General features: G+C 45.4%; 1 protein-coding gene across 1 annotated transcript; it reads left to right on the plus strand.

Moving 5' to 3' along the window:
• The first annotated feature begins 3,544 nt into the window (after positions 1-3,544).
• EIF4E3 (eukaryotic translation initiation factor 4E family member 3) lies at positions 3,545-21,035 on the plus strand. The gene is given in 9 exon segments (XM_059480277.1): positions 3,545-3,625; positions 13,715-13,791; positions 13,873-13,914; positions 15,688-15,771; positions 16,719-16,779; positions 18,020-18,086; positions 19,110-19,139; positions 19,142-19,264; positions 19,742-21,035. Coding segments are annotated over 6 exon segments (354 nt in total). The 5' UTR covers positions 3,545-3,625; positions 13,715-13,791; positions 13,873-13,914; positions 15,688-15,745; the 3' UTR covers positions 19,789-21,035.
• Positions 21,036-71,545: the final 50,510 nt, after the last annotated feature.

The raw sequence follows: 71,545 nt of genomic DNA on the forward strand, positions 1-71,545 counted from the left end.
AGCCTAGGGAATGGCATTGGCATAAGGGTGGCTATCAGTCATCCCTGGAAGGGGAGGAGGGAGTGTCAGGAGCTAATGAGGCAGGTTTGTGGGTGTTTACAAGGATCATGCTAATACTCTGTGGCAATGACAGAACAGAAGATGACACATTAAGGTAATGTTTGGGCACTGGGTAATGTGAAAACAGCGTGAGGAGATTAAAATCTGCAACATTTACAGTACTACCCAAAATAACTGCTCTGCACAGGAGCCATGCTTGCCCTCTGTAACCAGGGCACAGGTATGGCACTTGCCAGTGGAATGAAGACAGATTTAAACCAATGCTGGAAAACTTCCACCCTGCCTCTTGCTGACAGAGGATCCAGATGCCAGGTTGGGGATGGGGCGCTGCCATCAGGCTGGGAAGGGCATGGGCCTGCAGAGCTCAGCAAAACACTAATGAAGGATTTTGGATGTGGTTTTGTTCCCGTAATTATTAGCACAGTAGTGCAAAATGTACAGATGACACCAGAGTGGATGGGACTATTAATGTCACTGTTGAATCCTGATTTCCTGGATGGCAGTGGAGGATGTGCAGGCGAGCAGTCCCAGAGCTGCATCTGTGGCAGAGGGATATCTGACAGCTAGCAATCACATTTTTCAAGGGCTTATTCCTGGCTGTTTAATACTTCATCTGCTCTCCTGGGAGGGAGGAGGGAAGAACGGAGGAGTATATTTGGCACAGCAGGGAAGTGGACTCAGGTCTTTTCCATCCCTTAGTGCTGTGCTGTTGCAGGGGGAGAGAAAGCCTCCTTCCACAGCAGTACTAATCCTCCTCCACAGCAAGATGAACGTTTTGAACTTGAACAACTCCTCTCATTTTTCCCCCATGTGATTGTGAGTCAGGCTGAGCTTCTCTATTCTTCTCCATAATTGAGTAGGAGATTATTTTGACTGGAAATAACCAGACACAGGTATCATGGCTGTGAAAGCCTCCATGCATGCCACTTGCTGCAAGTTCTGTAGCCTTCTGCAGAGTGACCTGGTCTTTAAAGGCTTTGCTCAATGGAGAGGGAAGAAAAGCAGAGGGGAAGAATAGCTCCTTCCTGTTCACTTCTATCACTGTCTCTGCTAAACTTAACCTGCTGAATTGTTGGTGACACACTGTTCTTCAGAAGCAGCTCCTTTGTGGAAGACCTCCCCTGTGACACAAGGAATAGCTGCTGTGAGACAGGAAATATCTCTGACATGATGGCTTTCTACAGGAGCTCATAGCTACTATCCAGTCCCATGGACATGCCAAGATAGTTATGAGAAACCATTCCTTTAAAATCTCCCCAGGCACAGATTTTCCTGTCCTTCTCTTCCTGTATCTGTAGTTGTCTTCCATGAGATGCAGGCCAGCTGCTTGGGTTGCATTGCCACCCCTCTGTCCCAGAGGCAGGGACTGATGGAGGGGTGCAGGGTGAGCGAGAAGCAGATGCAATGTGAGGCTGTGGCAGGGCACGTGGCAGGGGATGCTGCCAGATGCCAGTTCTGGCTCTTGGCGGGTACCAGGGAGGCGGATGCAGCCTCATGGCAGGGCTGAGTTTTAGCTACACACACTCCTACCAGCAAAGCCAGACACTAAGGAGCATTTCACAAGATCAGGCTTTCTCCAGTTTATACATAAGTGGGATTGCTTCAGGCTATTGAACCGGCCTGCTGCAGACCAGCCAAGCCAGAAGTTTTATCTGTGCTGTAGCAAACTCAAGCCACTGCTGTTGTGCTTGTGCATCTAATGTCTCAGCTGCTTGCTGAAGAGCTAATGAGCTTTTGGGGATACATGGGTGCTATAAACTCCTTAGGCCAGAGATAAGCAGCTTATTGCCTTTAGGAGCACTGCCAGCCCTTGGCTCTGCTGCTGCGGTGCTTCTCGGGCCCAAGTTCTTGGTTAGCAGCAAGGCCTGTGAAGTCCTGAAATAAATGTGTTCTGTTTCCATGTGTACATGTGCACACTGCAGCCTCTCCACAGGGTGAGGTAAAACCAGGCAGTGGGACAAGCAGGCAACACCAGGCTTTGCACACTGCTGTCACATCTCTCTGTGTGTCACTTGAACCCTCACAAAGCACATTCCATTCCCTGCACTGAGGCTGTGCTGTCTCATCTCTACAGGATGAATCCACCACTCTCATCACAGTGAAATGGCCATGGACAGTGTGGGCAGCTTCAGAACAAAAGGTGGCAATGTTGGTCGTGAGCCAAATTATTTCCATTGCTACCCTCTCTTTGCTTTTGAATAGACCTACTTGGAGTATCTGTCCAGAAAATTCACTGGGTTAAAAAAAAAATTGAGGTAATGCACAACTGAAAGCCAGTGTGAAGGTAAGTTTTTATTTTCTACATATGAATTCAACCCTTGCTGTTCTCCACTCATTGTCTACAGTGTCTACCATCAAAATAAATCCCATTGACCATGGCCAATAGGCTGAGGTTGCTACTCCTACAAAATGCTAGGGAGAGACTTCAAATATGCTTGGCTAGTCAAAGCATCTCTATCCATGTTGTGTATTTTACTTTTTCCCTCCCTTTTTACCCAGGTATAAAGTAGCCAAACAGCTCTCTTTCAAGGCATAACTAGGAGCAGAATTTGGCATCCAACTCTCAAATTTTTATTCAGTTGCTCTTGTTGGAACAGTTTTGGAATTAATCTGGTCATCACAGAGTTATTTGAGGTGCTGAAAGTACCTTCTGATACCATCTTTTGAGTAGATAAAATCTGAAATATTATTTCTTTGCTGCACCATTGTCCTTATTTGTTACCTTTCCTGCTGGTTTACACTGCACAGCTTAGATGAAGCCAGAACTACTCCCTTATTTTGGCACTCTGTGCAAATGGATATCCTCTCCTTGCCTATGGCCCCTTCCCCCCACAGCTGGTGGAAACGAAAGGATGAGCAAAGCAAAACCTTTGGTGTGACTAAAACTGTGAGATTTAACTGTACCAGAGAGTCCATGAGCACTGCTTGAATGCTAAATTCATAGTTAAATGGGTGTTGTCTGTGGAGATAACACCCCTGCTGGGGTGTTGGAGTGGAGTGATGATCTGGCAGTGTTCCTGTGACACCGTGGGGTCAGCTCAAAGCTCTCCACCACCGCCGCTGGAGCAGCACAGACAGTTCAGTGCCATGCCTGGAATTCAAATCCAGCCATCACCAGATTCATGCTCACGAGCTGAATGCCACTAACTGACCCTTCTGTATTTAAATCACTTCTTCAACAAAGGCGTTCTCTTGTCATTTTACTTTGAACTGTAGGAATAGCACATTAAAAAGCTTTGCAGTTTTAAAGTGTTGGTGGGTCTCAACCAACTTTGTGGGCTAAGTAAAGCGTTAGAAATATTTTTCACCGCACTATCCTATCAACTGAACTTTTAAGGCAGAATGATGAAAAGAAAAATATTCTTTTAATAGTGCTTTCTCTCTGGTAAAAGGTGTTGCTAACTTGTTGAAGCAGAGCTTGGAATAACAGATGAAAACTGTCAGAAAAGCTGTGATGTACTTTGGATCTGAGTGAAAATTGTGACCAAAATCTGAGCCTGCCCAAACCCTGAGTTATATGCCAAAATGCCCAGGATTTCTTGGATCATCATGCAAGTTGATAAGGGTAAGAGCTTATTTCTTTGGGATTGGCTTTATTTTTAGGCATTCTTTTTGTGCAAAGGGCTTTTCTTTGGAAGGGCTGGGTTCTTTCATTTTTTATTCATTTGGCCTTTTGCCTTTGTTTATTATCTAACAAAGTTCACTTCAGTGATGTAGGACTGATGAGAAAAAATCCTCCCACAGCTGTGTTTAACCTGAAATCTTCATACCTGAGAGAAGCAGGGCCTGGGCCTTTGGGAAGATCCAGCAGGATTCCACATTTTTTGAGATCTTAAAAAAGGTTTTTGGGGTTAAACAAAAACAAAGCTTAGGGGGAGAAAAGGACACTGGTTATATGCATAGCACAGAAGCCTTGTGGAAAGCCTCTGGGTGCCACTGGCATGCCAATTGATTTACCTTTGCAATAAGGACATGATGACTGGGAGGATCACGGAGAGCTGTATGAATTCTATCCGTGCAATGTGTGAGCTCATCCTGGAGACAAACCTCATCTGCCAAGTTCTGCAGGGCCATTTCCAGCTTCTCTCCTCGAAGGAGAGGCTCTGCTACCAATGAATAAAGTGGGAATTTTGACACTGATTTCAAAGGAAGCTAAATTGAGCTCCATGAAAAGGGAGCACTAGCATGCAATGCTGCTCTTAGTTTTTTCTTATTAATGTGACTAATTAAATGTTTGTATTTTTTAAGCACTAACAGTTTTTTTGATGGTCGTTTTGAGACTTTGAGAAAGTCAATAATTTTGATGAAATAGGACTGTAGACTCCAGAACAAAGTCCACATGGAATCCGTGATGTTGCTAGGATACAGCTATTAGTATTTTCAGTGGCTGGGTTATTTTTTGGTGTGGGTTTTTTTTTTTTTTTTTAATAGAGTTGGCCTAACCTCTCTTACAAACAGTAGAACACGTGACTGCCTGATCCCATTTACATGATGCTCCTTCAGTTTACCTTGATGAAGCCAAACTTGACCCTTTAATTTCAGCCACTTTTACGTGTGAAGAAGAAACACAAAGAGCAATTTTGATGTGAATCTTGTTGGTTTTCTTAATGGATGTGCACGATTTTATCCCTATGGGTGTTCCATTGCTGAAGTCAGTCTCCCTCTAGTGGTTTATTTCCAGAGGGGGCCTTTGCTTTGCTGGCTTGGACAGGTACCAAATGTGCTGGTGTGATGCAGAAAATGATCCCCGTGAGCTGAACCATAGAGCAGGGAGCTCGTATAAAAACACTATATCCTGTAATTTTTATCTTTGAGATGTACTTATTTTTTACAATATCCAGAGTAGTGGGGGGTTTCCATCCCAGACTCACTCTGCAGTCCAGGCTAACATGGTTTGTGCAGTGTGTAGCGTGTGAGTCTTGCACATTGTTTCCTTCAGCTGTACACTGGGAAGCCTGTAGAAAAGAGATCAGCATTTAAGCTCATGTTCCACATCAAAGCCAGTGCCAGATGTGGTGCCAATAACATTATGACACAGAATAGCATTGAGGATGGTGCTATTTTGGGATCCTCATGTTTGGGGAAGCAATATCTAAGTGAAACACTGCAGATATTTTACTAGAAAATCAGGAAAAGCAAGATGTTTGGAGTTTGTTTCCAACATGTAACTTTGAGACCTGTCAGGTTTCTTTCATTTATGCTCCTGACCTCACCTTTGCTGGGTATCTCTTTAGCACCTCAGAGAGCCCCAGTGCTTTCCAAGTGTGGGGAACAGGGAAGGATGGAAGCAGAAGCCCAGTGTCCAAAGCTAAGTAAGAAATTCCAGTCTCCTAATACCTGCTGCATGGACTGGATGCTGGGTTAAGCCAGTTCAGCTCCCCAGAGATGGCTAGGTAAAGAAATAAAGATCTAATCTAAAGCATGATGAAGTCAGTCTATGCTCTTATTTAACTGTAAAAGGGTTTTGGATGAAGCTCAGCCTTCCTTCACAAGTGGTGGGAACCAGAGAGAGCTGTGATTCTGGAATGCATCAAGGATCCTGGAAAGACTGATGTCTTTCCAACTTATACACTACCTTGGGGTAGGTACTGCCTTCTTCATGCTCATATCTGCCAGTTGCTTTTAATATACCAAAAGAGCTATTGGACCAATATTTTCCTTTATTAATTGTAATTAGAAAGCCTGGGGAAATCTAGGATCACCTGGCCCAGAAGTTGGCAAGCTCCTGTTCCATTTTCACAGGAGGTTGTGAGATGCCATCTCCTTCCCATGAAGCATTTTACAGAACGATCAGTTATGTAACAACTTTAGGGTAAGGTTTTACTTTTGTTTGCCTTTTTGTCAATGCTCAGCTTCTATTGGGCAATCAGGAATCTTGGTTCTCTGGAAGATGTTAAACCACCTTCCTTTGGATGCTGCTCCAGAAAGTCTGCACAGTGGTTTCCATGAGAGTGATTTTGGAGCCAATTTTCTATTTCATTTTTGTTTTCACTCTTCAGGATAAAGTTTCTACACAGTGTCCTGGCCAAAGCTGACTTAATTTTAGTACCTAAGCTGAGCAAGAACTATTCCATTTATTTGTTGGATATATAAAAAAACAACATGCATTTACTCCTTTATCAGCATTTACTCCTTTATCAGCTTTTCTGCCACTCAATATACTGCCACATGCTATTGGTAAAATTCTACTCTTTAGTTATTCTTCTGGTAACTTTCCAGTTCATGACAGAGAAATAACAAGGAACTGTTAAAAACTCAGGTCCAGCACATCAAATCTAATAAATAAACCCAGCAATTATTTCTGATTATTCCTTTTGCAGTCGGGACGCAGTTTTGGTCAGGTTCAGGATCTAAGTTGAATTTTTGCTTCTTTGTTTTTAAAAAGCATCATTTGAACTGGTGTTTAATTGTTACCAACCAGGTCTGTTTGTTTACATAAGCCATGTGGAGATAAGCATGTCTATTTCCTATAATCAGTGTCAGCAGTTAAAATCCATTTTGAGTTCCTGAGTCCTCGCATTTCTTTTTCTTAAGAATTCCACCATGCTTTAGATGCTTAAAATTCAGTTATTCTACAGATATTTTTTATTTATTTTTCAGATCACATGTAAATGCATTTAATTAGTACTGTTGTTTCTTAACTTATAAATCCAAGAGTGTATATATAAGAAAAAAAATTGGGGGACCATAAATACACAAAACTGTATTTTGTTTACCAGTAACAGGGATAGAATAATGACAGGAAACAAAAATGACTGTAAATTTGACATGTTTTATACACTCAAAAATCATTTAAGGTATTAAAAAACAGACAAGAAATGGAACTGTGATCTTAATTTACTGCTGTCTGTGGAAGTTGCCATCTCTCTGCAGAGTCCCGCAGAAGTGGCTGGGACATTTACTGGTACATCCACAGGGATTTGATGGAGGCTTAGGCTTGTATCAGTTGGACCTTCTGTAGAATATAACTGTGGGCACTTTTTTAACCGACTTCAGTAGTACCTAGTGTGGAGCAGTGCTGTTTCCTCAGGAGATGATATTGATTTTTGACTGCTGCTACATTTTACCCTGTACTTGCAGAGAAAAGCAGGAAGAAGTGACGCTTAAAGATAAATAGCTGTTGAGATGGATACATAGTTATCTCTTTCTATTAAATTACTGTGAGAGAGATCCATGACATACAATTTTAAGATCTCTAAAACATATCTTTTCATTAAGTCATGCTGTTAAAATAAATATCCATCAGCTAAGTGGTACTTTCTGTAGCAACTGCTACCCTTGGGGTTCACGGCCTTGCTTTTATCATAGCAGCACTGGATCCATCTCCTGCTTTAGAAGTGAATGCCTTTATTTTATCTACATCAGCACTTATTTCTGTGAATGCCTTGGCACAGGATGAACATCTGGAGGCTGGCATCCTGTGGCCAGGTCCTGGTTCGTTGCCATCATCCCACACGTGTCACAGGGCATCTGCATTTCCCGTTGGTGCTAAGCCTTTCTTGGTATCCGTGTCTGAAATAGCAACCATCTGATAGTGCTGTCTGCTATCTTACCCCGTAATGCCTTGGGGAAATGAGCATGATGAAAGCTTTGGGGGAATATTATTCACCAGTTTGACAAAAAAAGATCCTATCTGTGATCCTCAAATGCTTGCAGGTCAGCAGTTCCAAAGAAGATGCAGAGAAGCTGGCAGGTGTTTTACTCTTCAGATAAACGAGATTTCCTTTATAAAATGTTCCAAGGTCAAGTGATAGAAGTTTGGAAAACACGAGTTTAGATCTGCTATTTATTTTGTCCATTCTACAGATTTCCACGTTCATACCCACATGTCTCATTGGTAGGATTTCTGCCTGCAGTGATGTTAGGGAGCAGGGGGAATTTCAGCAAGCTTGAAGGGGCTTTTGGTGCCACCTTGGGAGGCTGATTCATGCTGGTAGCTCTTTACACTCGTGCTTAAGCAAAAGCTGCACACACAGGCAAAGCAAAACAAGGAATTAATTCAGTGCTTCCCATGGGCAGGCAGGTGTTCAGCCACCTCCAGGAGAGCAGGGCTCCATCCCACGTGATTGGGGAAGACAAACACCATCACTCCAAGCATCCCTCCTTCCTCCTCCTCCCCCACTTTATCTACTGAGCACAATGTCAGATGGTGTGGAATATCCCTCGGGTCAGATGGGGTCAGCTGTCCTGCCTGTGTCTCCTCCCAGTTTCCCATTATTTTGCAGGATCATGGCCTGCTTGCCCTGTTTTCTTGCCTGACTTCAAACAATGCCCTTTAGATAATCTTAATTCTCTTGCAGGAATAGTTTAACTCTTCAGTATCTTTGTGGGGGTAAGTATGTGCATATAAACATTGTCAAATAAGCAATGTTAATTGTCTACTCCAGGAAAGACAAAATATTCTTACTAAGGTATTGTCCTTAGGTGCTGATTTTTCTCTCTATATGTTGCAGATGAAATCTATATAAAGCTGAGTAGATACATTTTGATAACTGAATCATTTTAATAATGTGTTAATCTTCCTAACTGAACACATCAGATATTTGAAACTAAACTTAATAATTTCCCTTCTTCCCTATAGCAAAATTTATTTATCTAGGATCATCTATTTCACCTATTACAGCTTATGAGTAGGTGGCTTACAATGAAAAATGATGGTTAATATTATAAGAATGTTCAATCCGGTAAGTGCATTTTGACAGGCTTTGATGGCTTGAAATCAGTCTTTGTATTCAGAATGGATTACCAGATTTATTTAGTTGCCACAGCATGTTTTTGACTTTATGCTTTGTAAATAAATATTTTGCTTATTTATACCAAAAGCAGTTGTGGCTAAGCACTTACAGCGGTATTTTCAAAACTGCTTGGCAGCTTTTAAAGCTTCTGCTAAAGCTGTGATGAGATTCCCACTGGGAAACAAAGGCCAGTGTGAGCACATATGAAACAACTTCTATACTTAATTCTTTTCAGAAAAACAGAAAAGCTACAGTTCAGCATCAGAAATTAACATAAGTGCAACCACCTGGAGGTTTATTCATGGATAAAACAATGGAATTTATCTTTGTATCCTTTGTTCTTTATTCATGCTGGAATAATGAAGGAGTAGCAAAGAAAGCTGGCATTAGGATTCATTTTGTGGAGATTATTTCTCTTTCCATGTTCCTTTGTGATTCACCACGAGATGCTGTACAGTAGGTCTGGCCTGATTAGGCAGCTCAATTAGTCCTGATACTGCACTAAATTTTCTCCTATAAATGTTCTGATGATGCAGTACCATCACAGGGCATGAAACAGGCAGACCAGGAGAAGCACAGAAATATTTCATGTGCAGACTCTCCATGGGAAACCCAGATGCATAATTGTAGGTGAAGTGGTGACAGAACAAGTATTGCCACCCCCAGAGGATCTGTCAGTGCCTGGCTGGTGCCGGCATCCAGCTCCTTCCTGTTCCAGTGCTCACGGGGATTAGCAGGGCCTGCTGAGTTCTTGGAAATGAGTTGTTCACCATGGCAGTAACTGACAGGTCAGTAGGGCATATTGGATTATTTGTATTGTTGATGGCAGTATTATCTGAATGGGAAGACTCCAATAATGGCTTCATTTCGAGGGTCAATATTTGCAGGGTCTTGTTTTGTAGTACCATGTGTACTGAGGTTTTTAGTAAAGTTCACAATCGTCTCACTACTCCTACCTTAAAGTGCAAGTTTTTGCTGGAGAGTTACAGAAATAGGAATTTCTACAGATTCTTTCACTTAAAAATAATCTGTCATTTCTGCTAACTTAATTTAAACTCAACTTAAAATGTGTACTCAACTAAAAATAAAATAAATCCCAATTTCATGGGTTTCAAGGCACAAAACTTCTGAGTGGTCATCTGTGTGGATCTGCTGAGTTTCTAGGTGAAACAGAAACACTACAGTTCAGATTTGTCAGCAGGCTGGAATTTTGTAGCAAATTCAATGCTTTTTTCTTCTGTCTGTCTGATTAGAATACTGTCCTTGTCTTGTACTCGTGCATTAAACCAAATTTGTGCAGGTGTAAATTCTAGAGCAAATGATCCTGAACTTTTAAATTGATGCATCATAATTTTCTCAATTATGTTATTTTCAATAGGATTTTGGTTTTGCTTGATTGTTTGTTTTTCAGATAAAAACATTTGGGTGCTCATGCTCATATCCGTAAGTGTGTTACACTTTCCAGAGCTGAATGAAAGGCTGAAATAACACTGTAATCGGGTGGGCCTGGAGCACTTACCAGGCAGGCTACTAGGAATAAATGGTCACTCACCATAACTTTTAAAATAGGTAATTTTCTGGTTGGTTGGTGCTTTCTGCCAGCTGGTCACAGTTTCTCTGGAAAACATTACTTGCAACCATCAAAATGAACCATTTTATAACCTTGGAGTGGTATGTTCTGTCTACCTGTCTTAGCTGCTCTTTTAAATGGCTTTAAATTTGTTAAATGGCTACCATGATGATCTAGGTAACCTTTGAAGGCTATGGCCGGAGAATACATTTAAATCTTCTGTTTGAGTAGACCTTACTGAGAAGCAGCTCAGTGGCAGTGTCAGCACAAGGATATCAAGTGATGATAGTGTCTGTTGTACAGCATATGTAATGCCAGATGCCTTGGTGACTGCTAAGCCACCAGTTGCAGAAATATCCAGAAGAGAAGTAAATTCTTGGGCAGTGGGGTGAAACAAAAAGAGGCAAAATTTCTCAGGTTTTGCCTGTTTGTGTTCCATTCTACATGGAACAAAGCCTTAGTAGAGAGGTGCTAGTATGGTTAGCAAGAAAAGAACAAGGGGTAGTTGGTTGTGAGTCCACTTCTCTCTACTGACAAATAGATCACTTGATAAGTTTCAAAGTCTGTTTGAACTTACTTCCTTTTTTGTGTGCTTTCAAAAGTAATCTGACTGGCTCTGTTTGTGTAAAATACTGTGAATTTATCTTTTTGCTCTTTAATGCTGAATGTAAAGTGTACATAAAAAATGCCAAAACACATGCATGAAAAAAATCCCAGACCTCCAAACCTTGCTATGATAATTCCTTTTATCATGTTGATGACATATTTTTTTTGTTTCTGGTTTTATCAGTTTTTTCATGTGAGCTGTCATAGTTCATGAGCCACTGGACTACCAGCTGTGCCATGGCAATTTCTTCTTGATTTTGTTTGTTTGTTTCCTGCCTGTTTCACCATGGTAATGTTCTTAGTTCAGGTAATTAACAAGCAAATAGTAAAGCAGATATGAGTTTGCCTGTTTTATACTGAAAAACTTGGGAGGTATTTTTCTGCTGGTTTTGTATGTATTTTTAAAGCAGCTTATTTTAATAGGAGCCTTGAAAAAACCTTAGAGCTATTATTAGACTTTTGAAGATGTGATGCTGTTTCAGGAGTTTTGCATATTAAATTTCTTCCTCTACATGAATATCTAGGGTTTGCCCAGAGCTTCAATTATATCTGTAACAACTGAGAGTAACTTCAGTGTTTCCCTGGACATATTTCATGCTGATCACATGTATCAGGGAGGGATGCTGAGATCTGGTTTGCTTTTATCATTTATTCAGCTGGTACCCGAGCAACAGCTGCGTTTTCTTCTGTTTCCTTAAACCTGCTCTCTTGCTTCTGTTTCCAGATTTAGTAATTTTACACATTTTTGTTTCCTCTTCTGAGACACAATGGGAGGTTGCTTTTGTCTTTGATTTTCGTTTTTCTTTAGAAATCCTACTTCAGCTTCTGAAGGGAAAGAAAAATGTTTCTAGTTCTAAGAAATTGAATGTGCCTTAGCAATTTTGACCTCATTCCCCCAAAATTGTGCCTGTGGGATTGTGTGCTGGGAATTGTAAGGTGGGTGTTAGAATGTTAGTGCAGTGACAGGAACACAGGGATTTCTGGGGGTGTGGGATGCACCATCCCATGTCTCACGCACTGAAGAATCATGGAAAAGATTATAAATAGAACCATTTAGGTTGGAAAAGACCTTTCAGATGATGGGATGCAGCTGGTGCTGTGTGCCTAAAGGACCACAGAATATCCTGAGTTGGAAGGGACCCATGAGGATCATTGAGTTCAACTTCTGGCCCTGCACAGGGCCATCCCCAAGGGGGACACCCTGTGCTTGGGAACATTGTCCAAGTGCTCCTGGAGCTCTGGCAGCCATGGGAGCGTGACCATTCCCTGGGGAGCCTGGTCAGTGCCTGACCACCCTTTGGGGAAAGAAGAACCTTTTTCTGATATCCAGCCTAAACTTCCCCTGGCCCAGCCGTTCCCTTGGGTCCTGTCAGCGGTCACCACAGAGATCAGTGCCTGCCCCTCTGCTTCTCCCCACAAGGAACTTGTAGACCTCAATGATCTCCCCTCAGTCTCCTCCAGGCTGAACAGACCAAGTGACCTCAACCACTCCTCTGATGGCTTCCCCTGAAGGCCCTTGAGGGAGAGAAGCAGCTCCAGGTGGGAGCTGGTAATGGTCAGTGTGAGGGTGAGCTACAAAAGCTGAACCACGCCTGGTGTACCAGGCTGCCTGGCAGTGAGACCAGCCCAAGGATGTCTCACTGGATGCTCAGGGATGTCTTGGCATTACAGGGCGTGCTGATGGTAAATGTGGCTTGAAGGCATCAGTGCCGGTGTGGAAGAACTGCCTGGAGACATGGAAGTTCCCTGGGTGCGTTGGGTGCCATAGCCCGACCTGTGGGACTTGTGCTTCCCCTCAGCCCGTGAGCGTGTCCCACCCTTCAGGGGGGGCGAGGAGCTCATGGCGGGTGTGACCGCTGGTGAGGGAAGGTGCGGGGCTGAGGGAAGGTGCGGCCGTGCCCGCTGCCCCGCCGTGCCCGTGCCTGCTGCCCCGCCGTGCCCGCGCTCCATCTTGCTCACTGTCCCGCCGTGCCCTCTGCCCCGCCGTGCCCGCGCTCCATCTTGCTCACTGTCCCGCCGTGCCTGCTGCCCCGCCGTGCCCGCGCTCCATCTTGCCCGCGCCCCGCCGTGCCCGCCTGTCCCGCCGTGCCCTCTGCCCCGCCGTGCCCGCGCTCCATCTTGCCCACTGTCCCGCCGTGCCCTCTGCCCCGCCGTGCCCGCGCTCCATCTTGCTCACTGTCCCGCCGTGCCCTCTGCCCCGCCGTGCCCGCGCTCCATCTTGCTCACTGTCCCGCCGTGCCTGCTGCCCCGCCGGCTGTGCGCCTGCGCCACCTAGCGGCCGGCTCTGAGGGCCCGGCAGCACAAGGCGTGCGGATGAGCTTCCCTTTCAAAGTGTGAAGCACCGGCAGCGCCTTAAAATGCTAAAAACGGGGGCTGGGGTGTATTAAATGCAATTGAAAATAATTCCGGGGCGGGATCATGCGGTCCCCTTCTGGTCGCCTGTGAATAGCAGAGCTTTGATGGTGTGTGGTAGCTCTGAGGGCAGCGCTGTGCTGCTTGGCTAAAAATCCTGATACTTTTGTTTAGTTTTATGAATTGCCTGGCAAATATTAATTTATTCGCAAGTATTAAAGAACTCTAACTCCTATCTTTAAATGATTAGTGATAATTTGGAGTTGGACTTCCCCTTTGACATGTGAACATTTCAACCTCACACTCATGCAATTCACATTCCTTCTCCATCTCCCTTCTCCACCTCCCTGATAAAATAAATACTTTAATTAATCGGTGCTTTGTCTTCAAGGTCACTTCCTGGTACAACAGCGGCTGAATGTGCATTAAATTTGAAGAAGATATATATATACAGTACAAACAGTGCAGGTAAGGCGCCTGGCTCTGCTGCAGGAGCTGCCATATGCTATTAATGTAACTTCACACCTCAAGTTTCGTTTTTCCTCCTAGGATGAGTCACACCTGTGGCTTTGCTTACCTGAGCTGTGAAACGTGAGTGGTCCTGGTGTTGTGTGTTTGTATTACTAGTCAGTGTTTGCATTTCATTTGGCTTTCTGGATGGGGAAAGGAGGAGGAATATTGGATTGGGCATGTGGATTCTTAAACCTTCCTGTGTTTCCGCTAGTACATTGAATATTTGATGTACTTTAAATATCTTTCCAGCCTTTTCTCCTTTTTCTAATACAGAAATTAATTGCACAAACACTAAAAATTGCAGCATGTGGCTTTTTTTTTTGGTGGGGTTTCTTTCCTTGAGTATGTATCTAAAAAAATATTCTAGCAAACTGAATTAATGGACTCTTAAACTGTGTAATACTTGCAGCAGTAAGAAATTCTGCATGTCTGTGTCATCTGCCATTGCCTAGCAGTGGGTGTCTCTTGCAAATAAAATTGTATTTCTGTTTTAATACCACATTTAGCGTGAAGTGCGTAGCAAAATGGCATTTGTCTCACCTTAGTGCTAAGCTGACTATTTCACTATATCTCTGAAATTTTAGGGTAATGCCAGACCTTTCTCTTTGAGAAGCACACCTGTAGCAATCTACTGAAGTTTTAAATAAGGCTTTCTCATGAAGGTCTGCACAACTTTGTACATTGCATGAGATTTCCAAACACAAAACCTTCCAAACCACGTCCCTAGTTCAGGACAAAAAGAGCTCTCAAATATTTCCACAGCCATGTACCAGTATACTTTTTGCTCCTTCTTCTGCAAGTAGCTTTAGGGTTTGGGTACACAACCATTTAAGAGTAAGATCATAGTTGAAATGGGTATTTTATACCAAGTTTTCATATTTTTAGTAGTTTTCAATTTCTTTTTGTGGCTGGGTAGAGGTAATGGCTGTTAGGCAGAGTTGCCAAGGGCCACAAAATTTTATCATATAATGTTGCAATCCTTGTTTCTAAAGTTGTACTAGTGATTAAGTATTAGATATTACTTAATGTATTAGATAATACTTACATATTATGTCTAGATAATACTTAATGAGTTGCACTAATGATTAATATAGGATCGCCACATGTTGATGCAACTTAGGTCTTTAAAAATCCTTTCTATTCCCAACTGTTAGATAAAGAGTAAAGAGATTGGAATCTTTTCAATCATCCCTCCCTGTTGCTCACTACTTTTAGGTGCCTTTTTATCCACCCCAAACCTCCCTGATAGCTTCTGCTTTTACCAGCAGGAACATTGGGAAGTAATCCAATGGTTCCTGGTAACTTGAATCTTTGCATTTCTCCCCCACTCCTGTATCAACATGTGCATTTCAGGTTCTTTGCATCTGGTTGAAACCTTTCACTCAGACAAACTAGTTGGTTGCTGGTTAGACATTTAGTTCACCAGCATTATTGTTTGTGTTGTTTTTGTAACTCAGGATAATCATAATGATGCTTAAGTGAAGCAAGGTGAATATTTGATATAAATATGTCTTTTTAATATGTGAAGGAAATTTTATGTACTGGTTTGTTCTGATATAGTCAGTGTAACTCTGGTTTTGATGATTTTTTTCCCTCTGGATTCAAAAGGATAATCCACATTTGGACTGTTTCCCTTTTCCCCACCTTCACATATGCAGGATTGGCATCTAAAAAAAAATAAAAGTAGAAATGATTCTGTAAGAAGTTCCTTTCAGAGCATTTTATTCTAACATAGAAGGTGGCAGTTCTCCAGGAGAAGGATGTGTAATTGGTTCAGAGGAAATTAGAAGGAAATAAATCTTCACGAAACACTCTCTTGTGTTAATGCAACTAATATTTTTCCTTTTCAAGGATTTCTGGAGTGTCTACAACAACATTCCTCCTGTGACAAACTTGCCTCTGAGATGTAATGAGGGGAGAAAGGCGCCTGCTTTGGTACGTGTGCTGTCATCAGACATTGCTGGGAATGGGCACTGGAATCACTTGAAGGAGTGAAAGGTTTGGGACAGGAGGGTCTTGTTTCTGTTGGCTGCAAACACCTGAACTCAAGAGACCAATGAAGGAAACCCCGAGGTTCTTGTTCAGTTTAAAAGGGACTTGTACCAAAGAGTCTTTATTAGAAACACAGACTGTAATTTCATTGTCCACCTCTGGATGTAAATGTACAATCTGTCAGGATTGATGGGAGACCATTGGTCCTGAGGAATCTGTAGGAGTCACACTGGGTATAGATAATCCAAAGATGAATTTTTAGGTTATTCCTTTAATTTGGTCTTTACAGGAAACTCAAAGCCCTAATTTAAAGTCTTAGAAAAAGCATTGTGACAGAATAAACTTGAGAAGCTCACAGATTAGTGCACTGTGCCTTTGTCATTACAAGGCAGTTTAATGGTTACATCTGCCCTGACCTGCAGCAGCTCCATTCTTTTTTTAATAAGGGCAATTAATTTCTAGCTGTCACAAAACTGAAATGAAGTGTGCTCATGTTCTTTTATTAAACTGAATAAACGGAAGAGTAAAAAGCTGCTTCTGTGAAAATATGCCAGAGGTTTTCCAAAATTAAAGGTTACCATAGTAAAATGTAAAATTGTTTTGTGGCTTCTTCCCATGCAGTGTGCAGCCACTTCAAAGATGGTCTGTAGTCAGGGAAAATACAAGTGTTTTCCAACTCACAAAACTTAGGAAAAGGATTAGGTGTTGAGAGATAGACTTCATATGAACAATGAAAGAATTATCTCTGATGTCAGAAGTCAGAGTCATGCTGCCTGGAGTTAGTAATTGCATTTCAGATGGGATTTTTCTGGGAAAATTAAACCACAAACATAGGGTTATCTAGATGTGGATTTGAATGTGTATTTTCACTGATCTATTTCCCATAACAGGGAAGAAGAAAGCAATGCCAAAGGAGGAATATGGAAAATGAAGGTCCCTAAAGAAAGTACGGTATGTTACATTGACTCTTTACTCAGACCTTGTTTAGTAAGGGAGTTTCTTTAAACTCTGTTTGATAAAGCTGTTGTAAAGATTTTTACTTCTTGCATCACCCAACACAACAACCAAACACTACTTTAACTTTCATAACCTTTTAAAGTCAAAGAGCAGAAGTTTACTTTCCAATAATTACATATCTCTTGCTTTAGATAACATTTGGCAATGTATTATAAAAAAAAAATGAAAGCTACAGTGTTTCAATTTGGTGATTTATAATCACCTTTGTTCTCAAGACTGTTTGCTTATAGGCATACAAAGAAAAATAGAAAGACCTTTTCCTGATAATCTATGCTAAATTATATATATATTTTTCATTTAAAAGTGTGAAAGATGAAGTCTATTCAGGCATATCCTTGAGCTCTAATGAAATAACTGTGTTTCTCTTTGCCTCTCTAATCAAATGCATGTGAGTAACTTCTGTGAACTGCCACAGAAAGGAGATTTGACCTCTTCACACATGGTGTTTATGTGTGTAAGTGTGCTCTGGATCAGGCCTTTAAACAGAAAAAGTGAAGTGTCAGAAAAATGTGACAGCCTTGCAGAAGGCATCAAATGCTGAAAGATGGTAGTCAAAATTTCAGCCAAAAGTTAATTGATTTTTGCCTGTGGGCTTTTTCCTTGTGAGTTGCAGCTTTTCTCCCCCACAGTCCCAAGTGGTCACAAAAGACTGAAATTGAAATTGTCTTTTTCCTCCTATAATCCAAGGTGTGAAGATTGTCAGAAGTGACAAGTGGTTTGGAGAGCCTGAATTACTGGGCAGTGAATTTAGGGACCCCAGAGGCCTTGTTTTTCAGAGGCTGAATGACAGCCCCTTTTTGACATGAAGATACTTTTGATCTCTCAAACTATGCACCACATGGCCTCAGTCACTTCTGAAAGGTTTCCTTGAAGGTGAACTTCAGCCAGCTTTCAGTGCCTTGTAAATAGCATAAATAACACCTTTATGCCTGTTTCTCTTTTTTCTGTTTTTCTTCATTCTTTATCAGACGTGGGCACAGCCATCTCCTTGGCTAAGATGAAACATCTTGTACAGACCCAACATTTAATTACATAACACAGCATGCACTTACAATAAATACTCCTTTTTGTCTAGACAACCTCAGAAAGAGAAGACACTCAAAACTGAGCTAGAAAACCTAACTTTCAATTTAAGAAATAATAATGTGAATGTAATATTCTTCTGCCTCCTTAGGCTGCAGCTTGGAAAGAGCTACTGCTAGCAACTATTGGAGAGCAGTTTACAGATTGCTGTGCAGCAGGTAATGATTGAGACATTTCTCCATCATTCTTTTCACCATATTTGCTTCTCTTCTAAGCGTGAATATCTGATAAAAGTGGCTGTTACAGTGACAGTGAATTTCCTGGTAGGAATTGTCTTTCACTGGCTATTATTCCACAAAAAAAGAATGGCCTTTCTCAAGTTTACAGAGCACTTCAGAAATAACCTTTTAAATGGTCTCTCACGCCATTTATACACTGATAGGGTTGTCTTGGGGTCACTTTAAGCAAACATGTGATTTTCTGCTGTCCCCAGAGTTAATTCTTGCCCTTGGCCTTGTGCTTCTGACACCACCTTTGTGCATTGTTGGTGACCCTTTCCTTGGGATGCACAGAGCAGCTGTGCCATGGAGCTCACAGCTGGAGCAGCCACTGCCCCCAGCTGTGGCATGGCCATTGAGCTCTCCACAAAGCTGCATCCTGAGAACTTCCCACCAGAAAGGGCTTCTTCAGTGCAGCACTGAGTTACCAGCACTGGCAGCAGCAGCCTGACTGGGGCTTTATTAATCTCATTAATTTTGTTTTCTTTTTTTCCTGTTGCTGCCTTGACAAAATGTGAAGGAAAAAGAGAGCAAAGTCTGGAAAAGCTGGTGTCTGATCTCCACCAGGTACTTTTCCTGGGGTTTTAGTTGTTTCACCCTCATCCTCCCATTTCTGCTTGTAGACATCACTGTGGGTAAATTGTCTCTAGCAGTTCATATTGCTGACCCTACTGGAGGGAGTCTTGTGATTCCATTCTAATCAAGTCTAAGAGTGCTAATAGCAGAGATGAATAATCCTATGGCAATTCATAAAAACCACCATGAGGTAATATTTCCAATAACTTCTTTCTGGTAACTGCTTTGTCTGGTTTGAGCATTGGTATTTTCCTCACTGGAGATTGCTCTTTTTTCACATCTTTATTTTTTTTTCCAGCTTTTGGGCACTGTTTCATAATACATAAGTAGCAAATTAGACATGTCTCACTTTTAAAGTATTTCTTGATGGTTCTTCCCCTTCTGCAGATGATGAAGTAATAGGGGTTAGTGAAGATGTTGTGACCTTGAAGATGTTGTGCAAGTCTGGAACATGAATTCCTCTTCAGCAAGTGAAGCAAAAGTTTTAGAAAAGATTCATAAACTTCTTCCACACACATCTTTTAAAGTCATCTTTTATAAATGTAAGTATTTTGTACTGTTCATTTCTACCTTCATTAGAAAAGCAAGATGCTGGTAGGGTATTTCTATGGAGATATCCCGCCTGATTCATCATTAATCACTTCGGAATGTAGCAGCTGACATTGCATTAAAATTATGTCCCTTCAATGTAGAAGTTAGCTATCATTCAAAAGATATTTTCAATTTCATTGTACAATCTCTTTTGTGTGTAATGTACTTGATTCCCAAAATGTTAAACAAATCTCTTAATAACTCTCAAGGCTACATACTATGCAATTTAAGTATTACTTTAGAGGAACCATTTGCAATCAGGATTTTAAGGGATCTCATATTTTAGGCTCCCTATAAATGTATTATCAAACAGTTGTTAGCACATTGTGTTCTCCCTTGACTGATTTATACATTTTTATCTTCTCTTTTTTTAATCTTTTCAACTCCTTGACAGAGTTTACATGTTCTTCTATTCCTTTTTTTTCTAGCCCACAGAGAGCACCATGCTTTTGAAGGCTGATGTGGAAAGCATTGAGTGCATTGTATGCCAAGATCATGTGTTGTTATTTGGTGTTTTGAGATGGTCTGGACAAGGAGGAGGATGGTGGAAGCCCTGCAGGAGTGCTACACAGGGTTGACCCTTTTGAGTTTCTGACATTTCACACTGACCTATTGCTAATGAACATGAAAAAACCCTGAACAGTTGCTTTGACCATAAAAACATGATTCATTGCTTCTGTTGACTTGGTGTTTTTAGTTCTTAGTTGTTTCTCTAAAAAAATATTTTGGCCACTTGTTTGTTCACCCTGATTATATTTGTTCCCATTTCTTAAAGATAGTTGGCTTCTTCTTCTGTGCTGTACTTAATGAAAAGCAAACATGCAGAGATGCTATGCTGCTTTTCCAAGATGTGCTGTACATAGAGAAATCCTGGCTTGGGGAAATGTGTTTTCAATTTTCACTTTGAAACATTCCTATCATGTTAAAGTTTACTCACTGGTTTGTCCCAAGAGAGAAAGAAATTGCACTGCATTTATTCTAATGTTCAGTCTAATCTGGTCCTACACTGACAACAGCACATACTGTAAATGTAAATAGACAAAGGTACCTTAAATGAGCAATTAAAGAGAACACATTTATATTGGGACTAACCCTGTGTAGGATGATGTTAATGTCTTTTGATTGTATTGATTTCAGAAGAGCCCTTGTCCAGGTTAGAATCAGAAATTTCTCTGTAGGAAACCCTGCAAACTCAACACCTCTTATTTAAGGGTGATAGGTGTTTATGGTTTTATATTGTATGCTCTCTTATGGTATCTTTCTGTCCAGCCATAAAAAAGTGTCATGAATAATTTCTAATGAATTGTACAAACTGGATCCATTCTTCCCACTTCCTTAAATGTGTCAGGCCCATGTCTGCACCTACTAGGACAGTGTCAGAATTGCTGCTGACTTCAGTGCAAAGGAAGAGATCCCATTGTCTGTAGTTTCAAGCCCTCAAAACTTCCTAAGTGTCCTTTTTAAAATAAACAAAAAATACAGAAAAGAAATTTGTGTTGCAGATTGAATAGGAATATAAACAGTGTTAACCTTTAAATGTTTGTCTCTATTAACTATTTGAGGTGTTTTAATTCACTACCAAAGCTTGATGTGATTCCTTTAACAAGAAGGTGCAAGGCAGAGATGAACATACCTTCTGCTGAGCACTCCTTCATCCTTTAGAGGTTTTTGTCTGGTAGCTCTTTAAGTTGCACTGATTTCCACATCTTTAGTATATTAAGAGGCAGCCATAAGAATGAAATAAATTTAAAAATAAGTATCACACACTTGAGAGGGTTTTTTTACAACTTTATCTTGTACTTACGACTTTAACTTGTATTTATGGATTAAAACTGTGTAGTTAATGAGCATTATTAATTAAACACATTTTCTAAAATCCAAACGTCTTGCTTCTGTAATTGCTTTCTGGGATGAAATGTTACTGGTCCTGCTTTTTCAAACCTGTGTATTTTACATTAAAACTTACTCTCTTAAAAGCTGTTTTGTTCTTAGATTAATTTTTTTTCAGTGAAGAAGTGTGAAGTACCAGTGGATACCTGCAGGGATGTACCTGGACAGCCTCCAGGCCTGTGTGATGGAGGGGAAAGGTGACTTCAGAGAAGTGAGGGTTAGAACACAGTGAGGAGAAATGCTTTCAACTGCTTGATGAGCAAGATTTCTCACTTGAAATATTTCCCTATCTTTGGAGGAAATGTAAGTGGAATACTAATGGAGAATTAATCATGCACCTCTCACTCTGTTTCCTTTTACTTTTGGAAACAAGCCACAGCCTCTTATTTCTTCCCTAGGTTTGTTTTCAGGACGGATGTTGATTCCAGTAGAGCTGGACCTGTGGCAGAAGGGGCTGATCTGGTGATGTCACTGGAACTTTCCAGTTTAAGGTATTCCTTTATTCATCCAACTGCAGGCAAATATTTTTATTTTGCTGCCTTGTGTGCCTCTTTAATACTAAAAACCTCTCTGCTTCAACATTGGTTAAAGACTTAGAGACATCATTCTAGCTGTAGGGTAGCTACAGATCCAAATTGAAAATTAATAAGGTCCTGACTAAATTTAATAGGTCCTGACTATCAAGGTCCATATTTTAAATTGTTGTAAATTTTTCATTCTTCTAAGTTCCTAGTCTATAAAATCAGGGATTCTATTTTTTTCCATATACCTTAATTCTGATAGCAGTTGTTAGTATTGCTTAGAATAAGGGTTGATGGATATCTTCTCAACTGAAATTCAGTGTCTCTTATGCCACAGTCCAGGATTGGGCTTGGATCAAACTGGGCAGGGCAAGTTCACAGGAACATGACAAATTGCATATTGGAATTTTGCAACCATTGATTTTAAGACTTAGTAGAATTTTTGAACTGTCCTTTCATCCCTACATCTGTAGGGATGTATTTATACCAAATCATGTTGAACAGTTAATTTTTATACTCTTTCAAATATTAATTATTTTCACCTGGAGACTTGCTTTATTGAACCTGATTAAATGAGCCCCCTAGTACTTCAAAATCTTCTAAATTGTTTAAATGGATATCACAGAAGTGCCTACAACTTCCTATCCAAGTTAATTTCTGCTGGCATTTCAATGTAAAATGAAAACACTTAGCTTCCAAAGAAACTCCAGAGTGAGTGAAATGAAAGAATGAAAGAAACCTGCTTCCCTCTTGGGGTGGGAACAAGCCCTGGCTGATCCTTCCCACACTGGAATGGTGCCCTCGGGCACTATCCAGAGAGGCTGAAGTTTTTTCTGTAACTGGAGCACTTGTCACATTTATCCAGGCTGTTTTGTGAATTTTGTGGAACTATCCCTGATATACCTGGGAAGCCAGGTGAGATGAGAGCTAAGAGGAGAGTTCTGTTTGTGTTTAGAAGTGTTTGTAGGAGCTTGTAAAAGTGCTCACTGCATCCTGCTGGGGAGAGCTCGGGTGCTGCAGGGTGGGGGGTGGTGTGGGGCTGAAGGGGCACTGCCAGCCTCCCCATGGGCACAGGCATGGACTGCACAGAAGGAAGGGAATGCAGCCCAGGGGAGCACAGGGGAAGAGGAGATGCTGGCCAGGCTGTGATTGAAGCCACCTGGGCAACTGGAGCCAGGAAGGAGAGCCATGGATTGGTAAGAGGAATGAACAGTTTTTTATTTCTGAATGTTCCACTTGTGCTGGTCTGCACCTTCCCAGGGCTGAAGACAGCCACTGGCAGCAGGTGGGGCACCCAGCTCTGATGCTCCCCTCACCTTTGTGGCCATCGCTAATTCCTCTCTGGGCTGCAACACAGTAAGTGCTGGAGGGATTAGTTGAGAATTTCACTTAACAGGGATGAAGGGATGTCTTCTGGGGCTGGCTAATTAACAGGATTTTACTCTAGTAATTAAATAGCAGTTTGTTGAACACAACTTAGCTGATAACATCTTTGGAAAACATAACAATTAGCAGCAAGGAACTGCAGCTTTGCCTCAAAAGCCTGTCCCCAACCAGTTGCTGGCATGGTTTTAACCTTTCCTTCCCCAGCAGAGACAGTGTTGGCTATTAATTTATTTGGGTTTGCTGCTGTTGTTGGACAGCTTGTTCACCCTCTGCTGTCACAGCAGCTGGTTCCTCTAGGGCTTTATCTCAGCTGAAGGGGTTTGAGATATACCACATGTTGCTCTCTCTAGCACTGCCTTCTTAATGCCAGTGCTAGAAGACAGGAGTATTTGCCACCAGACAAAAGAATATTTTTATTTTTATATTCTTTCTATGGCAGATTAACCAGAGGGGATGAAATCAAAGAGTTGTCTTAAAACAGAAACCTGACAGAGGGAAATTATTGATCCCACACAGCTTATATAAACTTTCTCATCTGCACACACACATGGAAGGGGGAGGTGCCTTCAGCTGGAAATTGTTTCTGTCTTCATCTCTCTACTTCTTCCTGTCTTGTAATGATTCTCTTAGGACAAGGATGAGGAAATTAGATTAGACAAACAGTGGGAGATTCCACGGTTTGCTATAGAAGCCACCTCCAATCTTTGCTACACTTTGACAGCTCTCAATTTCTTAATTTGTCAAGGTAATGAACACTGGATTATTTCTGAATCTGTATGTACCACGGTGCAGGGGAATGGGGGCTGTGCTGTGCACGGGGACTGCCCACCCCAGCAGCTTCTTCCCACCCAGGTTCCAGAGCCTCATCCCTGGGAGGGAGGTGGTGTGTGCAGGAGCCGGGGCTGGGAGCTGGGCTGTTGGTGCAGGGCTCTGCAGGATGCTCCCGTGCCAGCAGACAAGTGGGCCTGCCCCGGGAGCATGTGTCATCTCCAAGAAGCCGTGTGGCAGCTTTTGACCTCCCTGTGTTTTGCTTGGCTGGGCAGTACATTGTTTCCTTCCACTCTCCCCGAGGCTGTGCAGACAATGGAATGGGCTGGCCAAGCCAGCCAAGCTAAATCCAGCAGGAGACATCCCGTGGGTACCTCCCAGGCACAGCGTTCCTGCAGTGGGAGGGTGGGCATCCATGCACCTGCATGGCTCTTGAGTCCAGCCTGGTGCTCTGCTCCTTGTCAAGGGGCAGGAAAAAGGGTTTAAATGTGGGGGAGAACTACCAGCTGCTGGGAACAGTGTCAGTGGCAAGTGCAGCAGTTCTGGAGCAGTCCTGGGGTGTTCCTGCACAATGGTGAGGCCAGGAGCAGTTTCAGCTTTTACTGCTCCCTCTCCAAACTGCCCATTGCAAGGGCAGTGCCTGAGATGTGCTCTGTCTCATGGAGGAACTGGGAGTGTATCCATCAGCACTGAGGCTCCATAAATAAATAAGCACATGGGAGCAGGCTGGAAGTGAAGGAGGTATCATTCATCATGTGAGGGGGCCTGGAGTATGTTCAGCTCATAATGTGTAACAGAGTTATGAACAGGCATGGGATGGGTCCCCTTCTTTTTGGATCATGATTCTGTGTAATAAACATGCAAGACAATTTGTATAAAATAGTGAGGATTCTTTCCTAGAGAAGTCATTTAAAGCTATATTTGCACATAAGTGAATAGCTCAGAGGAATGTTTTGTAGTTACATTTCCATACAAGTGTGCAAAGAGAAAACAATTCAGTCAGCAAGTGATGGATGGTACATGTAATCCTGTGCCATGATGTGCCTCCCTGGGTAATCATATTCCATGGCCTCCCACCAGGGAAGGACCCATCCTGGCACCCCTGCCTCCCTGCTGGAGCTGTCCCAGCCGTGGGGTGGTTCATATTGTAAATTCCATCAAAGATAGAAGAGATTTTTCCTGCATGTCTTTGGTCACAAAATAGAGGGTTTGGAGAAGGAAAATCCTGACCCAAATGCATTAGCATTGCTGGCATTAGCAGCCTTTCAAAATAATATTTGTCTGGGAAAGGACAGGGTGGCCTGCCAGGTTAACTGGGAGATGATCCTGCATTGTGGCACAAGCATGGTCTGCATAGAAAGCTTCATGGCTTTTTTTTTTTTTTTTTCACTTTGCAATAATTTTAGGGAGACTTTTTTGGGTTTTTTGTGTTCAGTATTTCCCAGCCAGCTTGTTAGTCACTCTCTACATCTACACCCTGCAGCAGCAGCAGTGCTGCTCTTCTGGCCTTGTGTCTCAGATCCCTCACGCTCTTCCTGTGACTCTGGGGTGGGGGTCAGCTGGAGACTTTCCTGGAGTTTCTCCCAGCAGAATGCCTGACCACGGGAGCACAGGGCAGCCTTTCCCCATGTTTTCAGAAGCAATCAGGGTAAAGTTTCTCCCTCTGGAGTCAAGATAACTACAAAAGTGATGTGAGCATCTTCATGGCCCTCATCTCCATCCTTCCTGCTTCTTAAAAAAGAAGTTATCTCTGCTGATTGTTTTTCTTCCTTGGAAGGCTCTTAAGTTTCTAAAGTTTTAAAGTCATTACCAAAAACTTTAATGTAATCTTTTCAGGTTTTTTTGTGGTTTTTTTTCTGTTGTTTTTTTTTTTTTTTTTTCTTTTTGTGAGTTTATAGATATAAGGCCTCAACAGCTCGACCAGAAGGCACCTGCAAAGAGCTGCAAGCAAGTGAATCTCCTTTGAAAGGCTGGCACTGGAGCTGCCATGAGATGGCACTGCGACATCAGGCATGGAGCTGAGCAGCTCCATCCCGCGGGGAAGTACCTTCCTGGAGGGAGAAAAAATGCCAAGGAAGAGAAAGGACTTATGTAAGGATAATTCTGCTATTAGTCAGGAGGAGCTGTCATGGAGCCGTGTCTGGACTGGACTTTTCCTGCTTATACAAAGCACATAATGCTGTAGGAATTCATGTATAAACAGTGCAAATAAGAGGGGAGGGTGGTTAAATTATGAATAGCAGTAAGGAAATAGATTTTCTTTAACTGTTGCTGGCAAATTCAGAAAGTCTTTGATTTCTGGGGAGTTTCTGAACACAATGGCATGCTAAAAATAGTAATGGTATGATTTTTTCTGGACTTGTGTGTTTCTCCCTTTCTTTGAGCGTACAAGAAGTTTAAAACAAGTTGTAGGAACAGGGAGAAGCTGTCATGGCTGGGCAGGTTTGCAGCTGGAGTGGGGCTGGCTGTGCTGCCCTGGTGCTTCTCCTTAGGGATGGGATCTCTTCCCAGGGCTCTGAACTTCTGGCAGGACACAGGAAAAACACTTTATGTCCATAGTGGGGCAAAGCAGTATGCTCCTTCTGAAAGGCCAGGCAACACTGGTGGTGTCAGGTGATATCTCTGACACCATAAATGAAACACTCTTGAAAAAATGTTTGCCAACCCTTTTGCTCAAAGCCAGGCTGAAAGCATGGGATGGAACATGCTACAATTTCTGATTAATTGTAATTAGAAATACTACACAGTGGAGGGAGACTCTATATGCTGTGAGTGGTTTCTCCCCTCTCGTGAGCTAAATGGAATATTTGCCTTTCCCTCTTTTTTCCTCACCTAGGAATGAGCTCTTTTGGTGCTCAGACAGGCCCTTGTCCAGGTCTGGCTCTTGGAAAGTGAACACAGCTCATCAAATGTATTTCTGCACTCAGAAAGAGTGGGCTGCATCTCCACAGCTTCCCTATGGTGCTGCCCAGGTCTGAAGCAATTCTGAAGAAAAGGGCAAAGCCCATCCAGGAGAGTGGGCTGGGGGTGGTGTTTCCTATTTCCTGCCCCACAGCACAAGGAGGAATTGGTAACTGGGACCAGCAGTGGGATTTGTTGCTTGCTCATGTGTTAAACCATCCCAGGCCCCTGCATTTTCCTGTGATTCTGAGAGGAACAGAGCTTTGGTAAGGAGTAGTCTGGTATTGAGGCCAGCTTGTCAGCAGAGAAGCTCCTTCAGGGCTGTAGCAGGTTGCAGAAATCCGCCTGAGCTCAGAGATTTCACTGCTGCCACTGCTGATTGAGGTTTGCTTTTCCCAGGCACCATGATCTGTGTTATCCCTGCCCATTACATTAATAAAAAAATAAAAAAGAGCAGCCTCTCGTACTTGACCCACATTTCTCTGAGGTCCCTTTTTTCTTCCCTATTTTTATCCTCAATATCTGTATTTCAGTCCAGACAAGGAGCAGAGACAGGCCATGTCTCCTTCCCATGAGCGCAGCAGGCAGCCACTCCTCCTGGAACTGCCGTACTTGGGGTTGGGATTTTTTTCTCCAAAGGCAAAAAAACTTAATTTTTAAGGGTGTTTTTTAAATGGGACTTTGGGAAATAATTAGCCTTTATGCTACTTCAAAGAAGTCCCCAGCATGATTAGCTGTCCCCTCAGAGGACTGTGCCTGTTAGGAAAATACTCTGGCTTAAGCATCCTGTGAGTAATACAGACTTTGAGTGATGGTACTTAGTACAAATGGGCCAACGATCACATGCTTGAGTCTCCTAAAGCCATTCAGGAGATTTTTGCACCAATTGCAGCCTATTCATCAAAATAAGATGCCAATAAGTAAAGCATTACAACGCTTTCAAAGGGGAGTGTGCAGAGTAAAGTAGGGGAATTCTGCCCCCAAATGGATATTCAATCTTATGACAAGGATTGTGTATTAAAAAAAGGGGAATGCCTTGGCTTCTGGCCATACTGTGGTCCTAGGGATAATGCTTTATCTCCATTATCTTTCAGCTGCTTTCCTGCCTCTGCTACATGTGGACATAGAAACGACATTAACAGCCAACCCCAATAGTAAACCATTTTTAAGAGAGCATGTTTTTTGCCGGTTACATCCTGAGCTCTTGCATTCAAGTTTCCCAGCTTTTTCTCCATGACTCGAAGGATGCAGCAGGTACCCCTCCTATTTTTCCTATGTATTTTAAGGGAAGGCCAAGCTTGGCCATCTGACCTTGGCCATCTGACCCTAGGACATGGAGTTTTAAGGAGCCAGTTCCCTGCAGTGCAGCCTGCAGGAGCAGGCAGCACCATGGTGACAAATCATGGGGTTGGGAGTCACCTGTGGGAAGAAATTGCAAGAGACCTCTTACTTCTCAGTTGAGCTGTCTGGAAGCACTGATCCAGAAGTTGGCAAGGGGGTTTTTGGCTGCTGTGGTTATTCCATGGAGGAACTTATACTGCTGTGCAAAGGACAGGTGTTGAAGGGCCACCAAAAGGACAGGTCTGACACGGTGAGAGGGCCAGGCTCCCTTAGGTGCCAGTGGCAGGGTGTCATGCAGTCCATGGTCACAGGAATGCCTGAGGGACACCAAAATGAAACTCCAGTAGGCTTTTGAATGGGAGAGCAGGAATGCAGGGAAACTCTTCCCTGCCCCAGACCATTTCCATCCCAGCCAGCCCTGTCCCTGTTGCCTCACCCATACCAGTGTGTATGGGTTTGTATTTAAATCATTATAAATGCAAATGATCCTTCTCAATTACAAAAGCCTGTTCGAACTGGCAACTTTGAAGGAAACTCTGAAAGAGTTCCTGGCACAGCTCTTCTTCAAATATTTGGAAGCTTTGCTAAGTCTCCTGTAACAAAGACAGGCACAACCTCCTGCTCCTCTCCATCCCTCCTGTGAAGCTGAGTGCTCAGCCAGCGTGTATTGAGAGAATGTCACTGCTTGAATGGTGACTGTGTGACACGAGGGGCAGCAATGGATGGAGATGCCACCTGGGACAACAGCAAGGCTCTGGTGGCTGCACTGCAGCCCAACTCCAGGTGACCTGCTTAGGTGTTGCTGCTGCAGAGCAGCATCTTGGGGAACACCTTCCTTGCTTCAGTATCCAAGTTTCCCTCCTTATTTTCCTGCTTTGCCCTACTGCATTGGCCTGAGCTTTGCTTCCCTACTCTCTGCCACAGGCTCTCTCTGCACTGAAGATGCCCTGGGGCAGTGAGCTGTGTCAAGCTCTCCCCCTTGTTGACACTGGCCAGGCACTCCTGATGAAAGGATGGGCAGGAGCCATTTGGAGAGCCCATCCCCATGCCAACTGGAGCAGGTGGAAGTGAAATGAATGATTAAATAAACGTGGTGACCACTGCACACCCTCCGACAGTACTTCCAAAGCACTGAAATGTCCTATTTCAGATTTGATATCTGCTATCAATTGAGATTGAAGGTATTGATCCAGGCTGATTGCTGGGGACAATCAGTAAGTGGAGAGGTAATTGACTGTCATGTCTCATTGATTGGGCACCACAGTTCACAGCAGCCAGCATTATTTTCAAGTACTTTGCAGCATCTCCTTTGATAAAGCAATACAGATTTAGGTAACAGTGATTTATGTGTGCTGCCATTTAGAAGGTGGGTGAGGACATTCTTAGCCAACATGTCCTTGCCTTTAACAAACTGAAAGGTGTCACCAGGAGAGTGCTGGAGCAGGAAAGCATGGATTTTGGTTTGCACATGTGTCACTGTGAGACAACACCCTGCTGTGGGACCATCCCACTCCTTGCTGCTTGGCTGCAGCAGATATTAACAGAGGGCCTCTGAGACAGCAAAGGCACTGCACATGAGCCGGGAGAGTGTGACCTCCTCTCTAGGTTGTTTGAAATGTTAAAGCAACAAATATTTTATGCCATGTATTCTACCAGCGCTCGTTAGCAACTGATCCAAAAAAACTGTCCTGGGAGAAGAACAAATAGGGAAACATTCAAAGTTGCTGCAATCAAATCCACAAAAAGCTTGCATAAAATTTTTACATATAATCAGAAGGATGGAAAAATTACCTTATTCCCTGCTATGCACTTCAGATTAATATAGACAAACATTATTCCATTGTAATATTTATGATGACCATGAAACCTCTTTCTGTAGTTTCCAGGAACAGGCAGATGAAATTGCTTTTCTCCTGGAGGAGAGTCTGGGTTAGTAGCCTGCAAACAGTGTCTGATGTTGGTTTTTAAAAATCTGTACTACCTGACTCTGCTGCCCCTCATCTGCAAGCTCTTTTGGGTAGGAGCTTCTCCCTGTGAACAGAGGTCCAGTGAAATTAATGGGATTGAGTTGTTCAATGAATTCTTGTACCTAAATACCTTAGTGAACGTGGCTTTGGAGTGGGTTTGGGGATGAACGTCCCAGTTTTGACTCCACAAAATCCAGAACTGGTTACATTCCAGTTACAGCTAAAGCAAAGCAGGCTCCAGAGTTACTGTAAATGCTGGTTTCCCACCTGAACATTGTTTACAGGCAGATTTGGAGGCTTTTTTTGTGTTTGTCTCAGATTTCCCAATGTCTGGCAGCCTGTTGGGAGCTGCCAGATGTCCAGAGACGCTGACCTCGCCTGCTAAGCATGCAGAAGCTCTTTCACTGCAGGCTCAAAGCAAGCCCAGTGCCTCCAGCACCACGGGTTGGCCATGCACGTGGTGTCTGGCCCTTTGAAGAGTGTGGAGGGAGGCCAGGAGATGCCAGGGATTCTGTCTGCAGCCCATCCCAGCAGCACAGCCAGCTTCAGTCACTGTGAGGCATCCTGAAGTCCTTGTCCTAGCAGGCAGCACTATTCGTTCAAATCATTTGAGATTCAGAAGCAATACAGTGGTGGGAAAACATGCAGGGAGAAGCCAGTGGACTTTGTGAGTGTACATAAAGCATGAAGGTAACTCTGACAGATCTGTGGCAGTGAGCTGCTGTTCCTTGAGCACATGCTCTAAGCCCCAAAGTTGGCTTTTTCCTTACAAATGGGATTTAATGAGCTACCCTTGACTTTACCTAGATTTCTCATTAATTTCCTTCCCAGATTTCAGGTGGTCAGACCCCATTTCAGAGAGTTTTGGGCGCTTCTCATCCACCACAGTTGCTGAGTCGAGCTGTTCCTCACCTTGGGTTTCGGTCTGTTAAACAGCTCAGCCCAACCTGCTTTTGGTTTGCTTTGTCTTGACTTTTTAGTGCTGCTGCTGAACCGAAACACCCATCTCTCGTGTGGAGGGCAGGGCTGACTGGGGAAGTCACTGAAGCCACCGAAATTTCACAGTGACAGGTGGCAGCCCTGCGGGCATTGCTCATGAGTCAGCCACGCCGCGGGGCAGCGAGGGCGCTGAAGAGGTTTCTCATCCCACCCAAGTTTCCTTTCCTGGGAAGCAGGGTGGCTGTGCTGGGGTGCGTGGGCTGTGCGAGCTCCCAGAGAGTCAAACCCAAACTGAGCTGACGGAATAGCTGTAGCCTCAAGCACCCCAGCGAAAACCTCCTGTGCTGGAGGCTTAAACTGCTGATTACACAGAGCTGGCTGGCCCTGGGTCACAGTCGAGGTGCTGGCTCAGACCATGGTTAAATGTGCAAGTGAAACAGAAAAAATGCTGTGCTAGGTGGGGTCAATGCATCAGTCACTTCAGAGGGAGGTAAAACCTACAAACAGCAGCCATGTGTTGCTTACTCCCCCTCAATTTTTTCTGTTAATCCCAACATTCCTATACTGGTGGGTTTATGGAAGTGTAAGACTGGGATCCCCTCCGACCTCTCTTAAAATAACTTGTGTGAGAGCTCCACACATTCTTTTAGTGAGCAACTGCACTCTTTGCATTGCATCTGCTGAAGAGGGGATGATGGGAAGGAGGAGGAGGAGGGTTATGTGAACCAGCAGTTAATACTGAAGGACAAAAAAAATGTAAAAGTGTAGTGCCACAGCATTAATTTACACAAAATAAGGAGCATTTCTCTTTATTGAGTGGATATATTGCAGGAATATACGACAGGACAATCAGGGCAAATGCATACCACAGAGAAACAAGAGTTAAACAACATCAAATCATCCCTGTGATGGATCATTAAGGATGTGGAGTCTAAATGTGTGGTAAAATTACAGCATCGTGCAGATGCTCCTACACCAGCGACTTATTTTACATATTGAGAAGTATAGAGGGTAATTCCTAGTAGCAAATGAGCAAAAAGACCAACCCATCCCACATTGACTGCACATTTGGATTGTTGGACAACGTGAATTTTGAGGGGTGAGGGGGACTGAGTTGAGCTGCTGCTGCCTGGGATTACAGCTGCCTTCGGCTGGAAATGGGACTTGTGCTCCTGCAACCTCCCCACTTCAGACCAGCCATGTGTACAGCAGGGATGGATCAACAAGGAGAGAGAAGGGTTAAATAAACAACAGAGCCAGGACTAAATAGGTAAATGCTGAGGAATTCTCTTTTTTAACATATATATATAGTGTAAAAAAATTAAGGCAACATTTCTCCTGCTAATTAGTGTTTTCTCGGCACTGCGAAAACTACAGCTGTAGGAAGAATTCAGGAAAAGTAATCAGCAGCACAATTAAGCAATCTGCCATAATGACAGAACACAACTTTAGGGATAGAATAATCAGAAACATATATATTTCTCCTTGATTTTCATTTCCCACCCAATGATTTGCTTTTGCAGGGTGTATATAAAGCAATGCCTGATAGAAATGCCCATATTTCTGTGCTACAGCTTGTAGACCTTGTTGCAGTGAGGATGCCCATGTTAATTCCTGCCAATCACTTACAACTGTTATTCTTACTGTAACTTTTGAAAACCTAATGTTTGATCTGCTTTAATTCTAATTTTGCCACCCTGTCTCATACAAATGCCTTTTAGTCCTTTAAGTTAGAGGGTCCAGCTCCTTTAGGTGGAATGTATCCCGACAAGAAATCCTGGAGCTGAGGCCCCTTTTTTCCCCTGCCAGCCATCCCACCTAAGGAAGCAGAGCAGGGAGATGCTTCACACTGTGTTTGTGCAACCTCCAGCTCCTGCTCAGGAGAGGAAAACGCCTACACCTGTGAGCAGACAGTGAGGGGAATGGGCCTGACCTGCTCCATCTGCACAAGCTGTTTTCCCAGAGCTGCCTCAGGCTATAGGAGCCCACAAGGAAGGTAAGCTCCCCTCCAAGGAGGTGGTTTGGAAAGGAAAAAGGGAAATATGGCCCTTGAGAAGGGGTTCCCATGCGGTTCAGCTCTCTGCCAGTCATGGACCAAGGCTGGTCCATGGAGCCACAGGAGAGAGGGAAGCTCATGTGTTGCTGTGGGGGGGGGGTAGGTGTTCTCCTTGGGCTCTGCTCGGGGGGTTTGGCTGCTGGGAGGGGGCTCTCATGGAAAACTGAGAGGGAGGCAGTTTTGGTGGAGTCAGGAGTGATCCGTGTGCTGTGGTAGGCCACAGACATTACAGTGGGACTCGATGAGTTTTATGGTGGTGTTTTCCAAGAGCTGGCGATGTTGCTACTGGAGAAGGCCACCAGCCTTTCCCTGGGAGGTGACAGTACTACAGTGGTGTTGCAGGATCCTTCCAGGACAGAGGAGCAGGTGGGATTGCTGCTGAAGGTGTCTGGATGGAGCTCTCAACATGTGCTCTGTTCAGCTGGGGCATGTTGGTGCCCTGTAATCCCTCCCACAATCGTGGATTTCCTCCTGCTCATTCCCAGATGGAGCTTTTGCTTACTATTCCCCTGTATGGAAAGAGTTGGCTGGTCCTGGAGTTTCTTAGAAATGGCTTGTCGTGGGGTGACAGCCTTTATCCCAATATCGTGTGTTGTGTCTGGCAGCTGTGCCAAGTTTGTAACCTCTGGTATGAGGGAAGGCCTCGTGTTTGGAATTTATGTGTGGCTGCTAAAAACTTAGCTTCCATCAGAAATAAACTTGGAACTGTAGATGTTACATTGAGGAATCTTTATAAATGCGATTCTCTGGTTTGCATCCTACCTAACCTAATGAAACAACAACTATGAAGTTATATATTTTAAGAATTCAATTTTCCTAATGGGATAAGTGCAGCTGGAAGCCCAGCACTTTCATAATATCAAAAACTTTTATTTTTGCCTTTCGGGATAAGCTTGAGATAAAACCTTAAAGAAACACCTAACACTGAGGAGCCCAACACCACTCACAAGCAGAAATATGCGAGTTCCACTGCTTCGGGCACTAATGAAAAATCTTGATGCCACTTAAATCAGTTTCTGGTATTTGTCTCAGCATGGCAAAAGATAGGGGATCTTGGTGGACAGACTTTTATATCACTAAAGCTGGTGAAAAGTCACATTACCGTGACCCAGAGCTCTTGGATCAGAGCTGATACTCTTCTGCAAGTTCCCTTTTCATCCAGGACACTGGCTTGCAAACAAACATACACACACACTGCTGTTCCTCCTTTTCCTGAGTGCCCATGTTAGTGGAAATCATTGGGATCACCAGGTCCAGGGAGCAGAGATGTGTCTAAAAAACTCGTTCACAAAATCCTAAACCGTGGAGGAATGCTGGGTTAATTTTTCATCAGAGTATCAGCTGAAAGTAATGTAAACCCCAAATTAATGCAGACAATGCCTAGTCTGGTCTGCAGGCCCTCTGTATTTTTGAATTCTTTTCCACTAAACTCAATAAAAACATGGGGGTGGAAGGTGCTGCTGGGAATTTGCTTTTTGTTCAGCTTAAGTGCTGTATTTCTCAGTAGTCTTCAAGTTGCTCAGCATGAAGATATTGTTACATTAGAACTACTGTGGGTTTAACACAATTCAGAATTTGCAGGCAAATGGATGTATTGTGTTGGGGCTTATCCACAGAGGACTGTGAAACTACAAATTACAACCCAGCTGCATTCTCTTATCTGGATTTTCTTCCCCCCATGTGCCTGTGAGTCCTCCCCTGTTCACAAGCAGAAGGTGTAAGGAGAAACCCAAGTGAGAAAAAGAGACATAGGCCTGAAGGGACCCTAACAATGGAGATCCTGCCCATGTCTGTGGATGCTTTCCATTAGCAGAGGATGTGATGCCTCTGGATTTATTGGTTTTGTGATTGCCTGACAATTTTGTTTCTGAAATTCTCCCTAGAAAACTGTGGCAGATGGAGTAATAGTCAACATATCCACTGAATGCTTCTCTGACAAGGAGGAAGAAGGGGACTACTAATTCTCTTGGATGGCTAAATGTGGAAATAAAACAGAGCATCCTCCCATGTTGTGTTCTCAGCTGTTCTTGGTTCTCATTCTTCCTCTTTGAAGGGAATGAAAAACCCCCAGTAGGTCCCTATGGGAGAGGTAGGAGGCACTTACACTCTGCAGTGGTTTGAGACAAGGCTTTAGCAGCTCCTGCTAGTCCTGGGAAGGTTTTGCTGACCTTGTCCCAGTTGCAGAGCTGAGGTCAGGTTATGTACCAGAGCCCTGTGCCCGAGGCATGGACACCTGGCTTGGGGACAGCACTGGAACAACCAAGTCTGTCTGGGCAGAGGTGCTGCACCACAGAGAGACAAGACAAGTTCTTGGCTTTCATTCTTCAGAGCAAAGGGTTATATCAGCTGATTTGACTGATACTCTGCACACCTGCTAGCCAGTAATAGGCTGAAAACTCGATGACCCCGCCATAACGTTGTTATGTTTATTTGCTTCCTTTCAAATGGCTGTTGCTATGAAGGATGCTGACAAATGGGATCTGAACTTATGCATTTAGTGGGCCAGGAAATAGATATATCAGAGAGACAGTAGTTCTTTGGACTCTTCTGAGGCTTGGGAGTTGCTGGCCATTCTGTTTGCTGGCTTGGTTTAAGCAGCAGAAATGTCCATGTGTTCTGTCAAAGCACTTTACTTGTGACAGGCAAAGTGCTGCCCTGACCTGGAAAACCATTCAGAGCAAATAAATGCATTAATTCAATGTGGAGTATCTTATATTTGATACACACCACTTCCTAATCACTTTACTGAACATCTGGATGGCCTTGAAATGAAACCAATGATGGCGTCATCTGCAATTTGGACATGGGATCCATTTTGGAAGGCTTTTTCCAGGAGAGCACCTCTTGGATCTTGGTATGATTTAGGTTGGGTCCTACAGGTCTAATCCAGAATAAATACAATTAAGGCTTGCTTCTCTGCTGAAGGAGGACAGAAAGTAGCACACAGGAGCCAGCTGGGCCCTTTGATACTTGCAGTCCAAATTGTAGAATTACATTAAAAAGTGCAGATGTTACGAAGGAGCAGGGATTTTCCATATGTCTGAAACAGGGTCTGTGCCCCTTTTAGGGCAGTAAGGGTATGTTCTTGCAGAAGAAATGAGAATAATTCATTCTGATTGTTAACATGGTACAAGAGGCTGAAGTTAACCCTGTTGTGCTAGTAAAAGTTGTAAAGGAGCACCAAGGGTACAGAGACACTGCACTGGCTGCTGTGTGTGAGTGAGAGAGATGATTTAATGAACGAGAGATGCACTTGCATTGCAACTCAAGCTCAGCTGAGCAATAGCAAGAACTATTTGCAACATCTTTTTGTCAACATCTGTTTGTCTCTGAGTTCATGAAAGTGGAAAAAATCTCAATGATTTTTGTTTTTTCCTTGTGTTGAAATTTTGCACAATTGTTTCTGTTATTTTGGCAGCCAAAATGATACTGGAATGTCTCACCTTCTTTTTCCAAGTTTTTGAGCTGAGTTGTTCAGTTGAGGTTTGTCACATAAACCATGAAGTTTTACTTCTGTTGCTAGCCAAATTATAATCTTTATATCATAAGCCTTTTGTTGTTTATTTCTTTTTCTTTAAAACTCCAGCTTCTGGAATCATAAGAATGCATGAAAATCTCTACTCCTGCTTTCTGTCATGTGTTTGTTTTCCCTTGAGTTTTTAGCCCTGAGAACTGTGGAGAAACTTCTGGGTGTCATCTGAGAGATGAAAAATGGAATTCATTAAATTTTTGTTTGTTTGGTTTTTGTCGGTTTTTTGTTTGTTTTGTTTGTTGTTTTTTTTTTTTTTAAATACCACTGGGATAATTTTTGGAAACTATGACTCATGATTTTCAATGTTTAGATTTGGCAATGCTGTAGCTCTCCATGCTGCTTCCCCAGGACCAGGAATGTTGGAAGAAGCCATGTGGGGCTCATCTCCACGGACAAGTTCCAGCACAGGGAGCCAGGGTGTGAATTCACAGTGCCCTGGTTAGGCTGCACAGATTCCCCATGAGGATGCACAGTGTGCAGTTCCTGCCCTTTGGAAGCATTCTCAGGGCATGTCTCTGTAACATCCAGCCCTGGAGCTCACACCAGCCTGCTCCAGCTCTGCACTGAAGGCAGCAGGGCCATTCTGGGCTTCAAACTGCACTTCTGGCATGGACACAGCCCGAGGTGATGCTGCTGTGGGGGTACTGAGCACCTCTCAGTGTGCTGGGCTGTGTGGTTGTAGTGCCTGGGATACCTTTGTGTGCTCCAGGTGATGCTGAGCCTCCTCAGGTGCCCAGGGCTGGCTTCTCCTCCTCCTCCTGGCACCCATCCCCTGTATCTGAAAGAGAAACTGAACTGGTGCATTTTCTGAGCCTGTTGGTGAGGACTTGAGGCTCTGGAGCCGACCTTTCCGTGCAGTGAAAGCAAATGTGCTCAGCGGCAGCCAAGGGCACTGCAGGGAAAGCAATAACACCTGTGTGACCTCTGGGGGCTTTGTGAGGCTGGTGTGACTTGGTTTAACACTGGAACTTGCCTGTGGATTTCCAAACTTCAGAATACTCTGAGCATGGCTCGGTTCCTTGGAGTCACGGGGATGGGAAAGCTCCTTGGCACCCAGTGCAGAACATGCTGCATGAGGATGGGATGACCTTGAGGGAGCAGTTTGAAACTCCTTTTGGCTGTCCCCATCAATTGTACAGAAAATAAAGAAAATGAGCCAGTGGGGTATACCTGGTAAAGGGGGACAAAAGGGAGAAGCAGCCACTTGGGAATTACTCAGTCTCTGGTGACAGAGAAGCTGTGATAGCTGGGGGATACCCGCTGTACCCAAGGCCAAGTGTGAGCAGCTGCTGGGATAAAACCCAGGAGACAGAGATGTTGCTGTAGAGCAGCTCCTGTGGCCAGGCCAGGTGGGAGGGAAGAGCTGCTGTGGCTGGAGCCCTCCAGGAAGGGTTCTGTGCCTTGGGAAAGCCAGGATGCTGCAGGGGGCACAGGGCAGAGGAGGGCTGGGAGCAGGCTGAGGTCTCTGCCCCTCAGGAAGCCGTGAGGGACTTGTGTGTTTTCCAAGCAGCAGAGACAGGATGCTGAGGGGTGGGAGAGAGACAGATTTCCTTCTGCAGTGAATAGGCTGGGGTGGGGGATGGTGGCTCCAATTTAACCCTTGCCTGTTCCTTTCATCTCCAAAATGAAATGGTGGCTTAGGAAACCATTCCAAGAAACTGCATAAATGAGTGGCACGAAAAGTACTGGGATGTTGGCACCAGGGTGATGCTGTGAGTTTATTATCCCAGTTCTCTCACCCCCAGGCACGTCTCCCTGGCACTGGCATTCCTTTTTACTTTGAAGTTTGTTTGTTCAGTGGCACTGGCATTGCTATGACCCACATGAACACCAGGGATGCCAAGGGAGAGGCTTATGGGACCTTGCATCAGGTAGAAGCAGCTTGTGGGAGACAGCTGCAGATTTGAGCCCTGTAACAATTTTTCAACAGAAGACTGAAAAGATGGAATTTCATTTGTCTTTTACTTCAAGGGGGGGGGGGGGCAAAAAAAATCTTAGGAGTAACTCCTGAAATATTTTCTGTTCTTGTTCAGCAGCTAAGACTCTTCTGTATCTCTTGTAAAATAATTAATAGGACAATCTGGAGGAGAAGTGGAAGGAAACCCAACTACCATCACCTCCCACCCCCACCAAACTCTTGGAACTGCTGTGGAAACAGGGCCTGCATGCAGACCTATAGGGCATAAGTGCATAAAGAATTTGGGAGAGGTACCTGGAACATGGGAATCCAGAGAAAAGTACGTTGTTTACTGCACCAGAGTCTCCCAGAGCTGTAGAGAGTCCACATGGCTGAAAGTTGGCAGCCAAGCTGCAGGTGTGGTGAAAGAGAGGTGTTTTCTAAACACACCAAATGCTTATTGCTCTGGCCTTTTGTAGATAAAGATCAGCTCTGACTTTAAAAGAAATTACAGCAGAAGTGCTTGTATCTGGGAGGATGAATACCTGCTTCCAGGTTGGGCTTTGTACAATTGAACTTCATAAACAAATTACCTGATGTGATTAACCAAGTCAGAGGGTTGAAGGAAATGTGCCTCTGACTCTGACAGTATCGGGGTGGAAGCTGCAATGTGTTGGCCAGACAATTATCGTGGGTAGGAACAAACAGCCACAAGGTTCTTGGGTGTGAGGCTTCCCATTAAAACAATATCTTCTCTTTGAAAAAAAATCCCACAGCAGAGAAAAAATAACCCTCCTGAAAGCCTGAATTTTTTTCTGAGATTCAAAACACTGTCTTTACTTTGCAGATGTTTGATGTGCAAGGACAGCAGAGAGCAGTTGTGAATCAAAAAGAGCTAAGAATTTGTAGGAAAACATCTGGTATCTAGACTGACCAGATAAAGAGTTTTCAGTAGCTCTGAAAACATTTCTGACCTATGATTGTGCTAATTTCAGTAGGAAAAACAGTCCCTGCGCTGACCTCATTGAGTTTTACAAGTTTGAAGGTTGGAATACACAGATATTGGCCTACTTGTCCCCAAGGTAAAGGTGACTTTAAAAAAAAAAAAAAACAACAACTAAACAAATAAAAAGCAAGCAGAAAATTTAAATGTTTTAATGATGACATAGGCAGAAAATATAGCAAAAACAAATAAAAACCATTTAAAGCCTGAAATGGAGTTGCAGGCAAGACAACCTGCCCTTCTTAGAGCCTGCTTCAAGAAACAAAAACACTTCCTCATGCCAAGCATGCTCTGCATGAGCGGAGTTTGCTTGGTCTCAAGCTGATGACAGTGGCTTTTCCTGCTTTCGATGAAACAAATAATGCAATGGGGGAAGATGGTTCTCTGTCAGGGCAATTCTTTTTTCTTCCAACTGGGATATCAGCTGCCTTCCTGGTACCTGAGCCCATTCATGGACTGGGCAAGGTTGGACAAGCCGTTTCAGCCAGGATGAAAATCCTACCACAGCTGGGATGTGAGGGTTGAAGGAAATATTGCTTTGTGCTATTTGGAAATTATTCACTCGGGATAAAAACACATGTTTAGGGGAAATTTCCACCCTTTCTCAGGTGGGATTAGCTATGCTTTGGTGCTCACAGCAGTTGACAAGGAGGTGACAATGGGAGAACAGGATGTGTTGTGCTGTTGTCTAAAAGCAGAAGGGTAGGTGGGAACCTTCAGGCAGGTTTCTGCTTGCAGTGCTTCTGGTTTGGTACACCTGGCCTGTGGCAGGCAAACCTGGATTGCCCTGTGTGTCCTGATGAAGCTGGGCAGCACAGGGCTGTCTCAGCAGCCAGCAGTGTCACTCGGTGTCCCCTGTGAGCTGGCAGCATGGGCAGAGGCAGTGCTGTGTCTGGAGGTGAGGGTGGGGAGATGTGCTGGGACACGTGGGCTGTGCAGAGTGCAGGGTGTGAGTGGGACCACGAGTGCAGGTGACATCCCTGCCTCCTTCCATGCCTCCTTCCCTCCCTCCCATGAGCACTGTCCATCCCATCCGCTCCAGCCTCCGCCCCCAGGCTCCGGCCAAAGCTCCCACCCCATCCAATTGCTCCAATTACTGCTGTGGGGATTTCTTCTTTATTTAGAAGGTGGCTTGAGACCTGCCTGGTTTTGAGTCCAGCTCCCTTTAATCTGCCCCAACCATGATTGAGGTTAACAGAGTTTCCCGCCCAGCAGCCTCTTTGACAAATTAGAGAGAGCCAGTGAGGCACTGTCAATAATCTTCCCACTGTATAGAATTTGTCCAGCAGAGCCGAATAAATTGGGTCATGCTGCCATATGTAATCCATGCACTTGAGGTTTGACCTGGCTCCTGTGCAAACCAGTGGGCAGGGATGTGTCTGGGAGCTGGACTGGAGCTCTGGCTGAGACAGCTGAATTTTGAAAGAGTTGGGGTGGAGCCGTGCCGTTCATTTTTGTGGACCAGTTTCATTTGTATGGGAAGATGATTGATGTCTTCCCGCGGGAGCTTTTGTCTGTGCTGGAGTGTGTCTCAAACAACATTGCCAAGATACCTTGGGGCTGGGTTAGGTAATTATTTTGTGATTAGATACTGAAATCAAATAAATAAGTTAATCATTTTACAAGTTCAGAAGAAAATACGTTTATTTAATATGAAACTTCTTCACAATAGCAATGCATAACTCTGTCTTTTTCTGCATGGTGTTGGCCTCGGGTCAGATGATTTCCCACTGAACGATTCGCTGGCATTCCATGGCCCTGGTAATGCAAAGTCACCTGTTTAGAAGGAGGCAGGATTCTTGTCCTTCTCTCCTTTGGGCACTTCATGAGAACCCTGCAAGTGGTGGTGATGGGCCATCAGTTTTCACAGCTCATATTGGCAGCACAGAAAAGATTAGTGCACTAACAGGGGAGACTCCTCTTTTGAAAAGAGGCTTTAAATGATGTCAAGAACCACCACAACGATATGGTTTTTACATAAATAATAATTAATTACATGTAAATCAGACTTTTCCCCACCCCTTCCATTAGTACCGTCTTTGCTAAGCTCTCTGTCTTGTTTCTGTCCACTCACTCTGAGTAGCTGAATGGCAACAGACATCATTTGCAATGCTAACGTCAGATACGGGTCAAAATGGACAAGGAAAACACAACCCGGGGTTTTATCAATGCAATAACAACTAGTTCTGTCTAGAGATGGCAGTGTACTGGGGTTTAACCTCTTCACTGCCACAGAGCCAGAAACAGCAGAAATTTACTTTTCTGGTTTTCTGTTCTGCTATTTCTAGCTTATTTTCAGCCCTTTCCTTCTCCTGGCCACTCTCTTTTTTCCCCCTTCTCTCCCCTTTCTGGTGTTTACTAGAGCATCTGGTAGTGTTTATCTCCCAAGACACAGGAGACTGTTGTTTTCATAGATATGTAACTAGCCTAAAAGCTTTAATCTTTGTTGATGTTGGACTTTTGGATTAAAAAATAGTCATAATAGTGGAAAAAGTTAAGATGAAATAATACTTCAGCATAGAACACTTTGGAGACAGCATCAACAGAAAACCCTTGACGGGGACAGCTGCAATTACTGCATCTCCTTCACAGGCAATGCTGAACTTGTGGGGAGAGCAGGGCAGGGAGTGGGGAGACCAATTCCCTGAGATGAGACTGCTTGTTCCACAGGAAGCTGAGAGTGTGGCATGTCCTCATGGAGATTTCTGCATGTGCTCCTGCAGCAGGAGTTTAAGCAGACCCAGAAATGCCAACACGATGTTAGAAATCTGTTTCCATCTCTGCTGGCTCCTTCCTATGCTGCCTCCCAGGAAGGCATGGAAGGAGCTGATCTGGCTTTTAGCAGAGTCACACTGCACATGACCTGGGGTCTGAATCCCCCGTGGAGAAAAGACTGTGATGGAGGTCAGAGGAGGAGATGGTGTTTTGGATTTGGTCTCTTGCTCTAGAGAAGCACACTGGTTTTCCTCTGAAAGCTTCAGAGATGCTGAGATTGGGTTAATTAGAAGTCGTCAAGATACAGCAAGAAGTGTTGCTGTCATCAGAGAGATGTAGAAAGTGTTACAGAAATTGGGTAGCAAAAGGCAGGTAGGTGTCTGCTATCTGCAGAAGATCTTATTTGCTGCCTTCCCAGGGGACTAGGCACTGTCCCAAACCTGCAGCAAAGTCAGCTAGGCTGGAAGCAAAATCCGGGTGGCTGCTGCTTTCCTAGCAGGAATATATTCAGTTGCTAATATTGTAAATGCTTGCTGGTACATTTTTATAGCAATAGCATTTATGTAACTTAGGATTTTTATGTAATTTAGGACTTTAAATTAAATGTCTTAATTCAGGTGCTACATACCTCACTTTCCACCCCTGCTCTCCTGCTACATAAGGTGTAAACCTGACTGTAACCTCTCCCAGCTTTTTGGGATAAAACATTTTTGGAAAAGCCTCACTTTGGGAAGGCAGCGAGCCGATGAAAGGGAGCTTAGCAGTAATGAACCAAGCTAATAAATTACCTAATGTCACCTTAGGATGGGTCTGTGGCCGCCTGTCACACAGCAGCACATCAAGCAGGAGATGCACAGTCGGTCTCTCCTAACCTTTGTACCTCCTCCTGCTAACCAGGGAGCTGGTTCTGGAACAGACCCGGCCTGTGGAGTCCTGCACACTGAAGGGTAAAATATTAATAAGCCAAAGAGGAGCTGGAGGTGTCAGTGAGGCTCCTGCACACTGCAGCCATGGGGGAGAGTGCTGCTGGTCTCCACACAAAGGGAATGGCAAACGGTTTCTCCACAGAAAACTTCACCCGACCAATTTTTTTTGCATGCAAAAATGCAGATTCAGCAGCACCAAAACGGTCTGTGCACACATGCCAAACTTGTCATTTATAAAAACTCAAAAAAGCTCTGACAAATGCTGAAGCTGTTAGTTTTGACACTTCTGACATGAAACACTTTGATTTCTCATTTTGAAACTACTTTGTGTTCAAAATGTCCTTTAATTTTATTTTCAAGCAAGGGGGTGTGTGTCTTTTTTCTTATTCCCCCAAAAAATCAAAATTGAAATGAAATCTTCGGATTGACTCAACATGAAATTGTTCTTGGATTTTTGATTTCACGAGGCTTTTTTTTCTTAGATGTGTTTGGCTTCAAGTCACTTCTTTTTCACCCCCAAAATTTGCCAGTTGGTTTATCAAGAACCACAGCAAACATCAGCCCCTTTGAAGGGGTGCAGCTGCCACAATAGAATATTTTTTTCATGGCTGTCAGTTGCAAAAAGAAGGGAAAAAAAAAAGAAAGGAGCCTTGCTTTTGCTTTCCAGGAGATTGAGTTCATTTTCTATCTGACAGGGATAAATAATAAACAGTATTTTTTTTTTTTCCGCTGTGAGGGATTGTGTTACGTTATCTGTTTAAACATTCCGTTACATTTTAGTAATGTGAATAATGATTATTCCTGTGCTTCTGAGCTCCCTCTCTTGGCTCGGGCGCCGGAGGTTCAGGAGACACCTGGCATTGTTGACAGAGCGCTGAACTTGAACGCCTCTCACTGTGACAGGGCAAGCCCAAATATTTTGGGAAGAGTCCTTGTTATGTTACGACAGGGGTTGGTAGCACTGATGCTGGGGACAGGTTTTGCTTTAATACAGAGCTGATTATGCTTTATTATTCAGGGAACAGCGTGAACTTGGGCAGGCAGGCTGCTGGGAGAAGGAGGATTGCACTTGGGCACTTCTGATTTGTAGGATGTGCTGAAGGTCTTCCAAGAGATGCTGTCTCTCAGGAGAGGTCAGGTTAGGAGCCCTGAAAGATGTTTTTCTGTGGGTGAGGAAGTGGAAGAAATAAAGCTTTTTTCAAAATAATATAAATGTTTAATGTAGTCCCTACATGTAGACAAATACCTCGGGAAGAGCTTGTATTAAAATACCTTTTTAATCATACTTTCTATCCCTCAAGGTGGTGTTTGCTTCCTACAGTGTACATCTTCCCTCTTTTATTGGTTTCTTCTGCTAAAGTCAAGCTGCATCTTGGCAGTGCTTTGTGCATCTCCAGTGCTGCATGAGTGTCCAGCTCGTGGTGTTTCATCAGCCATGGACTTTCAGCAAGATTGGATGGGTTGTGGCGTTTGCCAATTCACGTACGGCATGTAATTATATTCAGGAAGCAATAGGAATTAAATTACATTAATTCCCATGAATATTCATTTAAGAATCTCGACCAAATTCAGGCAGATTAATAGTCCAACGAAAATACAATGGCTATTCATTGCCCCCACAGGAAAAGGAAATATGTATTGGCTGGCAGCTCAGGCCAAATGGAAATGTGCTATAGAAAAGTTATCTCTGGGTGGCTTCTGGAACAGTGGCGGCTGGAGGGACACCTCCAGGAGCAGAGAGGATTAGTGTGGGTACGGACGTGGGGAGCCTTTCCCATCCACCAGGAACGCAGAGGAGTCTGGGGTGAATCCAAGACTCATGTCTCTGCACTGCCCATGCAAATCCAAACCAACTCTGACTGCAGTGGAGCTTCTCTGGACTCACAACAGAGCAAAATGTCATTTATTCTGTGCCTGACTGCTGCTGCCCTGTGCGTGGAGCCAGGCTGCAGCCTGCTCTGCCTGGATTGTGATGCTGCGGGGCAGCACAGCCATTTCTTCCCCTTACAAGCAGCACCAAGCTGGCTGTGCTGCTGGCTGCCTGCTCTGCCACAGCCAGCCCAGCAGCAGCCCTCGGGGTGGCTGTGGGGCAGCCCTGTCCTGCCAGGCACCTCCTGGCACAGGGAAGCTCAGTTCTGTTCCAGCTTGTCCTCCCAGCACAGGCCAGGACATGGCTTCTACTGTGGCCAGGGAAACTGGGAAAGTATAATAGCAAAAGCAGATGAAGGATGCAAATGTGTTTGCAACTGAGGGATCAGAATTTGGTATGCTGGAAAACCCCCTCCCCAACAACAATATTTCATTTTAAAAAATATCTGGGTTTGGTTATAGCTCTCATTTGGGAGAAGTTACTATTTTCATTTTGCCAGACAAGCCAACTTGAGACATTAGCTGCGTCACATTATCTCTTTGTGGGACTTCCCCAGTTGGAGAACGGATCCAGCTTCCACTAAAGCTGGTGCAAGTGTTGCCAAGAGCATAGGGCTTAGTCTCTAAGCTGATGTTTACACCTTTTAAAACTCCCCCTCATTGGCAGGTTGACCTTTCCTGCCCTTGAAGTTCTCTGAGCAAAAGAAAGGTCCAGTTATTTTACCTTGCACATGTACCATGTGATGGGCAGAGCTGCATTTTCTACTTTTTGAAGGTTATTTGTTGCCAGGCTGATCTGATTTGCCCTGACTACACCAAAAACAAGGAAATGTGGAAAGCAGCAACCACCATTTTGCCAAGAAGGGGTTTTGCCTCAAGTTGCAGTATGAGTATACTCACAGGGCTGCTTCTGCTTGTGCTTATTTGAAACAAAAGTCAGATAATCATAAAACCAGGCTGTAACTCCAATGTACATTTCTCTTTATGTCCGCCAACTTTTCGGGGCAGTACATGGTGTGTATCTCATCTTTTCATGTCTGATGTAAAAGGTAAAATAACAGCTGAGTACCCACATGGGCTTTGCACCTACGCAGGAGTGCCAAGTGGGCCAGGAAGCCGCCGTGCAGCCTGGTGATGTGCTCGGCAAAGCCTCATAAACCAGTGACTAAGGCAGAAAGGACTCCAAGGCCTGGCTCCTGGGACATTGGAGGTGTGGCATTACAGTAGCTTGGAAAACATTCTGACTTTATAACAAGTAACACCTATAATTACAGAGGCGTCATCACCTTCATAATTTTTTTTTTTCTTAGCTAACAAGCTGTAGTTGTAGCCGGTGTACATCCCTGCCAAAATCTGTGAAGCATTTGCTCTTGGGATGGTTCTGCCGGTGGTGGGAATATCAAGCATCTTTCTCCAGGCACTTGTAAAACAATACAGCAGTAAACAATTCAAGCACAATTAGCAGCTACATAGGCAGAGGGGGAGGGAGAAGTCCCACCGCTGGTACTGTCTGTGGAATTAATCATGTTTTACAGAGTTGATATACTGGTTTGGATGTGTGAAGTTAAAAACAGGAGATGAAGAAGTAGCCAATAAGCGTTTATTCGAGGATGAAATGTAAAACAAGTGTTGTTTTTCAGCGGTCTTGGGGAGAGTGTTTAAAAAATGTTCTTTTAACAGGCTTAGCTCATTTTTCTTCCTACTGAAGAAACAGATGAACTAAAAAATATAACAAGGTGATGTTCGCTTTTAAAGCTGGTGGTCCCGCCAGGTGACACAAACCCCTGCGGTGTCTCCTGCGGTACCGGGGCTGCAGAAGCGGGATGCTGAACGCTCCGCTCCCGGCTCTCGCCCGTTCCCGGCCCCGAGCGCTCCCCGCCGGTCTGAGCGCACCGCTCCGGCAGCGGCGCGAGCATCACCTCCGCAAATATTTATTTGCAGCGACTTTCCGCTCTCAATTATTTAAAATATAATGAATTACGCATAAGTACCTCGCTATTAGGGTAATTCCAGGTCTTAATTGCTGCCAGCGCGGCTCCCGCCGTTCTGCCGGGAGGTGGCGCCGCGGGCCCGGCGCTGCTGCCGGAGCCGCCGGGGCCGGGCCGGGGACCGGGCACCGGGACTGGGGCAGATACTGAACTCAGCGCGGTTCGCCCCGCGGTACCGCTCCTGACAGTGTGTGAAACTATCGCCCCGGCCCCGGGTCAGTCCTGCGGGCAGCCACGCGCGATCGCCCAAAAAGCAGGGAGGGAAGAAAGCTGGGCGGGTCAAGGAAAGAGTTTTTTCCCCGAACGAGTCGATCCGTCGCTCGGTAACTTCGCGGCCGCCCGCTGACTCCGGCCCGCAGCGCCGGGCAGGACGCGCTCCATCCCCGCGGGGCGCCCGACCACCGAGCCCCGTCCCCGTCCCGTGGGCGCCGCGGTGCTGCCGGCAGCGGGCCGGGGTCCCGGGCAGGGCAGGGCGAGGGGCTGCCCGGCAGGGCCGCTCCCCTCGCCCGCTCCGGCCGCCGTCAAAGGAGCCGCTGAGGTTCCAAATCCGCGCTAAGGCCGTCCGTGCTGTTAAAATTCGCGGTGCGCGAGTGCCGGAGCCGCGGGGCTGGGGCAGTCGGGTGGTCCCGGCTCTGCCCCCTCTCGCGTTCTCCCTGCGGGCGCTGCCGCCCCTCTCCTCGGGAGCCCCGACGGCGCGGCCGGAGCGCTGCCGCTCCGCGCACCCACCGAGATGCGGAGCCAGCCCCGCGGAGCGGCTCCGGGCGGGCACGCAGCCCCGTCCTCGGGACGGTCAGTCCCGCTCAGCGGCCGGTGCGCGCCGCTGCGCACCCGCGCACTGTGTCTAAGCGGTGTTTGCGCCCACAGCGGCGGGCGCTGCGGGGAGAACGCGGGCAGCGCCCGCCTCGCCGCTCCGCGCAGGTAAGGCGGCTCCGCGGGTACCCGCGGAGGGCACTCCGGGATCCACCGCATCCCTCCGCTCCGCTGGCCTGATGCCCCGCTGCCCCCGCGCGGCTGCAGAAAAGTTGGTAGGGGTGCGCAGCGCTGCGCCCCCGCCGACGGAGCGGCCCCGGCCCGGGCGCCGAGCTGTCCCTCGGGGCGCGGAGGGGTGCGCAGGGATGCGCAGCGCTGCGCACCGCGCTCCACCGCCACTTTCGCTTCCCCGTGGGGCCGCCCCGCCTCCCCCGGCCCGGCCCCCCCCGGCCCCCCCGGCCGTCCTCCGCGGAGCTCCGCGCCTGCGGGGCTCTCGCCCTTCACCCCCTGCGCGCTTCACCCCCCGCTTCTATTATTTTATTTTTTTTTATTATTATTTTTCCCTTGCGCCGAGCCTTGTTTACCCAGCAGGTGGATGTGACGTCAGAGACTGACAACAGCAAAAAATAACAACATCTCCCTCCGCGGGGGTGTCGCGGGCCGCCCCCGGCCCGCCCGCGCGGGGCTGCGCGGGGCGGGGAGGGGGCGCGGGGCGGCGCGGGGCGGGGGCGCGGCGGGGCGGCGTGCGGGGCCCGCGGGCGCGGCGCCGGGCGGAGGGCTCTATTGTTATTTACCGAGCGGCGGAGCACGCCGCCGCGCCGCCCGGGCTCGGCGTGCCGGAGGGACGGGAGGGAGGGACGGGACGGAGGCAGCCCCGCGCCGCTCCGCGCCGCCGCCCGCCCGCGCCGCGGCCGCGCCGTGCTGGGCAGCGGCAGGGCCGAGTCCTGCGGGTGAGTCCGGCGCCCCCCGACACTTTCCCCGCTCCTCCGGGGCTGTTGCACTTTTCCCCCCGCCGGCCCCACGTGCCCGGCCGCCCCTCCCCGACCGCCGCCGCGGTACCGGGGGGGTGGGGGGATGTGGGGCGGCGGTGCGCGGATGCGGAGCCCCCTCCCCGGGCTGCGGGGCCGCCCGCACCCCCTCCCCGCCCACTTTGGAAACTTCCCCCCCGCCCCGCGCTGCGCGCACTCCCCGCCGTGGTGGGATGCGGCGCGTCCCGCCCCCCTCTCATCCCCGCTCGCGCTTTCCGCGTGTTTTCCGCCGGGTCCCTCCGCGCCGCCGCGCAAGGGGCGCGTACGCCCCAACTTCTGCACTCGGGGCAAGAAGTTGCGGTGGGGCCGCGCCCCCCCCCCCCCCCCGCGCTGTGCCCGGCTGCCCGTTCCCCCTTCCCCGAGCACCTGTTGCGGCTTTACGCCCGCGCAGCCCCTTCCGCAGGCGCGGAGCTCCGCGCAGCGCATCCGCCCCCACCGCGGGTCCCTGGGACGCGTTGCGCCCATCCCCCCCCATTTCTTTTCTTTTTTTTTTTTTTTTTTTTTTTGAAACGAAGTGTTTGAATAAACACCCGCGCCTCCCCAGCTCAGCCCGGCGCAACTTCTCACTGCGCGGGTGCGGACCGCGCATCCTTCACGCGCGCGTGTGTGCGCACGTCCCCCTCCCGCGCAGCCCCGCGGTGCGGAGCCTCGGGACGGAGCCGCGGCTCGCTGCGCGCCGCGGAGCCGCCGCCGGTGCCCGGTAAGTAGGGCCGCCCCGCGCACCTGCCGGCCCGCGCTGCGCGGCCGCGTCCCCGGGCAGCGGAGGGGTGCGCGCTGCCTGCGGCCGAGCGGCGTGTCCGCGCCTCCCTCCTCCCCACCCCCGCCCCGCCGGTTTGTGGGTTCCTTTCTTTCCTGGAAAAAAAAACCAAAACCAACAAAAACCCAAAGCAGCCGCGGGAGCGGGGCGCGGGCAGCTGCGCGGGCACGGCTCCGCGGGGCGCAGCGCAGCGCAGCCCGTTCCGCACCGCCGGTAACTATCAGTGACCGCGCGGCCCCGGCGCGGAGAGCATCGCCGGGCGGGCTGCGGAGCGCCGCGCTCTCAGCGACTCTTCTGCCACTTGGCTGTAATGATTTTAATTGCGTGTTTTTGCTTTGAGTGAGCCAAGCCGAGCGAGATTACTTTTTTTGGTTTTTTTCCCTTTTTCCCCGTCCTTTTTCCCCCCGGTTCCCTCTGAGCCCGGCAGCGGCGGCAGTGCGCAAGCCCTCCCGTCCCTACCCGAGGCATCTGCCGCCTGCGAGCGCTCTCCGAGCCGCTTCTGTAGAGAAGCTGGAGCCCAACTTCTGTGCTCAGAAGTTTAAGGTTTCATTTTTAGTAACTGTTCTCGGAGTGAGTAATGGATGTGTACTGCTCGTAGCGTGTCGTCTACACTGTATAGCCTGCTGATTTCTGGGGTGCTGGATGGTTCTAAATATTAAAACAGTTCTCTAAACTGTGTTTGCTTTCCATACAGTTTTTCTGAAGTTGGATTTTACCTGATTTGACCAAATGTTAATGTCACTAGTGACAGCTGCTTAATTAGACAAAGTTGCAAGTGTGTCATTGAAGAAACTTTTTTGCCTGTGCTGGTAATCCACAGCTTTTTTTATTATTTTGGAAAACAAGCATTTTGCTCAGTTTAATATTATTTTTACAGTTTTTGTTACTGCTGAGAAGCACTTACGTTTTGTAAGTTTGAGAGAGCCTGAAATAACTCAAGTTCCCAGAGAAGCGAGTGTGGGCAAGGAGGTACCGTGCATCTCGGCACCTAGATTTGGGGGAAGACAGGGAAATTTGGGGCTACTCGTTTCAACTTCTCTCCTGTGAAGCTTTTCCCCTGCACATTTTGTTTGAACTATCTCCCAACCATATTGAATGGACCAGGGCACTGGGGGAGGAAGCTCTCCACTAGTTACCATTCAAAAGGTGTCGGCTAAAATCTCATTGCAAAAAGGTATTGTAGCTTTAACATCTTGCATTGGCAGCATTCTTTCCCCTTAGTCTTTGGATTAGTCATTGTATGAGAGACAGGAAAAAAAAAATCACTTTTTTTTTTTTTTTTTTCTCTGGAAAAAGTAAAGTAAACAGCCTCCAACAAGTGAACCTTGACAACCCAGATTAAGGAAGGCAGGAGAGATCAAACAAAGCTGCTGCTGGGCTGTTGTCAGGAGCTGCCTCACTGAAAGCTCTGGACTATTCGATCAGGCAGCAAGGCTATATGTTCACTTATGCAGAAATGGACCATTACAAATGCTGATCTTTGTTGTGAAACCAAAGGATAACTCTGAGAAAAATAACTACTATTTCAAATAAGGCTTTCTGTTGCTTACGGTTTTGATTGCAAAGTTAGTTTTTTGTGCATGGGCTGGGGTTTTGGGGTTTGTTTGTTTTTTTTAAAGTGATGATGGTTTGAAGTGCATTTTTACACTTTCAGAGGGACTTAGGATTTGATTATGTTTACGCTGCCTAGAGCTGCAGAGAAGAAGGCATTAAATTAGTGCAATGCAGAAAAACCTAAAAGTTCTGTGGAATTCAGCTTTTATTTCTGGATCGCTGAATTGTAAGGAAACGTGGATTTGTTTTTTTTTCTCTCTGTGTGTAAGTTTTGTGTTGGTGTATAATAGAGGAGTTTGGTTCTGATTAAGCACTGTATATTAGATGACTGCATTCCTAGAGTTTGGAAAACTTGTAATATCTTTGCTTCAAACATGTTGCCAAGCAGTCAGGATGGACCTTGGTTTGATACGCCGGGATTTTTACAAGAGTGTGTGTAATGTGTCTTCATGGCTGTATCATAGACACTGATACTGTGTAGTTTTTAGTGGAAATACCCGTAAAGAGTATTAATAGGCATTTGATTTTACTTCAATAAACAGTTAGGATTTAGCTACTAATGGAAATGAACCAGGGGAGTGAGGTTAGTTTTGTTGTGTGACAGTTTCATGTTTGTATTCAAACACTTGAACTCAAACTTTAAATATGTGTCGCTTTCATTCCTTTAAAGTATTCTAAAACAATGGAAATATCTGTTTTTAAAAAAAAATCCAAGTAAGAGGCTGTTAACCTAATGTATATTAATCAGGAGGCAGACCAAGTGCACATCTGCTGAAGAATTAAGAAATCCTAAATCTTTTTGCATAAGCATTTTTTTAATTAGCAGTGCAGATCTCACAATGAGTACTTTATACTTTCTGTAAGGTAAGGTTTCATAACTGTCCTGCATAACTTACTCTCAAGCCTGTAAAGATTTTTTTATGGTATATATTTTAATTAGACAATAAAAAGTACGTGCATTAAACATGCACATGTATGCTATTAAGCCATTTTGCGTAATGTGTAATGTTTTCTAACATCTATAAACATTTTCTACTTAAATCAGTTCCACCAGTAACCGTAACACAGCTGGGATTTGCCCGGGTAGGAGAAGGAGCAGGGAAGTTGAGCAGGGAATTGTGCATCGGACATTAGCGTGCAGCATACGCTGCAGTGTGCATTTCTCAAGGAGTGGGTCACCTTTTTCCAGAGCTAAAATTCACATTATCATTCTTGATGTGATATACTGTAAACATTTGTAGCTCCTGAATTACTCCTGTTTCATAGCACTGTAAAAAATTACGAAAAAGGCTGGTGGTAAAAGGTAAATATATGGAATGTATCTAGTGTTTAGTATTCGTACCTCTTGTGGTCATTTATATTGAGAGATTGAACTGGATAACACAATTCCTTTTGTGAAATATCCGTTGAGCATGTATTTGTGTGTCAAATGAAATAACATATGCGCACACATATGTAGGATTTGTATGTAAAATACAGTTATTTCAGCAAGGCTGTCCGGTTATTTATGGGGCATAATGATACTTCTGTCATCTTAAATTTTCTCCGAGAAGCTTTAATAAATTTAAATAGATTATATGCTGTCAGAAAATAGTATAAATTTTGTTTACGATTCACTTGCTTTAAGGTACTTATACTAAAGAAGCTCATTTAACCCCAAGACTGAGGAGCATTAAGTGGTGAGAGGAGTCTGCTGAAGAGCTGCTGCTGCCCTTTGCTCTTGTGATAATCTTAAATTACTACAATTTAATTGCAACTTCAAGGCACTGAGCTGAAATATTTTTATGCAGCTGAGCCAGGGCTGGAGAAGGCTCGGTGGGGTTTTTTGCAGGTAGCTGGGTGTCTTTTGGAGGAGCAGCGTTTGTTCAGGCCTCTCCTGCCCTTCCCAGCACATCCAGCATCGTGTGTGCAGGGACAGGGTGCCTGGCAGGGAGCTTTCCTGGGGTTCCCACTGCAGGGGGAGCAGGATCAGGCCCCGCAGGGCTCGGGTGCACAAGGGTTTTGTTTGCTGTCCGTATTTAAGCTGAATTAAATAGTGCATTTTAATTATTCCTCAGATGAGCCTTGCTGTCAGAGCTTTTCCCTGCGAGCCTCTGCTGGGGGAGCAGGTGGGAAGGGGCTGGTGGCTGGAGGGGAAGCCCAGGGGGTGGTCAGCGGTGTGGGGACACGGTGGCACCCTGCTCTGAACGTGGCCCGTGGGCACGGCGTGGTCCCTGTGTCCCCAGGGATGAGCTCAGGGTGCAGTCGGCCACCCTAGGCCTGATCCAGAGTGTGCTGGCATCAACTGGGGCTTCTGCTAATGTCGCTGCCTTTGGCTTTTGGTCTGTGCCACTAACTGGTACCACTGAAACTTTTTCTCCCCCTCCCTCCACGTAGAGTAGCGTATTTTCACACCCGGCGAGCGCTTCGGCAGAGATGTGATATGCAGGAGAAGCCAGGAAGCATTTGCTAGGTGGAATTCAGAGACTCTGTGCGCTAGAGATCAGCAGCGTCTTTGAGACCGTTCTTAGAGGTCCTGGCAAGCAAACTTTATTCCAGAGCTTCGAAAGGTATGGCCAGGCTGGGAGCGCTTAACGTCGTGCCACCGAGGACGCGCGTCAGCGCCGGCCGTGCTGAGGCACAGCGGTGTTCAAATCGTGAGTCTGATTGTTTTTCTGTTGGCCAGAGCCTTGTGGAGTGTCTCGTTGCAAGAAGAGCCAGAGAAGATCTCGTGGCTGCTAGAAGTGGTTGGTTTTGCGCTGACAGAAGCGCTGCTCGCAGCCTGCTCGCTGCGCGGTTCGATCCTGCAGCTCGCTGCGCTGGGAACTGCAGCTCCTGCAGGTAACAAGGTGATGCCAGTGTAGAGAGAGGGGGGAAAAATCCAGCATGGAATAAACCATGCAGTCCTTACGGGAGAAACTTAATTGTGGGATTGCTGTAGTGTTTTACTTTAAAAAGATTTACTTTGTGCTGTAGAGGAATCGGTTGTGCTGTTTTGCTGAGATCATTTATTTGTTGGTTGGGATTTCTGGAGTGGTTTAACACGTGCTCTTTTTCCTTACTCCAGCGCTGGAGCTCCCAAGTCAGAGGAGCTGCTGGCTCTGTTCATGTGCAGCCTTCTCTGCAAATGTGCTCTAGGGTTTTGTCTTTCTGTTCTCCTGGCACGGGTCTCTTCCATGCATGCAAGTGAGCAGGCTTATGTCTAATGGCTGTTTGGATGTGGCAAGTATCCAGAATAATCCTGATGACTTTTTGTTCCGCGTCATTCTGCAAATGAAGACGGGATTCTATGGAAAACGGGAAAAGGGAAGAGCATGGGCAAAATCACTTTCTCCCTAAGGGGCACCTGAGGAGGACTAAATAATTTTTCTCCTCTCATTGACCCTCCTGGTGCTGTTTTTAAAGCATCTCCATTTTAGTGCCTTGAAATTGCAATTATGTTGTAGTAATTTAAGATTATTGCAAGAGTGCAAAGGGCAGTAGAAGCTCTTTAGAAGTCTCATCTCAACACTTAATGCTCCTCAGTCAGGGGGTTAAATGAGTTTCCTCAATGTGAGTACTTAAAGTAACTAAATCGTAAACAAAATTTATACTATATTCTGACAACTAATAATCTATTTAAATTACATTAAAGTATGTGTGTGAAAATTTAATTAAAGGCAGAAATACTGTCAAGCCCTGTAAATATCTTGACAGATCTACTGAAATGGAACCCATATCGTGAAATATTTACATAGATCTGATAGGCTACAGTGTTTCTGGGAGTGCTATTCTGAAAATAATTGTGGGCTTTTTTCCCTTCCAGTTTCCCATTCGGTTGCAATGGTCTCAGAAAGCAACACAAACAAATACCCAGAATGTTTTATTGGGATGATTCTCCAGTGTATTGTTTACTGCTAATGGTGCTGTCTGTACATTGCTTTTCGCTGGTGTGTTTTTATTAGGAGAACCTGTTTCCTCACTAAGTTAGTTTAATTCAGAGGCACTGAATTTAAAAAATGGGCACTGAAATTAAAAAACTGGCAATGAAAACTGGGGCTCTGCAATGTGTCTGCGCTGGACGTGCCATCTGTTAATCAACTTTCTCCTGGGTGTTTGTCCCAGAGCACGGTGCTGCAGCATCTCCTGCACTGCTGTGACTCTCAGTTAAATTGATTTTTCAGGTAGAAAGAGCATACAGCCTTTTTTCCAAGGGTTTGAACTCTATATAGAAGTGTTTCCCAAAGTGCACACGGGGCACAGCACCTTCTTGCTGGTGCATCTACAGGCATATCTGCTGTGGTATGTAGTCCAGGCTGTTTTTAAGATGAAGAATGTTTTGCCCCAGGTAAAACTGGGTCTGTCTGAAACTTCAGCCAGACTTTGGCCCTTCTTAAAACCCACTGGCTGGAATTCTGCAGGTGGTTTTGCTGGGAAGGTGCAGCATGAGCCGCACTTTCTCACCACCGTGTCATAGGTTGGAACAAACTCCAGTTTTTCCTGTCTGTAGCGTACACCCTGGAGCTGCAGGGTCGCAGGAGGATGAGGATTTGGGCATGCAGAAGGGATGTGGTGGGAGCGTGGTGCTGAGGAGCCCGGGCCAGGTGCTGGGCACTGAGTGCTGACAGCCCGACAGAAGGTGGCACAGCGCGGCAGGTTGGCTGCAGCCTCCAATGGCATCGTTAGTTTTCCCCTCTTCGCCAGACATTTCCTTTCATGTTGGATCTGAGTTTTAGCTGTACTTCCCGATCAGTCTTGTCATCTTGTTGCTAACAATTAGGGTCAAGTGTCTTTCCTTGGGCTCTCCACAGTCTTCGTGTTGGTGTCCCTCCCCCAGCTGCCTGGCTAAGCTGTTTGTTCATTAATTAGTGGATGGGGCATATTAACACATCAGTAAACCGGAGTAGTCAGAGTTCCCAAGGCATCTCGGGAAGCCCTCTCTGGTTTTATGTGACCGGACATGCACTATTGCTGATTTAGATAGCGGAGCCGATGATGCCAAAGCGTTGTTAAGAGAGAGATAAATAGAGAGAGCCCAGCAGTAAGCAGAATGTCATGTCTCTATTAAAAAGCTTGTGATAAAGGAAGATAAAATGGTGAGGGGGGATTGCTGGAGTGTTCAGAGCAGCCACTAAACATCTGATCACAAAAATCGATGCTGAATTCCCTTTCTTGCACAACACTTGCCTGCAGAATTCCGTCTGAGCCTGGGTCTGGTTGCAGCGAGCAGTGGAGCCCTGAAAGGACTTTTGTTCTTGCCAGAACGACAGCCACGGGGTTCTCAGGGATTCAGGAGCTGTCTGAGCTGGGATTCCAACATCCCTCCCCGGCTCCTTCTGAAGTGGTGCTCCTGGGATGCTGATGAAGTTGTTCCAGGCTCACGCTGGGGCTTGCTGCTCTGTGCTGCCTCGTACCTTGATTTCCTGGGTGTCCAGGCCACCTGCCTTTCTGTCAGTCTGCAGGTCAGGCCTCGGCAGAATAACACCGAGGCAGATTTTTGTCTATTGGTTTTATCCTTGCCTGGGTGCAGGGGCTGCTCTGCAGAAATGAATAAATGGAACTGATTCTAAAGAACCAGCGGTCGCAGCAGACGGGAGAGGAGCGGGGTTAATTCTCCCAGTGCAGTAAAACGTTAAATCATCACAGCCTTGTTTGCTGAAAGGATGTTGATCATTCCATTAAGGAGGATTAAGTAATTAACTGATATTTCTTTAGGAACCCATGTCAGCTTTAAAAAGCATCTTCCTGGTGTTGCACAGTGAAGTGTATGTTTTCCTGCTGGAAAGCTGGGAGCTGAGTGTGAGTGAGACACCTCTTCCTAAGGAACTTCTGGGAATACCGAGGGAGTGGAAATAGGGAGGAAGGTTTTCAACTAAAATGTGCTGTTCCAATAGATTTTTGATAGCAACATTGTCTTTTATGGATTTTTGTCCAGTGGGCCTGCTGCGAACCTCATTTCAAGGGTATTCTGTTTGGGATTAAGAAGTTAAAACCTTCTTCAAGTGTTCCTTTTGGTACTTGCATTTTTATTTTTAATAATAGTTTTTATGTTGTAATAGTGAGCTCACTGACAGTGAGTCATGAACTCTGTCTTCCATGAACCTCATGACAAATCTGTGTTAGCCGCTCGGGCAGCTCGTCCAGCCCCGTTCCCACGTTTTATACTTGCGCTGGAAAGAAAAATTCCATTAAAATCACTCTTGTAAATCCTCCTGTGGTAGAAATCCCCTTAAAAGCAGCGCAGTGCAGGGGGCTGTGGGGCATCATGGTGTGGCTCCAGACATTGGGTTTGGAGCACATTGAAGCTGGGTTTGTCTGGGAAAGGCTGGCGGTCCCGGGGAGGATGTGCCTGGCCAGGGTTTTGGCATTGGCTTGTTCTCAGTTAGGGAAGTGTGTTTTGGGGACAATGCAGGTGCAGGTAGAGCAGCAGGTGGGCAGAGGAGAGCAATGGCAGAATTTTCCACTGTTTCATTTTTGAAGGATCAGCTTTAAGCCCCTGGATGAGAGGAGCAGGGGGCTGTGTGAGCGCTCCTGCATCCCGCGCTCCCAAGCTCGCTGCCAGGGTTCGATCCAGTTTGTGGCTCAGCAAATCACAGAATTTGGGATTAACCTCATCAAACCGCTGCTGTTTCTTGTGTAATGGTCCCAACCTCTAATACTGCAGTTAGTGATACTGAAACTACACCCAAACTGAAATTTTCTGTGCGAGAGATGGATTCTGGCTGGCAAATAGCATAACCCAGTGGCACCAATTGTGTTAGTATTGATACTTTCTGCTTTTATAACAGCTCTCCTTCTCAAACAGGGCTCCTTCAGACAGTACCATGCAAACTGTTGATCAGTGCGCTGTAAATTATTCCTCCCCCTGGGGTGAATTTCATAAATAGTTGTATTTCCATTACCCAGGCAGATGTAGCTTCAGTTATGTGGCCTACGCTCTAAATACCCCTGTTGAAATCATGGGGGCTCACTGATGGGATGGACTGAGTTTAAAAAAAAAAGAAAATTAAAAGAAAATCAATTTGGCTAAATAATAAAGTCTTAGAATATTCACATGTGTAACGTATAAGAATCTCTCTGGATGTTTGTGCAGAACATCATGGCCTGTACCTGCATTAGCAGATTTAGACGAGAGATTTTTCACAGTAAGTTTTGCAATAGTAATAATGTCTTAACAGCTTTAGTAATTAATTTTAATCAGAGAGTTGTCAGAGGCCCTATCCTGCTGTCATTGAATTAAATGAGTACTGGGAGAAGGTGGCTCTGAAATAGCTCGTTATAAATTGTTTTTGTTAGTTTTTAATGATATACCTGTGTATGTGTGTTCAGATAATATATATTAAAGTTTGTAAAGCTCCTGAATTCTAGGTTTGGAAAAGAGCAAATGTGTTTTTCAGTGATAAATTACTTGATACCTAAAAGGCTTTGAAAGAGGAATGTCAGAAGTATGCAGCAAAATTATTGTTTGTTGCAAGTATTTTAAAGTTTTTCTCTGGCTTTACCTATTGAAGTTTTCTGAAGTCCAGTAGTGTGAGGAATGATGGTTTTGCTCAGGAAACCTTTCTAATCCGTCATTTTATTTACAGGATTTAACTGAGAATGGAAGAAACCCATCTTGGTATATTTTAGCTGATTTTGTACCATGTTATCTATTCTGATTTTTTTTCTTCACTTCTATAAAACCAGTATCTGCAGCATTCAAAAATACTATTTCATAGAAGTTAAAATGGAACATTGCCTGTGATTTAAACTAAAATATCTTAAGCCTATCCAGTGTATTCCTGGCATTAAACAGTCAGAGAAGGCTAAATATTTCCTATCTATTTTTCAGATTGGCTGGAGTATAGTCTTTCAGGAAAAGGGTCCTCAGCCAGTTGAAGGGGAAATCTGATTTTTCAGCAAGTGCTTCATATTTACTGAGGGATTCTGAGTGTGCAGAAGTGTGTTGCATGGAAATGGAAATTTACTGTCTAGGATTTTTAGGGATTTTAATCGATGCCATTAGATAGAGGCACGCTCATAGAGAGGTAAACTAGTAAATCTGAACAAACTGAAAAATGGTAGCTATAGGTGTCTGGCTCTGTTATCAGACTTGCTGCCTAAGCCAGAGTTTATGCACTGTGATAATGCTAATGACCAGCAGAGCCAATGATGCATGACTGAAGGAAATCAGTGGTATAATCGGAAAAAGTTATCAGGTTTTTGTCATTAAATATTACTGATAAATAATACACTTCATTTTGAGTAGATAGGATGTGTTTAATTCTGATGTGGAGAGTTTCAATTTAATAAGGGGCATTGCTGAGTAAAATGATAATCTTTTGTAATTTAAAGGGAAAAACAGAAATGCATTTGTTTCAGCATAACCTCCTGGAAGCCACCATCCACTGCTGTTGCCTTCACTGGTGTCTGGTATTGAGGAATATTCATAGCAGTTTGAGGTGGCTGCTTATAGCAAGGTGTTTTATCTAAGTTACTACTTTGTGCAGAATTAATTACATGAGGCCAGAACCAAAGGGGTTCTGTTTAGTATAAACTAGGTAAAATCTTTCATTTTCTGCTTAAAAATGTGAATGTTGCAGCAAATACAAACTCTGTGCTCCATGCAGTGATTCCCTACAGAGCAATCTGCCTGTCCAGGCAGTGACAGGAGGGAAGGGATGAGGACAAAAGATAGAGATAAATTAGATCTCATTTTGCAACTTATCTTTCAAGTCAGTGGGAGAACAAGGAAGAGAAGTAGAGCTTAAACTGAAGGAAGAGGGATATTAATAGTCTCTATAAAGGACAGTTTGCACCAGGAAAAAAGGAAAAAAAAATCTGCTTGGCTTTTTTTAGCAAAACAGGCTAACACCCAGAGTAAATCTGTGTCATTAACTGAAGCGGTGCGTGATTTTTAGAGCATCTCTGCTCCTCGTGTGCGCCTGTCCCTGGGCTGGAGGCAGATGTGGTGCAGCTCTGCCCAGGGGAGGCTCCTCTTGCCAGCTGCAGAACCTCTGTCTGGGTCAGCCCATGGCCCTGTTTGAGCAGATGCCACCAGTTTGGCCCAACGAGTGCCTTTGTAACAGGGCCAGGATCTTCCCACCACCCCTTGGAGTCGTGCTCGATCGCTGAATCTCAGCTCGGGTTTCCAGAATTAGATGGCACAGTGAGTAAACACAGCGTACTTGCCAGTTCTCACATCCTCTTTTGCAGCGAGTATTGCAGCAAATCCTGCAGGTTTGACTCATCTCTGAAGTTCTTCACTGATATGAAATAGATCTTGTCTGCCTCTCTCAAAAGCGCTGGGAATGTGGCCTCAGCTCCTGAGCTCACAGTCCTTCTGGAGATGAGCACTGTTTGCTTGAGTTGGCCTCTCAGAAACTTGGGTGGCTCTGAGTAACTTTAGCTGGAGTTATGTCCCTGTATCTGCTGGTAAAATTTGGCCTGCAGTTATCCTTTATTGAAAGCTTCATGGAAATATTTAATTCTTGCTATGCTCAAATATTTACATTCTGGTAGGAAGATTTTTTCCCGTTCCATTTCTTTGTGTGTATTTTTTTCCCTGGTTGATGCCATAAGCACAAAGAAAGTATAATGTTTTGTCAGGTAACAAGTAATATTCAAGTTTTCAACTTATATTTCTCATAGGCCTGAAAGAAAAAAAAAAGTCTGCCCGTTTTGGAAGTATTTGTTGGATTGTAGAGATCCATCAAGGGTGGGATGGAGATTCTACTTAACACGTGGGTAAGTTGGCAGGGGAAGGTCATACAGGGCAGAAAACTTTTCTGAGTAAATAAAAGTAGTGTCAGGTACAGCCCCTGTGTTAAGAACAGCACGTCTCAGTGTTTCTGTTCCTCGGTGTTGAATCACCTCCGCATGTTTCAACCTCTGCCTGGTGGTGCTCTCGGCACATTGAGGAGGAGGACACATCTCACAATGGTCCACACGTGTGCCGTGACTCAGGCGCGCTCACAGCTCCATGACATGCGTCAAGTGAGAATTGTTTCCTTGCAAAGCCTTTGCCTCCTTTGTTTTTGCTCAGATGAAAGCTACTTTCAATTTGACTATTTGACAGCGCGCTCGGTGCCGTAGAGTGAGGGCTTGGTTCACTTTGCAGTTAAGTAGATTCAGATATCTCAGCTTGTCCCTGGGTGTGCTTCCCATTGCATCCCCTGTGCTTCAGCTGACCACAGGTGAGACTGCACAGGAAGCTGGACCAGTGGAAAACTGCCTTAAGCAGGGAAAAGATGTTTTCTGCCAGTTGAACATCCTCATTGGATTCTGGAGATCAGAGGAGGGTCTGAAGGGGTCAGGGCCACCCCGTTGGCCACTGGATAGTGTTTGCTGTAACATGAGACCTCTGCCAGAGGCTTTTGTGTCTGGATGGGCTCTTCTCAGTCTGGGCAGAGCATCCTTCCATGCCCAGCTGCCTTGGGGCATGCTCCCAGCAGTGCCCGATGGTGGGACCACCCTGCCAAATCTGCCAGGTGTGGATTTCCCCTAATTGTTAATGTGATGCTGCTCCCTTAGTGACAGGTACTGAAGTTGTTGCTGTGCATGTCCTGGCATCATGTGTTCCTTGGGTTTCCTTCTTCCCTGTGAGCTGTGGATGATGAGCTGGTCCAGAGGGTGGGAATTTGTGATGAGGGCACTGAGATACCCAGGTTACTGGCTGCTGCTGTTTCTTCTTGTTATTATAAAAACTTATCTGTGCGATAAGCAAATGCATCTGCACATAAAACTCAGATAAAGCTGTGCCCAGCCTGCCGTGCGCCTGTGGAGTCAGAGAGCCAAGCTGATAAGGAAAGAGGTGGCCAGAGCTCAGGAACAGGCTGACCCCAGAAAGGGTCAGTCCCATGCCCTGTGCTCAGTGGGTGCTGTGCAGGATGGATGTGCTGGCTGTGTGTGGCACGGGGGTGTCTGGGGAGGGTGGGTGGCCGTGGTGGCTCTGGTGCAGGGACAGCCACAGGCAGTGCCACAGCAGGGCTGCTGCTGAGCCCAGGTGTTGGCGTGCCCTGGCATCAGCTCAGGCTTCCAGTGGGGGTTTGAGTAAAGCTTTGAATACAGTTTATGCTTTTCCTGCTTTTGATATGGGTGCAGGTGCACATTAATAGGAAGTGAAAGCGGGGCAGCCCCGAGGGAGCCTTGCTCCAGCCATGCCAAGCAGGTACAGCCCACGAGCCTTATCACCTTGTGATAACCTGGTGCTGGCATTCCCGTGTCACAGGGATTATGGAGGTGAGGCCATGCTGCAGTTTGGCAGGGACCTGGCTCCTCTACCCTGCTGTGTGCTCAGGGCTGCTCTCCCTCCTCATGTCTTGTCCCTGAGAGCTTTCATCCCTTGCTGTCCCTGTGCTCCGATGCAGGTGGATCAGCAGAGTGGTTTTGGAGGGGTTGGCACCACAGAGCAGCGCTGCAGGGCATCCCTGACTGCCCCCAAGCCTTGCTGTGTGACTCTGGTGATGAGGTGAGCTGGGCATTCTCCATTCCCTGTCAGAGCCAATGGATAATTCTGGGGGAGGCTGGAGCAAGGAGAGTCCTCAGTTGTGAGGAGAGGCTGGGGCTGAGCCCACGGGGCTGTCACTGTCACTGGGGTCCTTGGGCACTGGTGGAGACTGGTGTGAGTGCCCAGGGAAGTGAGACCCAGCCCAGCACCCAGCTGCCTGCCCTGGTGTTGCACAAAGTCATTTGCCTTCTCCAGCTGCCTTCAGCCTGCTCACTGCCTGGCTTTGCATTGCCCTATTGAAGAATTGGAATGTGCAGTCTGTGAAGTGAGACAGCAAAGTGTTAGCTCTCACTTTTAATTATTACCTTTGTTTTTGGAAAGGAGTAGCAGCCAGGATAAAATTTTAGTAGGAATAAAATTCTTGTTACCCACCTTTTGTTCCTGCTTGGTTTATGCCCTACCTGAGGTGTGGATATCCCTGGGGGCAGCTGATGTGCAGGTGAGCAGAGCTGTGGTCCTGAACCCCTCCTGTCCTCATCCTCTCTCTTCACCATGTGCTGAGGTACCACATTCTGCACGTGCAATTACTGGATGCTCCTAAATAACCCTCACTTTGCATCAGGGTTATTCACTGCTCATTCCGATGTGTTAACACCACATCTGATTGTAACTTTAATTGCCCTGTGTGCTCCTGTATTTTCCCCTGACTCCTGGAGCAGAGGGAGGGTTTGCTGCAGGGAGGGTCCAAGGCAGTGTTATCAGGGAATGGGCTCTGCCACTTGCCAGGCTGCACATGCAGCGAGTGCCTGGAACAATGCCCCTCCAAGTCATGACAAATTAAGCGTCGCAGACAGATGCAGAGATGGAGCTCTGTGAGGAGATGTGTGACTTGGATCCAAGAGTTGTGAGATGTGCAAAGATGGAAAGGAAAGCAAACTTCTCATCCAGCACATGGAGGCTGTGGTGCTTGTGCCCCAGGGTGCTCCAGTGCAGCCATCCAAAGGCTGCTGAGATCTCTATTGTCCCACTCAGGTCCCTGTCGCAGCAGTTCCATAGCCAGGAGCTGGATATGCCATTTTTGTTGTTATCAAGGTAAGTAAAGTAAGCCCCATTTTTCTCTAGTATGGCAGAACTCTTGTTTCTAAGTGAGCTCAATTTAATTCCATTTTTCAAAGCAATGAGAGTTATTTCATAGAATTGGGATCATTAAAGCTAGAGAAGACCTCTAAGATCGTTGAGTCCAAGTGTTCATGGTACCCCATCAATAAATAAAGGGCTGCTTGGAAACCCTGAGCATCCTGTCTGTGCCCCACTGTCCCTGTCAGGGCCTCCAGGTGTGCTGTGTGCACTGAATCACATCTGCTACGTGAGTGGGAATGTGCAGGGGGAGACCAAGACTTGTGAATGATAGAAAGGAGTCTGAGGAGGAGAAATTAATAGAAGGCAAATGAAGAATTACATTCACACAGCTTGTTACTCAGACCCATCATCATGGCAAAGAAATGGGAGGAACCTCTGTTGCCAATTGAGGTGTCCAAAAGCAGCAGTGTCTTCCAGCCTGAACTAAAAAAAAAAATAAATTAGGCAATGGTTGATTACCTCTTGGTTTTAAATAAGTGTAGTATTGAGTGCAAATTAAAAACAACCTTGAAACTGCACAGATTCATAAAACTGTACACTGGGATTTTAAAAATTACCTCCATTGGAATCCTGGAAGCATCTGTTACATAATTAATGCACTTAAAATATATATTCTATTTATGATTAATCCAGCACTGTAGTGTGTGCTAGTTAAATGCCTGGATCCCAGCGTGCAGTGCAAGGAAAGAAATGCAGTTGTAATCTATTTGATGGTTATAGGAAAGGACATTTGCTACAAATAAATACATTTTCCTTAGTCTTTTTATTTGTCAGGGCCAAGCTTATGTCTGTTGTGCTGAGTTTGTTGACTGGTAAATGTTTTGAATTTTATGCTGATAATTTTGTAGATCTACTGGAAAAAAATAACTCAAGAATAATTAGGGAGATTGACCATACAGTAATGTACCACATGGGTGACAACGTTGATGATCTGGGGTATGGTAAATGCAATTAACAGTGCTCAGGCTTGGTGCTGCAGAGCTCTTCAAACTCTCTGAGTTACACAAATCACAAATGCTGCAGGGGATGCACGTCTGTCCTTGCCAAAGTTACTGGAGGCCTTGGGTCTCCTCTCCAGAGGAGTTCTCCAAGCTGAGACCTCTGGGTGAGAGTGGTGGAGCAGGCACAGCAAGCACAAGTATGACTTGACAAACCTCAGCCTGCACAGATATTTTAATCAGGAAGGTTTTAGGGGCTCTGTAGCCTTTTTTTTTTTTTTTTTTTTTTTTTTGGAGGCTTTGAGTTGGAATCCAGCCATGGGGTCCTGGAGCAGTTTCTGGCATCACACTTCCTCTGACAGATTTTTCTCTCTGCCCTCAGTTTCTGTTCCCGTTTTTACTCTCACCCTTCATTGGACACTGTCTTGTCAGGTTGGTGCCAACTAAAATCCTTTTCTTCCATCTTACTTTCGTTCCTGCCTGTAAAGCCTGCAAGCTGTTACAGTGGCCCTTGGGTCTGCTGTATTCCAGTGGTGGTCCCACCTCGTGGAATGCTGTGGGTGCCTGTGGGTCCTGTGTTTCCCTGCCTGAGCATCCCAGGTGGAGCAGCAAGAGCTGCACAGTGCTCTGGGACTCTGTTAAAAGCTGCTTTTCCAAATGGTTCTTTTTCTGAAGCGAACAACTGCGTGTGTTAGCTCAGGAGGGATTTGGAGTGTGTTAGCTCAGGAGTGCTGAAGGTCCTGTGGCTCCAGGGCTGTGGCTGCTGGATTGTTAAGGGGTCACCTGTATTGAATCCACACCAGCAGCATGGCACAGTGTGGACAGTGGCACCTCTGCCTGTTGGGCTCTGCCCTGTGTGGAGACAAGGGGAGGACAGGGACAGCTGTGTCCCAGCTGCCTGTGGTGTCCCCATGTCCCCTGTGTGGGGTTTCTGTGCCATTCCAGTGTGGGTGCTGGAGGCTGCAGGGATGTGAGAGCATTGTGGCAGCCCAGCTCATCCTCTTCTCCATCGCTGACAGTGGAAGTGAGTTCCTAATGAACTCAGCTTTCCACTTTCTGTTGGTTGTCTTGTTTCTGCACTCCAGAGTCCCTGGTGCCCCTTCAAAATGTAACGAGGGAGGAGCGAGCCTGGTTTTGTGGGAGGTGGAGATGCTGAGATGCTTTTACCTGTGGACTGTGCTCTGGGCTCGTCCTCGCCATTAATCCCAATGGAAACGTTTCTTCTGACTTTTCCCACTGTATAATGCAGAGCCCTGTTATCTCTGCAGTACAAAAATGCACTCAGCATGGGCTTTTTCTTTAGTCCTGAGCAGAGATGGATGTTGAGATATGTCTGCATAGGCCGTATTTTGAGCAAATTAGGACAAAAAAAAAAAATTGATTACTATTGGTAACTTAATTTTCTGCAAACCAAAGAGCCCAGAAGAGAAACCCACTTCAAAAGCTCTTTGTTTCCTCCTTTTTTGTTTTTTTAACAAAGGCTATGTTCTAGCTGTATTTCAGTGGTCTCTGGTTTCAGCCACTTTCTTTGATACTGATTTGTGTGAAAGCAGTTGTCAGACTGAAGGAAATGATAAAATCTATGAATTAAGGCAAAGGATGAGAAGGGCAGTGGGTAGCATGAAATGGAGAAGTGTTGGGATCCAACGAGCATTCCTGCGAGCAAACCCCAGTTCCTGTGCTTGTAACAGGCCAGGTTGGTGATGTTTGGTGAATTTAATGGATTGGGGTGGCTGGCTGATAAAAACAAAGAAGATTTTTAGGGAAAAGCAGAATCTGGTGACTACAGTAATGCATATTTATTTTTAGAGCTCGATTGCTTTTGAGTTGCTAGCATTAGAAAAACTTCTTAGCTCGCATTATACTGCAAATTTCTTTAATTTATTTTTAAAGTGGAAATTTTGCAAGCTGACGTTTTGCAGCATGCGTAGTACGCTTTTGGCTGACAGCATTGTCTGGCAAAAGAAATAACCAAATTATTATTCAGTCATGGGTTTTTAACAGCCGCAAAGCAAGTGGATGTTAACTAAATGATGCAATTTATTCCCTTCCTGCTTATTGCCAGCTTGCCTATTACAGAGAGACTGCCAGCTTTAAATAAGTGGTACCCAGATGGTAGTCGCATGACGCCCACTTGGTTACGGAGCCTAAGCAGGGAATAACTCGGCAGCCACTACAAGCTGTGGGTCAATTGAGGGGGAATGCCTGTTGCTTCACAGTTTTGCATATGTAAATCTGTTAATGTTATGTCAGTATTGTGCGGTCTAAACACAAGCATTGCCTTTCTCCGGGGCCCAGATGAACTTGGATCGCCGCCCAGTTAATGAGGAGCGGGCGTGCGGAGCGGCGCTCGGAGGCAGCGGCTGCCGCTCGCCGTCAGCCCGGGATGCTCCCTCCGCTCCAGCGGCGCTGCCCGGCCCGCAGCGAGCAAACACCTCCTCTATTTATAGCACGGAAAGAGGGCTGGCTGGGCTCGGCTTGGCCCGGCCCGGCTCGGCTCGGCCCGGCTTGGCCCGGCCTCCGCTGCTCGCTGTGTCTGCCGCGCTCCCGCAGCCTTCATGGGCTGCAGATGTGGCGCAGCCGCCTCCGAGGAGTCATGAACTGCGTCGTCTGCGCCCTTTAACAGCCAACATCTGCTGCGGCTGCCTGTGCGAGCGGCATGGAAACAATTCCGGGCGCTGCGCTCCGCTCTGGCCGCTCACACCATTACTTTGTATTAATTGCAGCGAGATAGTTGCTGTACGAGCCAGGTTTGAAGGCGATCCTTCTCCCCCCGCCGCTCCCGACCCCGCCTTTTTTATTATTGTTTTAAAAGCTGTAGTTAAAATTGTTTGACATGGGAACGGTTTTTATTGTTGATCGTCTCTGGTTCTGAAAAGTTTATTACAATGGGTGAAAACAACAACCAAAAAAACCCATAAAAAGCTGGGGCTGTAATATGCTTATAGGCTAAAAAAGTACCAATAGTGTTGATTTAACCAAAGAAAATGTTCCTGGAGGTATTGTAAATTTTATGTGCCAGATGAAAAGCATTAAGTGTGTTATTTTTCACGAAGGAAAAACATTCTGATTTTTAACCATTTTGTAAATTATATTAATGCTGTAATATGGGCCTGTTCCAGGAGTGCTCGCCCCGTGAGTGGGTCTCGTGGGGCGTGGGCTGGGGGCCCTGGGTACAGGGACTGGCCAGGCAGAAATCTTGTGTTTTTGGGCAAAACACTCTGTCTTTGTTTGCTTTTTGGGTTTTTTTTCTCCCCCTCTTCCTTTTTTTGGAATTTGCAAACGAGCATTTTAAATGCATCAAGAGTAAAATTTAGGGAGAAAATAAGCCGCTTTGGAATGTAGCGGAAAGCTGAGATGCTTCAGTATTTTATCTTTATTTTGCTAATTATTTGTCATGGAGATCGGAGTTGATTCCCTGAGATTTCTTTTAAGCCTCTTAAGATTAATTTTTTTTGGCTAATGGTAATTTTCCTCCGCTTGATGCTCCCCAGCTAGAGCGTTACTGCTTAGCAGCACGGCTGGGGGAATAAGCTCAGGGTTCAGAACGTGGACTAGCAAAGGGAAAAAGTGATGAGGAAAACCAGAGGGTCTGGAAGTGCTGTACGGATTGTGTGGAGGGTTTATAATTTGGGGCGAGTCCATCATCCCCATGGCTTGGGCTGGAATGGGAATTTGTACAGCAGTTGTGCTTTTTGATGGAAAATTAGTTAGCAGTTGTTGAAGAGCCCGTAGCAAATCCTTACACAATAAAGGTAAATCAAGCTCAGCGTTGGTTTATATGTGATTTTTTTTCAGTTGCCTATATTAATGTGAGAGCTATAGCTTCCCCTACTGAAAACTTAATTAGGCAAACAGAATGCTATGTTAGCAGACACTTACAAACCCAATGTGCTCACAACTAGATTCAAATAAGTTAATAAGAGTTATATTAGGTGTTTCTAATGGTACTCTCCATTTTTTAAAATAAATGCTGGCTTTGGTAATAAGCCACCCACACCTTTTTGGGTAATGGTTTAATTGAAAGGCTTGATTGTGTCCACTGAGCTGCAGAGGATCTCTTCTGCTGTGTGCTGTGGTAGTGCAGGTCTCTCTGAACCCTTTTTATTTGGGTGCCTGATGTAAAGGCCCCTTAGGGAAAAACTGGGATGAGGGAAGGAAACAATCTGTTGTGGAGTACACGCAGAAGAGCCAGCAGACAGGAGCAGAACAAATCTGCAGAGTTAGTGTGGGTGTAGGGGTGCGTGCGTGTTTGTGTGTAATGTATTTAAAATGCCAATAGCTTATGCCTTTTGAAGGCTCCAAATCATAGCTGTCATATTAGCTATACCATTTCCAAAATTAATGCCAGGAACAGACTGATACTGATTGTTCAAAAAAAAGCATCATTATTCTGTGACACTTTTTTTGGGGGCTTTTGACATCCCCTGTTGAAACAGGTGTGGTTTCCATGCAGTGTTCCTCAAAAATTGTTTGCTGAAAGGATTTTGATTCCAAATTTAAGGTATTTTCTTAATTTTTTTTTCCCTCCAAGAAGACAGAATAACAAGGGGAGAGGGAGGGAGCCTTCTTACTTTCCTACTGATTTCAGCAAAAAGATGTTTGGACAAAGAGCGTTAATGTGAAGCCTGAAAATTTAAATTTGCTGTCAGAAATTTGAGACTTCGTTATTTCATAATTATTGCTACACCATGTCCTCCATGTCTTTGTGCTTCTGTCTGCAAAGCGGGAATGGGAAAAGGTTGCCATGTTAAGAGACTGCTGGAGGATTTAAATATAATGCTTGTGAAATGCTGAGGTCATCTAATGTAGGGCGTTTTGCTAATAAAAAGGATCAATATCTTCAGTCTGCTTCAGCGTGACCTCTCTGTTGGTGTGATGCAGTGGGTCTGAGGTGTTTCTCAGCAATGTTTTTCCCATTGTGGCAGAACATGCCTGGTTTTGAGCCACCTAGCAGAACTGCCCACGGTTGCTGACTCAAAAACATTTATTGAACATCAGTAAAGCAGCTTTTTTTTTCCCTCACTGTATTCCTACAGATCATGTCCACCTTAAAATTCATTTATGCTAATATTAACATGTGGCCTGTAAAAGTGTGTGTCTGCGTGGGGTATGGCAGCCTTGAATAGAGCAGAGCCTGGTTGCCTGGTAAGGACAATCTTGCCAGAACAAAAACCTACAAAGAAAAAAACCTACAAAAAAAAAAAAAAGGTGACAGTGCACAAAAGTGCTGTTAGTTTGTCAGCATTTTACACAAACCTTCAGTGCTGAGCAGTGCTCAGAGCACAGCTTGAGAGGTCCTCTCTGAAGCCGAGAGATGGTTTGGGGGATTCCCTCAGAGAAGATCAGATAAGATAGTAAGTGGAGGATTTGGGCGGAAAAGTGGTTTGGAATTGCAAATCAGTGGTTTGCCCATAAGTGCTTTGGGTTGGCTGTGGTGTCTTCTGATCATATATATATATATATATATATTTAAATTTTTTTTTTTTCCTCCGAAGATCTTGAGTATTTTTTCACCCGTCTTTAAGCTCTCTCAGAAGGGTCCTGATTTTCAAAGGCTGAAGATGGCTGCTCACTCCAGAGCTCTGCAGGCTGATGTGAAATCACTGCTTGTTCTCCCGAGGCTCCTGATCTCGGTCTCTGATAGAGCTCCTCACTTTCAACTGCTTCAGCATAATTCAGTGCTTTCTTGAACATTGTAGGAGGTTGAATAAATATGATTTCTACAGTATGTATGTATACATAGCTCTATGTATGTATATATAAAGAGATGAAACTTGGACATGCTGGGTGTTAAGCAACACGCCAAAAGCAACAGGAGGAAGCAATGTCAGAACAGGACTGAAATTTATCTGTTGCTCACTGGTGATCCCACAGCTGGGCAGGATCCAGCTGAGCAAACTGTGATGTGGTGACTGTTCTCTCTCATCCCACACAATGTACTTGTATTGTAAAATATATATTCAAATATTTAGGAAGTTGGACATTCTTCCTGTAAGGGCTGGAGGATGGTAGCTCTTGGATCAAGCCCTCTAGACCTTGGGTATTTCTTTACTGATGTGAATGTAAAGCCTTCATCTAGGAGGAAAAAAACAGATTTTACAAGTTTAGTAACTCTACCAACAAGAGGTAAGTGGGGATGAGGGTTTTGTTGTTCTTACCTTTTTGCTCATCTTGGAAGAAGCAGGAGCAGAGGGGCTGGGTGACGCTGGGCTGTGTCCATCCCACACTGGTGGCACAGACAGGTCCCAGCTGCGTGGGCTCTGAGGGACTGGCTGCCCTGGGGACACAGCAGTCCCCACAGCAAAGGTGCTGAAGCTGCATAAAATGCTCAGGTCTGTGAGAGCCTGGTCTGATCATTCTGGCACAGCCTCGTCTTCATTTTGTGGCCCCTGGTCTGCTGTGTCCTTCACGTTCACTGCTCTGCTTTCATGGAAGGCGTTGTTTGAGCAGAGTTTGGGCTGTGCTTTCTGCCTCAGGTAGGAGCAGAGGGGTTTTACAGACAGCACCAGCATCCAGCTGCTCTGCTTGTCCTGCATCCCCAAAACACCTCCCATGCCTACTTTCCCTTTTCTAGTGGCTTAAAACCCATGGATGGCTTTGTTTCATCCATGAGGCAATCGAGTTATCTCCAATCTCAAGACTGAAGATACTGCTGGCATAACACAGGTATAATTACTGTGAGTATAATCAACAAGGATCACTGGATTGATTTCTCTCTCTTCTTTTTTCCTTCAGGTGTTTAAAAACCCCCAAACTTGCATAAGAGTGCGTAACTTGGTAGAGTTCCCCATTGCTGGAGGCACTTGGTGAGCTGGAGCTCAGCTTCCCCTGGAAGACGTAGGATCTTGCATGCCGTCAGTCTGGGTTGTGGGCACGGTGTTGCCAAGCCATGGGCACGATTACAGGGGAATTTGGCATGGATCAGGGTGTCTTGTCCACCCAGATGCTGCCCCAGCTGTGTGTGGTGTGGTGTGCTG

This window comes from Ammospiza nelsoni, chromosome 11 (assembly GCF_027579445.1).
Source record: "Ammospiza nelsoni isolate bAmmNel1 chromosome 11, bAmmNel1.pri, whole genome shotgun sequence".
Classification (NCBI taxonomy): domain Eukaryota; kingdom Metazoa; phylum Chordata; class Aves; order Passeriformes; family Passerellidae; genus Ammospiza; species Ammospiza nelsoni.